Source organism: Rutidosis leptorrhynchoides, chromosome 2, assembly GCF_046630445.1.
Source record: "Rutidosis leptorrhynchoides isolate AG116_Rl617_1_P2 chromosome 2, CSIRO_AGI_Rlap_v1, whole genome shotgun sequence".
Classification (NCBI taxonomy): Eukaryota; Viridiplantae; Streptophyta; class Magnoliopsida; order Asterales; family Asteraceae; genus Rutidosis; species Rutidosis leptorrhynchoides.
The window spans coordinates 531,504,279-531,576,367 of NC_092334.1; positions in this window are offsets into that span (position 1 = coordinate 531,504,279).

Sequence of the window (72,089 nt, forward strand, 5' to 3'; positions counted from 1 at the left end):
CCGATCTTCTTTACGAGCTGACTAATTCCACTTTAAGTTGATATCCCATAATTCACCGTTAAGGGAGTCATGGTAGGTCACTCTGTAAGCATGCTGAATCGAGTCAATATTTGTTGATATATTTAGTCTGATGGAGAAATATGCATGTTTCGGTCTGTTCCAGTTGCAAACCCATGAAGTAATGCAATGGAACTAAGTTGCTCATCTCGAATTAATTGTGCATAACGTCTTCAAGCTCATCAATGAGTTGCTGATTTGTAGAAATGTAAATAATATGCATGTTTCGGTCTGTTCCACTTGTTCACCATTCTTCTCTTTTGTGAAGAGAGTACAATCCACTGTCCCTCGTTTGTAACCCTTTTCAATTAGATAACTGGGGTTCTTGGGCCTAATGAAGTCCATAGAGATCTTTTTTTAGAACATGCACCCTGTTCGGATGAATGTGATCAACAAAATCGAGAGGTTGACTAACATACACTCTTTCATTAAGATTCTCGTATAAGAAAGCACTTTTTACTTCCATTTGAAACACAGTGAATTTCATGAATGCGACATAGTCTTGGATGATTATGATAGCTTCCAGTCGTGCAACCGGAGCGAAAACTTCATCATAATCTAGATCTGAATCTTGTTGGAATCCTCTTGCCACGAGCCATGCCTTATTTAGTACGACAATCCCTTGATCATCTCGTTTACACTTAAACACCCATTTTAGGTCGATAACATTTTCACCTTGGGGTTTAGCAACTAGCTTCCTTACATCAAGTCGCGCAAATTGTAGAATTTCTTCTTGGTCAAACCATTGTAAAGTGTGCAGATTATGTCTGCCCAACTTAACGAATGATTCAGACATCTTTTAAGCATCACCTTTACTCTATTCCATGCTAGACACAATGACTCGCCTTCTTTTTTTAGAGAAGATTGTGATGTCATTTCTTAAATAGGATTGTAGGGAAGGTGGATAGAATTTGTTTAAGAACTTTATGGCTAATTCCTCTCATGAATGTATTGAATTAGGGTTAAGCTCATCAAATGGATGTGCGGGAACTTAAAAAATTTGTGGTATATTAACAGCATCGTAATCCATAATATGAACAATAACTTGATCGTCAACATATTTTTCGTCAGAATCGGTAGAGAAGTATTCCGCATGAGTTGGTAAGATCTATTGTACCTCGGTATGATCATCTTGGATAACAGGAAAAGAGATAACCGTTGTGTCTGGTACGGGTATTGAAATGAGAATAGGAACATGATAGTGTACAAATGCATTAAGAACATATTCATTTTGCATATCAAGAAACATTTGTGCAGCAACCTTTTCCTCAGTAAATTCTGGTTTATGACCGAAGGTTTCATAAAGTTCATCATAGTTGAAGATCCATTCATATGTCTCCCTAGGTCTTGGAGCAGCATTTCTCTGGATATCAAATTCAAACCGTTCATCTACACATTTGGATGAATTGTTAAAGACCCCTTTATTCAGTGTGATATATCTCAAGAATACACCAGTCTCCACTTTTGGAGTGAATTTGCTCTCAGTATTTTGTCTTCTCATCGTGCGTGGTACTCCAAATGGTTCAACATATTTGATAGAAGCTTTCCTTCCGTATAAAAGGTTATAACATGTTTTGTAGAGTCTCTTATCCACCAAAACTCGATTTATAGTATAACATGCATTAGCAACTGTTTCACTCCAGAATTGAACATGCATATTAGAATCATTAAGCATCATCCTTGCAGTTTCGATTAATGTTTGATTCTTTCTTTCACCGACACCATTCATCTACAGTATGTTGATATGACAGAAATGGACGATTTTATTTATGCGGTGTCGTTAGGCCGCAAGGCGTCAGAATCAGTTAATCGAGAGGAAGAACAGTGGTTTCGTATTTATATTTTGCGGGCCCTAAATTTACTTTTAATTTTCTAAGGTAGAAGGTGTAAGTTAACTTAGGGTCGTGTTTTTGAATGGTTTAACGAATTGAAGATCAAGTGGATAATTGTCTTTGGTTAAATTACCTAGATAAAAGATAGTAGTTGGTTTTAAGCTAATAATCCTAGTTACAGAAAAGTAAAGGTAATGGAGGGATATCCGGAGTATGCAGATCAGGGAAATGTTGACCAAGATATCAGTTTGGGCTAGGGAAAGGTAATTATGTTTATATTAAAGCTATGATTAGAATGGTGTAGATCTGATTAGATGAGCCAATTACACAGACCTACTTATCTCTAGACTCTCGAAGTTCTCATTGAGTAATGAAAAGTATGTCACTTGGTTGTATAATTGAAAGGTAACTATACCTCGGAGATTATCCTCAATAAAGCACTAGGTTTATTAGTGAGTTGAGTTCTAATCCAAACCCTCGCTATCAGTCTAGTTAACTTAATAACAACGTGCCGTGTTGAGTGAACAGTGATCACAAACGGAAGGAGTCCATCGGGTCAAGTTGACAAAACATTAATGTAAACTAACAACCATTTCATCATACTAATGAGGTCATACCAATCTAAACATTATACATCATTACAATTGATATACTGATAGTAAAGTAGATAGAAACCTAATAGATACCTAAACAGTTGATATGACTTAATCCTAGGGCAACAACCAAACAAGAACATGCAATAGGTTTGGATCACACAGTTAAGGCATTAATTAGATCTTAACAGCTCCTAAGAGGTCTCTTTGGAACAATCAATAGGCATACTATGTCATTCATGTCTCAATTCCTAAGTTCCGTGTCCTAAAAGCGCATTAGATGCCTCTCGGGAACTCCGGCCACACCGTGTTCATAGAATCTTCAGGTACAGTATAACCAGGGGTCTTAATCCTATGAAGTAGCTAAGTTCATATAGATGGACAAATCCTGATCACAACCTAGGTTGGTCAATCTTTAAGATGCTAGCATACTAATCTATCGGGTTTACAGATTCTGTACAACAATAGTAACCGTACTAATTTAACATAATTACGCTAACCCAAACTTCTATCATGGTAACATACAGATTTATTAAGCTAGCATGGAAATATCAGAATGCATTATTAAACATAAATGATAACGATACATGTTTAATTAATTAGACAAGCGTTTCGGATAAAAACCTGAAAAGGCTGAAGAAATCTACCCGAGATCGCAGGGACTCGCCGGGATATCCTCCAGAAAATAAAAGCTAAGATAGATACTACTAAAAACTAGCTAAAATACTTGAAAAACTGAATTAAATTAAAAATTGAGTGTGTGTAAAAATGAATGCAAAAAGCTCCTTAAATAGGCAAAGTTCCAGCTGCCATACGGCTGGCTGGCCGTATGGCAAGCCGTATGGCCTGCCCGTATGGCTTGGTAGCCCATTTGTTGTTCCCAGATATATGGCAGGTCGTATTCCTTGGTAACAAGCAGTATGGCTGCCCTGGCCTGCTGTTTTTCCGGGATCGTAACTTGATTTCCTAGGTCGTAACTTGTCTTTTACCGTTTTCGCTCTAGAATCTTCGTTTTAGCTTTGTTTTACTTGATTCTTTTTGCATCGTCTTCATAATTACTTAATCTACAAAATTAACCGAAAAAGCAATAATTTTGCCAAAAAAGTTTGGAACTTTATTGATTTAGGGATTAATATCGGGGGTAAAAACGTGACTTTTTGGCCGATATCATGTGTATGGAGCAGAATACTATTGATGGATACCCTTCTCAATACAAAATATCATCATTTGGTGATTCTTGAACTCAGCACCATTATCAGTTCGGACACTTCTTATTTTTAGATTTAAACAAGTCTCTAGACGATTAACCAATGTGGTGACGTTGTCGAAAGTTTTCGAATTTTCCTTTATGAACATAACCCAAGAGAATCTAGAATAGTCATCAGTTATAACTAGGAAGTTACGATCACCAGCGATACTAGCAAAGCGTATAGGACCAAAAAGATTGATGTGTAACAACTCGAGAGGAGTCATTATAGAGTGTACTTCACCAGATTGTGTGATTTCATTGCTTGTTTATCCTTCTTGTAAAGAATACAGACCTCGGGTAGATAAAAACTCTTCACATCAACACCGCTTACCAGCTCTTTTCTCACCGAATGATTCATCACTCGTGGGCATAGATGTTACATTCGTTTGTGCCAAGTGATGGAGTCTTTCTCAATAGCCTTTGAGATAAATGCTTGATGTTGAATACTTGAGTTAGCTGAAGCTTTGTTCATATCCAAGACATAAAGATTTCCATATCTTGGTGCAATCACCAGAATCATTTCTTGTGGAATCACAAAGTTTTTGTCAAGCTCATAGCATTGCTCATCATTAAAGGTAGTTGTGAACTTCTTACGCATATCTGGGAGACATATAGAAGATTATTCGCCAATTATTGACAGTATATAACCTTTTCAATGCTAACTTTCTCATTACACAAAGTTCCTTCAGTAGTGATGAACCCTCCTTTATTACCCGCAAAAGCAACATATCCCCCTTTCATTGGTTAAACATAAGTCAACAAGGATAGCTTTCATGTCATGTGCCAGGATGTCCTCACTGTCAACAATCCTTGAATTGTCGATAGGTACACTAGCGACCTTCACAAACAAAGGTAAAGGTTAGTTTCAGAGGGTAACCCCTGCCTTGATAGCATTGGGTTTTTCATCAATACTTAGAACTTGAACATCCATCCATTTTCCATTTGAATTTGGTAGACCATCACATTTAGTTATTTCAAAATCATATTTTAGTTTCCAAATGTGATTTTTGACTAAAGGTTGTTTATAATAAAACGAAGATTTCTTGACAACCTTAGAAGTTAATGCTTTTCAAAAACGTTGTTTTAAATGTGAAAAGCATGTGCATAAGTTTTTTTTAACTTTTCTTTGTTAGGTGCAACAGATTTTGATCTATGTTTGTCACCATTAGGTCGATATGTTGACCTTTTTCACAATTTCGAGTAGGATACCAGGGCTTTCTAGGGTTATAAACCAATCTATTCAATTTCCTATAACTGTTGAAGCTAAGATCTACCTTCTTGAGTGGTGTACCTAGACAATTAGGAGAATTGTAAGCTACATGCTCATATCTGTTGCATTAGAAGCATGTCCTACGGTCGACGAAATTCCTAGAACAACTAGAAGAACTACCAATAGCCTCAGAATGTTCAGGTTTCCTAAGAATTTCATAGGTAGAATTGTCATTAGCTCAACTAAAAGGAACAGATTTAAAATAGTGTTAATGGTTTAAAGGCATGTGTGGGATTCTTAAGAATCGTCACTGGTTCTTTAGGTGTTATCACCTTTTTCTCAACGAATTTTCCACCTAATCCACCCTTCTTGTCTTCTCCATAATCTAGAGATCCTTCAATAAATTCTTAGTTGATTTGTAATAAGATGGGTTAGTTTTGGGTTCATTATGGTTTATATTATCACTAGTCTCAGAATCACTAGACTTATCAGATTATGATTTGGGAACAACTTTAGGATCCTCGACTATGTTGTTGGAAGTTATGTACTCATTTCTAAAAGGTAGTGGAACAGAAGTAAAACCTACTCCATTTCCTTTAGACACAACATGATCATTTATAACTACATTCATCCTAGATGCATTTTTGATAATATCTAATCTTAAGAACCCGTGTTTCCACATCAACCTTCAAAGTATCAGTCTCTCGCTTGAGCTTATTATTAGAGTCAATGTTTTGAAGTAGGGAAATTTGCTGATCTGCATTCATGTATTTCAGATCATGAACTTATGATTTCAGGGTTTTAATATCTTGCAGCAAGTCTTTCTCTTTATTTCTAATCATCAGGTTATCCCGTAATTTTTTCTTAAGCTTTTCATTATCAGAAACATAGATTACAAGAAGACTTCTAAGGTATTCACACCCACCACAGTCATTTTGAATGTTTGGTTCAGGTGAGGCTTTTTCATCAAATGATTCAGAAGATGGTACCATGTTAGAAGTATAAGTTTCTTCCATGAATGCATAGTACACTTGATCTTCCCATCATTCTGATTCTGGATCCGTTTCCTGTCAAAGATTATTCCGATTTCGTGATTTCATTTCCTGTGTTTGTAGCCTCGATCACCAGCTTTTCAAAATCGGTAGCAACATTGTTAATCTAATTTGTAATCTCGTCTACCGGTTCAACAACAGCATCATTACCCTTGTCAATACCCGAAGATTCACTTTTACTCATCTATTCGTCCATGAACAACCTTTTATCAACAACATTTGACCATTTTGCTCCAATAACTCTTCTTCATCTGAAGATGATGATTGTGAACACAAGTACTCTTAAATTTCTCTTTGATTTTCACTTCCATTTTGTCTTTACAAACATCAAATGCCATGCTTTCAGTGATTTTCGCTTTTTCACTCACTTTGAAGGTAATGCATTTGCATCTATTTTCAAAACCAATACATGCAGGCAACAACTCTCTATCTCTTGTAGTCAACTCTTTATCCTTCTTGAAGATTTTAGCCACATTGGCAGTATTATGAGCATCTGTGATAAATAAGCATTGAGGTCCAATTATAGTCATCTCCATGAATTGCTACTAATGCCTTTGGTACAGTGTGTTAGGACCCCGAAGTTGTATAGTGTTAATGTGAATTAAGCTTAAGGTTCCTTAGAAGAGGGCTATATAAGGAACCTAAGTAGTCCTAATTAGATAGCCATTGTATTGTAACTGAGTTCTAGAAGCTGTGGAATGTAATTTTATCGATTCTCTCTCATACCGAGTCTCCTTCCTACATACCGAATCTCATTCTATCTTATCATTTCTCTCAATCTCAACATGATCTAACGTATCATTTGGTATCAGAGCTTCCAGTAAGTGATTCTATATCACTATATCGATCCAGAGATTGTAGATTACAGAATCTGAATACTCTCGGTAAAATGAATCAGATTCGGTATTATCGAATTTGATAATCTGACGTTCAGATTCTTGTGATAAGTTCAGTGAAGGTGTATTAGGTCTATTAGAAAGAGTTTCGATCATCATTATAGCTTTTTAACTTCAATTATGGAGAATCAAGTTGATTTTTAGAGTTTGTGGCTAAAACTCTCGGTATTGCTTAATTCAAGCTTGATTCTGGATTTTTGTTAAGATTTAAAGATTCAGTTGTGTTCGTGAGGTGTTAAATCACATTTCTGTCGGTTCAATTTCTTCAATTCTTCAAGTTTTGAAGATTTGATCAACACTCGGTATCGTAACCGTCATACCGAGTCTGCTTCATTACTGAAAATTCATCTTAAGTGTTGCAGATTGTGGTGTGTTTGTGATTCTATCACATTCGGTTTGATTATACGCAGCTAATTGGTGTGGTTTGAGAAAGGATTCTGTTATATTTCTAAGTTTTATACTTAGACTCGGTATTGTCAACTGCTACAGTTGACATTCGGTATCCTGAATCTTCAGTATCATTGATATTCTGTTTGTTACTAACTTGTTTTCTTGTGCAGCAAGGTTACCGAATCTAATTCAAGGGAATTGGATTGTGTTTACACATAATATTTTACAGAATTTGACTACCGAGTCATTTACCGAATCAGAATCTCGGTTTCACTTAATCATTTGGTTTTAAGTATTCTGAGGCTTCAAGTTGTGTGGTTACCAAATCCATACCGAATCTGGGTGTGTTACTTGTGATTCTTATCAGTTTCTGATACAGAATCTGGTTTACCGAAATGTTACCGAATCTGCTACAGTACCGAACCACTTACCAAGTCTGCTACTGTACTGAATCTGACATTCTTGTTAGATTTTATACTGAACCCTGATCATAGATTGTGTTTAATACCGAATCTATACCGAATCTACCTCAATTTAAGATGTCTACTCAAGATACTCTTATCATTGGATCAGATTCCCGACCTCCAGTGTTGTTTGATGGCAAGTACACTCAGTAGCTTCATCATATCACTCAGTACATAGACTATAAGGGTGATAAAGCTAAACATATATGGGCTTCTCTGAGAGATGGTCCAGTTGTTAATTTGCATCTAGATACTGGTATGCCAATTCCAGTCTATGAACTTTTTGGTGATAAGCGTGAAAGAGCTCAGGGTGACATAGAGGCTAAGAATATTGTCATGCAAGCTATCCCATATGAGCTATTTGAAAATGTTGATAGCAACACTACAGCAAAAGATATATGGGATGAGATCAAATGACAACAAGAAGGTTATGACATGTCAGACGTTACTAAATTGAATAAGGCTCTGGGATTGTATGAAGATTTCAAGCAGGAACCAGAAGAACTACTCAAGGATACCTACCGTCATTTCAATGGTGTTCTCAATAAGTTGAAAAGGTGTAAGATTGTAAAAGTACATGCTGAAGTCAACATGAAATTCCTCAAAAATCTCAATGCTGATTGGCTTCCTTATGGAACCATTGTTCGATCTACCAAAGAGATTGACAAGTTGACTATTCATGAGCTTGTTGGAGTTCTTATGCATTACCAACCTGAGGTGTCTAAACTTCAAGAAGGAAGGAAAGAGTCTCCTCCGGGTGATCCTCTTGCTCTAATTGCCAAAAAGAAGAGCAAATTTTTTTCCAAAAGCTTGTCCAAGAAAGTGCTTGTTGAAGAATCAACTGATTCTGAAGCGTTGAATCTTTCTGATGTTGATGATTCTCACCTTGAATTAGTCAAGATGGAAGCCATGTTCACAAACGCCTTGAACAAACACAAGTTTAAAGGCAAATCAAGTAATCAACGCAAAAACTCATCATCTTCCTCGTACTACAAGAAAGCTGATCAATCCAAACAACAACGTGCTGATGATTCCAAGAAGGAAGATTTAATCTGTTTCAATTGTGGCAAAGCTGGTCATTACTCTCGTGAGTGCAAGATGCCTATGAAGAAGGACGCAGCTTACTACAAGAAGAAAATGTTGATGGCTAAGATTGTGGAAACTAGGGGAGAGCTGAAACCGGTTGATGATACTTGGTTTAACTGGACTGATGATTCAGACTCAGAGGTGGAACATGCAAATGTTTGCAAGGTGACTAAGCTCATCAAGGCTAAGGAAGCATTGGAGAATTCTGACTCAACATCTGACGATGATGAGGTACAATCAACTGAAATGTCACCTGATTTTATAAAAATGCAAAATGACTTGATGAAGAATCTGGTCTCAATGTCAAAAGAAGTCAAAGGCTTAAAATCTGAAAACAAGATTTTAAAAGATAAAATCAAACTAAATGAGACCAGACCTTCCTCATCTGAATTGCAAACGGATGTGCAACGATTGAATCACCAACTCAGCTCTACGGAAACTGAGTTGGAAGATCTTAAGAAGACAATTCATCCGATTAAAGTCGAACGAACTGATTATCGTTTAAAATCTGAACGACTTGCAGAAAAAGTTCAATTCTTAGAAAAAGATCTTTCTGATTTAAAAAACCAACATGAACCCACACTTTCAAAGCTAAAGAAGAAAATTATTCATTTGGAAAAGCTAAACAAGAAAATTATTCAAAGCCATAATTGAAAAAGACACTGAAATTTCTTCGTTGTCAAAAGAGTCTGTTCTAATGAAAGCTCAACTTGCTCGATATGAGGAAAAAATCTATCGTACAGAGCAATCTAAAGTTATCATTGATTAAGAACTTTCAAAACAAACAATTTTCATGAACAGACCAAAAACGATTCATGGTGAAAAGTGGGGGTTGGGTTATGAAGATCCTAAGATCTTAGATGGAGCTTCCAAAAAGATTCCAGGATTATATCATTCTGATTACTTTTAAGCTGGTTTACCACCGCATTTTGTGCATGCTTCTGATGCTGATTTTGATGATATTATTGTTAATTGCAAATCTAAAAAATACCATCAAATTAGCTTAATGTATGAGAAAATTAATGCAAAAATGGGTAAATCAAATCCTGATTTCTTGAAGGAACTTGTTGAAACTGAAAAGAATGTGTAATGTGCTAATTATGTGCCGACACGTAGATTGGTTTACATTCCTACACTCATGCTAGAGAAGTACATTTTAATGCTTGAGAATGAAGTGTTTAACAAACCTAGTTCCAGCATTGTTAACATAGATGAGGTGTTTGATGAATCAACTTTTGATGTGAAACCAATTCTACCTGCTTTACCTGTATCTCCAGATGATGTTTTCTGTGAAGACCTAGCACATGAACTAACTGTTTTCTTTGAGACAGAATCTCTAGGTCAAAATTCTTTAATTGAAAAAGTAGAACCTCATAATGAACCAATCATTGAACCTTTGATAGATTTTGAAAGTCAACTTCATCCTTTGCATGATTATTATTTGCATTTGCCTGCTGTACGTAATTTGAATCGTATAGTAGCTCAACTAGAACAGGAGAATATTGACTTGCAGCTTAAGTGCCAACCATTAGAACAAATGCTTGCTTTGTGTGATAAATTGCCTTCACTGCCTAAGAAAGAATGTACATATGCTTTTAAGGAGGGTGAAGTGATAGTTTCTGCTGAAGAATTATGTCTTGAGATTAAAAGCTTAAAACAAAAGATAATTCAACTGAAACAGGCTAACACACTTAAGCAATCATCTAATGTTGAAACCAATGTGCTTGAATGTATTGGTGGGATTACTAAGAAGGGGAAGGGAACAACGACATCTAAGGATGTAAAACCCATTACTATTCTTAAAAATCCTCTACGTTCTCAATTTGGCAATCGTGGTTCAAAAGTTATTTCTACAACTCAATTTGTTGTCAAAAAGGTTCATTCTCCCGATGGTTCTGTGTCAACTGAAAAGATTCCTATGATTCCAATGATAAACACTTCAAAAGCGAGTCTTTTAACGACATCAGTTAAGTCCACACAACACACAAGTCCTAAACCTGATTTAAGTGAGTATGATTCAAAAGAATGTAAAATCAAATTGGAGATTTTGCAAAATCAATCATCTCATGTGTTAACTGAAAAGTTTGGACGTCTAACTAACAAAGGTGTTTTTCGTGTCACAGGTCATAATCCAAACTTGAATTACAAATCTGTATGGGTTCCTAAGTCCACGACTAAGAAAGTAGCAACCAAACCAACACAATCTGCTAGTCGGCCAAGGAAATCATCTCATGTTTTTCAATTTTCGTCTGTGAACAAAACATCTACTTGGAATAAGTTGTGTGTTAAGACTTCTGATAACGATGTAAAACTTAATATTGCGTATGATGCTTCATGTAATGTGGTTTTAAATGATGCTTTATTGTCTAAAGTGCATGATGCTTTACGTGATTATTTCATCGTTGATCAAAAGTTTATTGCTGGTACTAACCGAAAAGGACCCAAGAATCTTTGGGTACCTAAACTATAGGAAATTCACATTTACAGGGTTTCGACGTCTGTGTTTGGTATATCGATTCCGGTTGTTCTCGACACATGACGGGCGATAAATCCTTGCTTGTCAACTTCATTGACAAATTCCTAGGAACGGTTACATTTGGAAATGATGAAATTGCAGCGATAACGGGTTACGGAGATTATGTGAAAAATGGCATAACAATCAAACGGGTTTCATATGTTGAAGGTTTGGGGTGCAGTTTATTTAGTGTGAGTCAATTCTGCGATGGAGATCTTAAAGTTCTGTTTGAACGTAATCAATGCTCGGTGCAATCCACCGAAGGAAATGATCTTCTTGTTGGTAAACGTTGTGCTTCACTATATACTATTGACCTCAATGATGCACCTTCACATACAACCATGTGTTTGGCTACTCGTTCTACCAAAGAAAATTCATGGTTATGGCATCATCGGATGTCATACCTGAATTACAAGGGTATCAATCGATTGGTCTCTAAAGACTTAGTTGATGGTATTCCAACCTTTCAATATGATAAGCATCATGTATATCCATCATGTGCGATGGGTAAGCTGAAACGGACTAATCATCCGCTTAAGCACAACCCCAGTACTTCATCGTCTTTGCAATTATTGCATATGGACTTATGTGGACCCATGCGTATTTCTAGCCTTGGTGGCAAGAAACATGTGCTTGTTATTGTAGATGACTATACCCGGTTTATGAAATGTCCCGTTCTTATTGATTAAAAACGTTCCATATTAATTGATTTCGTTGCGAGGTTTTGACCTCTATATGAGACGTTTTTCAAAGACTGCATTCATTTTAAAACAAACCATAACCTTTATTTCATCAATAAAGGTTTAAAAAGCTTTACGTAGATTATCAAATAATGATAATCTAAAATATCCTGTTTACACACTACCATTACATAATGGTTTATAATACAAATATGTTACAACAAAATAAGTTTCTTGAATGCAGTTTTTACACAATATCATACAAGCATGGACTCCAAATCTCGTCCTTATTTAAGTATGCGACAGCGGAAGCTCTTAATAATCACCTGAGAATAAACATGCTTAAAACGTCAACAAAAATGTTGGTGAGTTATAGGTTTAACCTATATATATCAAATCATAATAATAGACCACAAGATTTCATATTTCAATACACATCCCATACATAGAGATAAAAATCATTCATATGGTGAACACCTGGTAACCGACATTAATAAGATGCATATATAAGAATATCCCCATCATTCCGGGACACCCTTCGGATATCATATAAATTTCGAAGTACTAAAGCATCCGGTACTTTGGATGGGGTTTGTTAGGCCCAATAGATCTATCTTTAGGATTCGCGTCAATTAGGGTGTCTGTTCCCTAATTCTTAGATTACCAGACTTAATAAAAAGGGGCATATTCGATTTCGATAATTCAACCATAGAATGTAGTTTCACGTACTTGTGTCTATTTTGTAAATCATTTATAAAACCTGCATGTATTCTCATCCCAAAAATATTAGATTTTAAAAGTGGGACTATAACTCACTTTCACAGATTTTTACTTCGTCGGGATGTAAGACTTGGCCACTGGTTGATTCACGAACCTATAACAATATATACATATATATCAAAGTATGTTCAAAATATATTTACAACACTTTTAATATATTTTGATGTTTTAAGTTTATTAAGTCAGCTGTCCTTGTTAGTAACCTACAACTAGTTGTCCACAGTTAGATGTACAGAAATAAATCGATAAATATTATCTTGAATCAATCCACGACCCAGTGTATACGTATCTCAGTATTGATCACAACTCAAACTATATATATTTTGGAATCAACCTCAAACCTGTATAGCTAACTCCAACATTCACATATAGAGTGTCTATGGTTGTTCCGAAATATATATAGATGTGTCGACATGATAGGTCGAAACATTGTATACGTGTCTATGGTATCTCAAGATTACATAATATACAATACAAGTTGATTAAGTTATGGTTGGAATAGATTTGTTACCAATTTTCACGTAGCTAAAATGAGAAAAATTATCCAATCTTGTTTTACCCATAACTTCTTCATTTTAAATCCGTTTTGAGTGAATCAAATTGATATGGTTTCATATTGAACTCTATTTTATGAATCTAAACAGAAAAAGTATAGGTTTATAGTCGAAAAAATAAGTTACAAGTCGTTTTTGTAAAGGTAGTCATTTCAGTCGAAAGAACGACGTCTAGATGACCATTTTAGAAAACATACTTCCACTTTGAGTTTAACCATAATTTTTGGATATAGTTTCATGTTCATAATAAAAATCATTTTCTCAGAATAACAACTTTTAAATCAAAGTTTATCATAGTTTTTAATTAACTAACCCAAAACAGCCCGCGATGTTACTACGACGGCGTAAATCCAGTTTTACGGTGTTTTTCGTGTCTCCGGGTTTTAAATCATTAAGTTAGCATATCATATAGATATAGAACATGTGTTTAGTTGATTTTAAAAGTCAAGTTAGAAGGATTAACTTTTATTTGCGAACAAGTTTAGAATTAACTAAACTATGTTCTAGTGATTACAAGTTTAAACCTTCGAATAAGATAGCTTTATATGTATGAATCGAATGATGTTATGAACATCATTACTACCTTAAGTTCCTTGGATAAACCTACTGGAAAAGAGAAAAATGGATCTAGCTTCAACGGATCCTTGGATGGCTCGAAGTTCTTGAAGCAGAATCATGACACGAAAACAAGTTCAAGTAAGATCATCACTTGAAATAAGATTGTTATAGTTATAGAAATTGAACCAAAGTTTGAATATGATTATTACCTTGTATTAGAATGATAACCTACTGCAAGAAACAAAGATTTCTTGAGGTTGGATGATCACCTTACAAGATTGGAAGTGAGCTAGCAAACTTGAAAGTATTCTTGATTTTATGTAACTAGAACTTGTAGAATATATGAAGAACACTTAGAACTTGAAGATAGAACTTGAGAGAGATCAATTAGATGAAGGAAATTGAAGAATGAAAGTGTTTGTAGGTGTTTTTGGTCGTTGGTGTATGGATTAGATATAAAGGATATGTAATTTTGTTTTCATGTAAATAAGTCATGAATGATTACTCATATTTTTGTAATTTTATGAGATATTTCTTGCTAGTTGCCAAATGATGGTTCCCACATGTGTTAGGTGATTCACATGGGCTGCTAAGAGCTGATCATTGGAGTGTATATACCAATAGTACATACATCTAAAAGCTGTGTATTGTACGAGTACGAATACGGGTGCATACGAGTAGAATTGTTGATGAAACTGAACGAGGATGTAATTGTAAGCATTTTTGTTAAGTAGAAGTATTTTGATAAGTGTATTGAAGTCTTTCAAAAGTGTATAAATACATATTAAAACACTACATGTATATACATTTTAACTGAGTCGTTAAGTCATCGTTAGTCGTTATATGTAAGTGTTGTTTTGAAACCTTTAGGTTAACGATCTTGTTAAATGTTGTTAACCCAATGTTTATAATATCAAATGAGATTTTAAATTATTATATTATCATGATATTATCATGTATGAATATCTCTTAATATGATATATATACATTAAATGTCTTTACAACGATAATCGTTACATATATGTCTCGTTTAAAAATCATTAAGTTAGTAGTCTTGTTTTTACATATGTAGTTCATTGTTAATATACGTAATGATATGTTTACTTATCATAGTATCATGTTAACTATATATATATATCCATATATATGTCATCATATAGTTTTTACAAGTTTTAACGTTCGTGAATCACCGGTCAACTTGGGTGGTCAATTGTCTATATGAAACATATTTCAATTAATCAAGTCTTAACAAGTTTGATTGCTTAACATATTGGAAACATTTAATCATGTAAATATCAATCTCAATTAATATATATAAACATGGAAAAGTTCGGGTCACTACAGTTTACATGGATTTTTCTTTTGCGAACTAAGTCAGAAACCCCCGCCATTATCATTGAGTTCATTAAAAAGACTCAATGCTCTTTTAACAAACATGTTAAGAGCATTAGAACTGATAATGGGATGGAATTTAAGAATGACCCGCTTGATAGTTATTTGAAAGACCAAGGCATTGAACATCAGTTTTCTGCTGCTCGGACCCCCCAACAGAATGGAGTGGTCGAACGACGTAATCGTACGTTATGCGAAGCAGCTCAAACGATGCTTGCTTACTCCAAACTACCTCCAAAAATGTGGGGGGAGGACATTTCAACTGCATGCTATACCCAAAATTGTTGTATTGTTAATAAACGTTTTGATAAAACTCCATATGAGTTATTATATGGTAGACGCCCGAATGTCAAATATTTCCGTGTCTTTGGTTGTATATGCTATGTGCTTAACGATTTTGACAGCCTCGGAAAGTTTGATCCAAATGGTGATCAAGCTATATTTCTCGGTTATTCTTCGAACAAAGTTGCCTATCGGGTTTATCACAAACGGGCAAAAACGATTAAAGAGAGCATAAATGTCAAGTTCGATGAATTTTTGAGAATCGCTTTTGAACATCTCAGTTCAAAACCCGATCCTAACCCGGCTACTACTTCTTCCGCGCAAAACTCAATTTTCTCGACGAAGGATGTTCCTACGGTTACATCAGAGGAACTGGATATCTTGTTTGATAGTCTTTATGCTCCTCAACGGTATTCAAATGTTCAAGCCGTATCGGTTACACCATCACAGTCAACTACTGTAGAGACTCAACAAAGTCTTTTTGATGAACATATGATGTGTGCGAGGTGGTGTAAAAAATAGTTATATTTTTACAACAAAATACTATTAAATACGTTACAATTTTACACAAGTTATTTATTTATTTATAGAGTGGATATACCTAAACCTTGCTACAACACTTATAGGCAGTGTACCTAATCATACAGTAGTGTAGTTTTTAGTAAGTCCGGTTCGTCCACAGGGAACTCGCCAAGTTTAACGCTATATTTCTAAAACTTATAATTGTAAAAATACAAAAATATATAAATAATATTATTATTATAAAAGGGGGATTTTACCGTTTAATGACCGGTCTGTCGATTTTAAAACTTTAGTCGCAGTTAAAACCTAATGTAAAATATTAAAAATATAAGAGACTTAATTTAAAGCGTAAAGTAAATGACAATAATTAAAATGCGATAAATTAAAATGCGATAAATAAAATGACAATAAATAAAATTGCGATAATTAAAAGTGCAATTAAATATGAAATATATAAATTATGCTTATTTAAACTTCTGTAATCATGATGTTTGACGTGTTGATTTTAGTTTATTACCATGGGTTAATTGTACCTTATCCTGGATTATTCAATATGTCCGTCTGGTTTTTGTCCATAACAGTCCATCAGTCATAAATATAAAGTGCGAGTGTCCTCGTCAAATTATCCTTATATCCGAAGTCAAATATTCCAACTAATTGGGGACTTAAACTATAATTACACCAAGTGTCCTTGTATATAATTCACCCCTGTTTTAATAAGTCCATTAACTATTAATTCATTCCCATGTCCGGTTAAATGAACGATTATTAGTACTTATAAATATCCCGCCCATCGTGTCCGATCGAGTGTATATGGTTATTTATAGGTACGTCCAATTGTAAATCTTTATATTAAATTAACAAACTATCATTTAATTAAACAAATATAAAGCCCATTAATAGCCCATAGTCTAATTTTCACAAGTGTTGTTCTTTTGTCCAAACCCCAATTATGGTACAAAGCCCAATTACCCCGTCTTAATATTTTAGCCCAACATCACGATTACTTCGGCTTAAATAAGCATAATAATAACTTAGCTACTAGACATTAATTTAAAAAGGTTGAACATAACTTACAATGATTAAAAATAGCGTAGCGTTACACGGACAGAATTTCGACTTACACCCTTACAACATTCGCTAACATACCCTTATTATTAAAATTAAAATTAAAATTAAAATTATAATTAATATATATATATATATATATATATATATATATATATATATATATATATATATATATATATATATATATATATATATACGTTGATAGATGAAGAAGAAAAAGGTGTGTCGAATTCATCAAAATGCGTTGCCTTTTATAGGCCCCATCTGGATATTGTGCACTCCGCGAGTGCGGTTTTTCTTGCCTTCGAAGCTCCTTGAGTGCGGATCTGTGGATTCAAGCTCACACTTTGGATCCTAGCTTTGCCAACGGTTTTTAAAATATAAATATAATATATATATAATTTTAAGAATTATTTATATATTATATTATATTTATTTGCATAGTTGACTTGTAATTTTCGGCCCGTTGCGTCGTGCGTTGAAAGTTGACTTAGGTCCCGGTTCCGGATTTTCGAACGTCCTTGTGTACTATTTAATATCTTGTACTTTGCATTTTGTGTCTTGTACTCTTGCAATTTTGAGACGTTTCTCATCAATAATTTAAACCACTTTGATTGTACTTTGTACTTTTTAGCTTTTTGATTGTTTGCGTCTTCAAATCGTCGAATCTGTCTTTTGTCTTCACCTTTTATTATTTAAACGAATATTACTTGTAAATAGAACAATTGCAACTAAAAGCTTATCTTTCTTGAGGGATAATGCTATGAAATATATGTTCGTTTTTAGCATTATCAAATATTACCACACTTGAGCATTGCTTGTTCTCAAGCAATATAGTCTTGAAATAAAAATACTAGAATCACTTCTTTATTCTTCACACTTTGTACATCAGTGAATTCAATGGTAGTAACGTTGTGGTTTACAGTCCCATATGACTATGAAAATTTAGATCCTTAAGGAAATTGGATCTTTATGAAAACATTTGATCTTTTGAAAATTCAATCTAGTTTTTACCCTAGATAAGTTTTCCGGAATAACCCTTCACCGGTGTTTGCAAAATGTTTTTGTGGGTTTGGTGGGTTTCAGATTTGAAAATTTTAGCTCAAAACTTATGGTTTTGTGTCACCCACTTGCTAACCTTGTATTGGGAAAGCAACACGTCCAGTATACTTGCTCCGTATATTACCTTTCGGTAAACTACCGTTCGGTTGTAAAGGAAAGCGTTGAACAAGCAAATGTTATGGCAATGTCCCCTGACATGCTTTTAATTATGGTCTATAACGTGTCGGATGCAATTACTATCCTTTGTAGGAGCAATAGTAAAGCTTACCCTATAGTTTTTCGGTCTGGCACAAGGTCCTGTCTTCGACCATGCTATGCAACCACCGTTCTTACGGTTGACACCCGATTTGGTTCAGGTGACCTAATGAATTCCAGGTGAATTCCTAGGATTTTACGTTCAATGGTAATGAACGCATTGAAAATAGGGTTTTCAGAAAACAAATCGGTTTGTAATTTGATCAAAATATTTTCTCGTTCAAGCTCGAGTTTAGATATCATCGAATTCCATGAGTTTGAATTCTCAATCTTTAAGGTCAATCTCAAGGATTGAGTAATATCAGTCTTAAAAGCTGATTTTTGATTTTTAAGGAGATTATCCTTTCTGGGGATCTGATTCATTAGTCTTATAAGCCAATTTGCACGGTGCCCCCCATTGTACGAGATAGATCCTCTCATGGTTAGGATAAGTCTGACCACTTGGCGACCCTGTTTGATGCTGAGGTCCGTGGATTTCCAGCTGATTTTCGAGAAAACTTTTCAAGGTTTTTCGTAGACTCTACAACTGGTCTGGACGACAACTTCCTGACCTAAATCAAGAAGCGCGTGTCTTTTTCTCTCAGAAGACTTTACTTCCTTTTAAATTACAATAAACTGGGTAAAACTGATTAATATCGTCCAAAACAAAAGTATTTTCAATTATTTGTACAAAAATATGTGATATATGTTCTAAATAACTTGGTAAATTTTTCCCACACTTGGCTTTTATTTTCCTTACTTTGCCTTATTATTGTCCTCTATTCCATTTTAAATGAATTCTAACATTTTGGGTTGTTTCTCAATTTATGTCCTTTCCGAGGTAACAATAATTTCGGTGTTAACACCTAGTTTTATAGTTCATAAATATATATAATCATGATTTTGAATTCATTTATTTGAAAATTTTGAAAAATTTTACTAGAATTGGGTAGTCAGTATATAAGACTAGGGCTGTTTTTTATTATAAGAGAGCACTAGATTCTAATACAACTACTGCGTTACTAGTATTTTTAATGGTAACCAAGTGTATAAGTCAAAAATTTAAAAAATCCGAAAGAATTTAACCTCTTCCCACACTTAAGATCTTGCAATGCCCTCATTTGCAAGAAATCAGTACAATTTAAATTATTGAGGGTGATTAGCGTAGAAAAATGATTAAATTTTACCAAAGTTTCCAAACATATTGGCGTTTGTTTGCTGAATGATAAATGGTGCACATCATTTGTTCATTCCTGCAGTTTTTATTTCACATATATTTTGCATCTTGTCGTCAAAATTAGTTGCTTTTGCTGAACTTAATGCCAGTCTTTGAAAATGCGCCGTTTTACCCTGTTTTGTACATGAGATAAACTACAAACATACATAATATTTTTATTATTATTTTTTTTATATATAAAATCTTTATTTATTAAAACAATTTAGATGAATAATTTTTTAAAATTTTGTTTCCTTTTACTTTAGGTAGTTTCGGTATGTTTACCTAGTCCGTCCCTTGACAAAATTTAAAATTTTTCGTTTTAAAGCGTTTGTTTTAAAAGCAAAGATTTTTGGGTTTTTTTTTTAAATATTTTTGGCATACTTTAATTCAATAAAATTAGAATTAATGATAATAAAATTTCTCGTCCCGCCCTCGGGTAAAGCAATTTCGGTTCAACGACCTAGTCTTCAACTTACGACGAATTTTTAGAAATCACATTTTTAACTTAATGAAATAAAGTAAATTTTTGTTTTTAAATTCACACCAAACTTAAATTTAAAATGCAGAAAATTAAAAATTCATATTATTAATATTTTTATACATACAAACTTATATTAAAACTATTAATTTTTCAAATATATACAAACTTAAATATATTGATTTTAAAAAGTTTACAATATTAATTTAATATTTATATATTAAAAACAAGGTAAAAATTAAAATTAAATTTTTTTTGGCCTTTTTATCCCATTTTAATCAATCAAATATTATCAAAAATATACGCCTCTCTTTTCGGTAAAGTAATTTCGGTTCCATAACCTAGTTTTACTCCTGACGAATTTCTGAAATATTTTGGGTTGATTGATTAAAGATATTTATACCTTAAGAATAAACGGTAAATTTCGCAGTGATGTAATAAATTTTTGTACGATATCAATAATTTCGGTTACGCATACCTAATTTTATTGAATACCAATTTAATACTTTATAGCGAACGATTTAGTGTTTATTATCAAAAGGTTAAAAGCAATAAAAATAAAAACTGTACATACTTACCTGTGAGAAAGAATTCTCAATGACCTGCTTTAGCCCACTCGTAAGATAGTCGGACTAATTGGTTTTCCATAGCTACATAGGCATAACCTCGAGCATTCAACGATTTTTCTTCGAAACATATGAACGGTCCTTCGCTGCATAAAGTAACGAACGCGGTATTGGAATATATCTGATTTGTCGAGCATTTTCCTTCGTGTGACCATTTTCCGCATTTGTGACATCTTTCAAGGTGTCGTGGTCTTCTTTTCGCTGCGGATTTTGATTTTCCTTTACCAAAATGTAACTTATTATGATCGTTTCTTAGTTCTTTTCTTACTCCGTCCAATTTGGCTTTTATTACTGATACCAAGTCACTCGGGAGTGCGTCATTATTACGTTTAGTGATCAAAGCGTGTAGCATTAGACCATGGTTTAGTTCACAGGAAGTTTTCATCTCGTAAAACCTAAAAAAAATAAAAATTCAGAATGGGGGGAGAAAACTAGTTCTTTAGGGTCTGCTAGGGAAAGACCATTCAGATTCCATTCTCGGAAACTACACGAAAACAGAATATCTAACTCTAACAGAAATATATATTTTCCTTAAAAGACTTGATTCTCCCCACACTTAGTTAGCTGTGGTGTCGAAATTGTGATTAACTTCATCTTCAACTTCCATTGGATTATCTATGTAATGTTTAACTCTGTGATCATTAACCTTAAATTCAATTCCATTTGAATTTATTAATTCTACTGTTCCGTATGGGAAAACTCTTTTGATTATAAATGGTCCAGACCATCTTGATTTCAATTTTCCAGGAAATAGCTTGAATCGTGAATTGAAAAGAAGAACTCTGTCTCCTTCTTTAAATTCTTTGGAACTTCTGATTCTTTTATCATGCCATTTCTTCATTCTTTCCTTATAGATTAAGGAATTTTCATATGCCTCAAGTCTTAATTCTTCTAATTCGTTTAGTTGACTTAATCGTAGACGTCCAGCTTCATGTAAATCAAGATTACATGTCTTCAAAGCCCAAAATGCTTTGTGTTCAATTTCTACTAGAAGGTGACATGCTTTTCCGTAAACAAGTCTAAAAGGTGTGGTTCCAATTGGAGTTTTGTAGGCTGTTCTAAAAGCACAGAGTGCATCCTCCAATTTCATGGACCATTTCTTCAGATTTGATCCTACGGTTTTCTCTAGAATACGTTTTAAAGCTCGGTTGGTATTTTTAACTTGTCCACTTATTTGTGGATGATAAGCGGTTGAGATTTTATGAGTTACTCCATATCTTTTGAGAACTTTCTCAAGTTGATTATTACAAAAATGAGTACCCCGATCACTTATTAAAGCTTTCGGTGTTCCAAACCTTGTAAAAAGACGTTTTAAAAAGTTGACTACAACTCATGCATCGTTAGTTAGGAGAGCTTGTGCTTCCGCCCATTTAGATACATAATCAATGGCAACGAGAATGTAGAGATTATTATGAGATTTTGGAAATGGACCTATAAAGTCAATACCCCAAACGTCAAATAATTCACATACTTGAATGACATTTTGTGGCATTTCATCACGTTGACTTATTTTTCCAGCCCTTTGACAAGCATCACAGGATTTGCAAAGAAGGTGTGCGTCTTTGAAAATTGTAGGCCAATAGAATCCAGCATCGTAAACTTTTCTTGCTGTAAGTTGAGGCCCATAATGCCCTCCTGTTGGTCCTGTGTGACAATGGTTTAACATTTGACTAGCTTCATCCCCGAATACACATCGGCGTATTATTCCATCGGAACAACTTTTAAACAAATGTGGATCTTCCCAGAAATAGTGTTTTATATCACTAAAGAATTTCTTTCGTTTTTGGTACGACAACCCTTTTTCAAGGAATCCACATACTAAATAGTTTGCATAGTCTGCAAACCATAGAATTTCATTATAATCTATCTTCAATAGATATTCATCAGGAAAGTTATCTTGTATGGCCGATTCATTTAGAACTTCTAATTCGGGATTTTTAAGACGAGAAAGATGATCAGCGGCGAGATTTTCTGCTCCCTTTCTATCTCGGATTTCAATATCGAACTCTTGTAAGAGTAAGATCCAACGGATTAATCGTGGTTTAGCATCTTGTTTCGAAAATAAGTATCTAAGAGCAGAATGGTCGGTATAGACCACCGTTTTAGCTAGAACGAGATATGAACGAAATTTGTCAAATGCAAAGACAATAGCAAAGAGTTCTTTTTCAGTAGTTATGTAATTCGTTTGTGCTCCTTGTAACATCTTACTAGCGTACTAAATAGGTTGAAATCGTTTTTCAATCCTTTGTCCTAAAATGGCTCCCATTGCAAAATCACTTGCATCGCACATGAGTTCAAATGGTAGATTCCAATTTGGTGTTATCATGATTGGCGCATTAGTGAGTTTTTCTTTAAGAATATTAAAAGATTTGATGCATTTATCTGAAAAGATGAATGGAGCATCCTTTTCTAGGAGTTTATTCATAGGAGTGGCAATTTTAGAAAAATCTTTTATGAAACGTCGGTAAAAACCGGCATGCCCTAGAAAACTCCTAACTCCTCTAATATTGGTGGGATGTGGAAGTTTAGCAATTACATCTACTTTAGCTCTATCCACTTCAATTCCTTCCTTTGAAATTTTATGACCAAGAACGATGCCTTCTTTAACTATGAAATGACATTTCTCCCAATTAAGTACTAGATTTGATTGTTCGCATCTAATAAGCATTCGTTCAAGATTAACTAGACATGTTTCAAAAGTATCACCGAAGACTGAAAAGTCATCCATGAAAACTTCCATGCATTCTTCTATCATGTAGTGAAAAATCACCATCATGCACCTTTGAAAGGTTGCAAGGGCGTTACAAAGTCCAAATGGCATGCGTTTATAAGCAAAAGTACCATAAGGGCATGTGAACGTGGTTTTCTCTTGGTCCTCGGGTGCTATTGAAATTTGAAAATATCCGGAAAAACCATCAAGAAAACAATAGTAACTATTTCCGGCTAATCTTTTCAATATTTGATCAATGAAAGGTAAGAGAAAGTGATCTTTTCTGGTGGTGTCATTTAATTTTCTATAATCAATACAAACACGCCAGCCTGTTACAGTCCTAGTAGGAATAAGCTCATTTTTTTCATTTGTGATGACAGTCATGCCACCCTTCTTAGGTACGCATTGAACTGGGCTTACCCATGGACTATCAGAGATTGGATAAATTAAACCTGCATCTAGCAGTTTAATAATTTCTTTTTTAGCAACATCTTGCATATTAGGATTTAGTCTTCGTTAGCGTTGCACATACGTTTTATGACCTTCTTCCATAAAGATTTTATGTGTGCAATACGAAGGACTTATTCCTTTAATGTCATGAATTTTCTATGCAATAGCTGGTTTATGAGCTTTTAGCACAGTAATGAGTTGAGATTTTTCATTTTCAGTAAGAGAAGACGATATTATTACAGGTAATTCAGATTCACCATGTAAATAAGCATATTCCAAATGGTTTGGAAGTGGCTTTAATTCTAATGTCGGTGGTTCTTCTATCGATGATTTATATCGATATCTGTCTTCTTCTTTTAGCATTTGAATTTCTTCTGTTGTTGGTTCATATCCATTAGCCATAAGTGTAGCTAACATTTCAATTTCATCAATTGGTTTAGTTCCTTCTCCTAAAGAACATTCTCCTGTTCCTTGTAATTCTGGAAATTCTTCTAACAATTCTGCATGTGAATCTATAGTTTGAATATAATAACATGTATCATCTGCAGATTGCGGTTGTTGCATGGCTCTATCAACAGAAAAGGTAACACTCTCATCCTCTATACTTAGGGTCAGTTTCTTACCAAACACATCTATTATTGCTTTAGCCGTGTTTAAGAATGGTCTTCCTAATATGAGAGGAACTCGAGAATCTTCTTCCATATCCAGAATAACAAAATCTACTGGAAATACTAAAGTACCAACTTTAACTAGCATGTTCTCCATTATCCCTCTAGGATATTTTACTGATCGATCGGCTAGTTGTATGCTTATTCGTGTTGGTTTCAATTCTCCAAGGTCTAGTTTAGCGTATAGTGAATATGACATTAAATTTATACTAGCACCTAAGTCTGCTAATGCTTCTATTGAACTAAGACTACCCAGAAAACATGGAATCATGAAACTTCCTGGATCTGATAATTTTTCTGGTATCTTATTCAACAGCACTGCCGAATAATTTGCATTCATAGTAACAGCCGAGAGTTCTTCCATTTTCTTTCTATTTGTGATTAGATCTTTCAAGAATTTAGCATATCTAGGCATTCCTGAAATCACATCAATGAAAGGAAGATTTACATTTATCTGTTTAAACATATCCAAGAATTTGGATTGCTCGGCTTCAAGTCTCTCTTTTCTCATTTTACTTGGGTAAGGAAGTGGTGGTTGGTATGGTTTAACATAAGGTTTAGCCTTAACTGTGTTATCTTCATTAACCTTTTCAACTACCGGTTCTGTTTCCTTATCTTGCTCAGATTGTGGTTCTTATGGAGTAGGAATAGAGTCATCAGAAATTACAGGTATTTCAGGTGGTTTAAGTGTAATACCACTTCTTGTGGTAATGGCTTTAGCTGTTTCATTCCGGGGGTTAGCATTTGTATCACTAGGTAGACTTTCCGGTTTTCTTTCACCTATTAACCTTGCTAGGTTACTTACTTCTTGTTCCAGATTTTGAATAGAAGCTTGTTGATTTCTAAATGCTTGAGCATTTTGTTCATTGGTTTGTTTCTGAGATGTGAAAAATTGAGTTTGAGATTCAACTAGCTTCGAAATCATATCTTCTAAATTTGGCTTTTTATCATCGGTTTGTGGTGGTTTATTTTGAAAAATAGGTCTTTGCTAATTATAAGTATTATTGGATACTTGTTGATTACTAGGACCTTGTTGGTTGTTGTATGGAACATTTCGGTTATAGTTCTGATTTTGATTGTAGATTGGTCTTGGCGGTTGATAATTATTCTGATAATTATTTCCAGGCCTTTGCTTTATGTATGAAACATTCTCTCTTTGTTCCATTGTTAGTTCAATACTGAGACAATATTTTGTCAAATGTGGTCCTCCACACTGCTCACAACTAATTCTTATTGAGTGAATATCTTTAGTCATCTTTTCCATTCGTCTCTCGACAGCATCTATCTTTACGGAAATGGAATCGAAGTCATGGCTAGAATCGGCTCTAGCTGCTTTAGATGATCTAATGATATCTTTTTCTTGGTGCCACTCATGTGAGTGGGAAGCAGTGTTATCAATAATTATGTAAGCGTCAGTTACAGTTTTCTTCATAATAGAACCACCAGCTGCTATGTCTATATCTTTCCTTGTAGTGATGTCGCATCCTTGGTAGAATATTTGTACTATTTGACAGGTGTCTAAACCATGTTGCAGACATCCTCTCAATAACTTTCCAAATCTTGTCAACGCTTCATATAGAGTTTTATTTGGCTTTTGTGTGAACGTAACAATTTTTCCTTGAAGTCTCACGGCTTTAGATGCCGGAAAGAATTGTTTAAGAAATTTTTCAACTAAAACGTCCCATGTATCAATCGCCCCATCAGGTAACGATTCTAACCAATCTTTAGCTTCTCCCTTTAAAGTCCAGGGAAATAACATGAGATATATCTGTTCATCCTCCACTTCTCGGATTTTAAATAAAGTACAGATCCTATTAAATGTACGAAGATGTTCATTTGGATCTTCCTTCGGTGCACCACTAAATTGGCATTGATTAGTTACCATGTGTAGAATTTGTCCTTTGATTTCATAATCTGGCGCATTAATGTCAGGTTGAGTAATTGCGTGACCTTGGCCAGTGCGTTTAGCTCACATTCGGTCTTCCATATTTAGAGGTTCCAGATTTTCCATGATTGAATTTGTTGAATCTGAATCACTAGAGGATTCTGATTTAATGGGTTGTTCCTCGACAATCTCTGTTTGAATGATTGGTGGTTCCGTAGGAAAGATTAGTGGTTCAGGATCTCTGAATTGTCCCTGAATATCCTCCGGATTCTCAATTATGAGGTCGGGTTCAAAAAATGGATTATCGAAAATTTGAATTGGAGTACTTGGTCGACTGGATGAAGATTCTAAAGAAAAACAACGGCGACAATATTTTCTAGATGTCTTGATCGAGTTACAGATGGTGAAAGTACAAAAGGTGGTGAATGTTTTGCTCGGTGCATTCACTGAATATCCTATTAGTTTTTTAAAAAGAAAGAAAAATTATATAAGTTATCCAATTAATAGACTTTTCTGCTTTTGCCCACGTTTCGAATAGCCAATAGATGTAGCAGGGAGCCAGAACCCTTTAAATCGGAAGCTCACAACTCAGCCACTAACAAATCCAACTATTACTACGAACCAGAAAATTTTGGATGTCTATCAATTTAACCACTTAAAATAATTTTTTGTTGAAATTTAAAGAAATTTTAGAGAAGAAATAGAAAATTCTATGTCCTAAAAACTAGAGTGGTGAAAAATAAGAAAGAAAAAGAGCGCGTCGAAAAACGTCGAAAAATAAAAGGTCGAAAAATAAAAATAAGAAAGAAAAACATCGAAACTTAAAAGTATAAAACTAAGAATTAAAGGTTGCGTCTAAAGGTATTAAAACTTAAAAGAAATTCTATATCCAAAACGGCAATATCTTAATTAGGCACTAAATTTTATTAAATACTAAAACGATAAGCGACGTCGTAAAATTCTAAAGCGCCTAAATTTTAGTCTAAAGAAAAAGTACTTAAGGGATTTTACGGCAAAGCCTAAAAATCTAGAAATAAAAATAACTATGGCAAAAACTATGACTTAAAACTAATTACGAGTGAAAATATAAATATTACGCTAAAACAAATAAAAAGATACAAAATATAAAAATAAACTTAAAGTTGTAAAAACACAATTTTTATAAAAATATTATTTTTAAATTAATATTTTATAAAAGTATTAATTTTATAAGTAATAAAACTAATTAAAACCTAAAAATACAAATTTAATTAACTAAAACTAATTAATATTTTAATTAAACCCTAATTAACAATAATAATTAATTAAATAACCCTAATTTCGTAATTAATGCTGCAATGTTTGACCTGTCAGATACCTCCGCGAGTGCGGATGCCAACTGGTAAAAAGTATCGCGAGTGCGGATGCCACAGATGCAGGTCGAATTTTTTTAGGCTCAGTTTCTATTTTATTTTTTTTACTTTTTATGTTTTGTTTTTTAATTTTCTGTTTTTATTTTATAGAAAATGTTTTATAATATAACTAAAACTTATATTTTAAATAAAAATCACTTATTAGTATTTTATAACTAAAAATATATATTTTTTTATATAGAGACTTAAAGATATATAGTTTTTATGTTTTTATATTTTTGAAATTTAAAACTTATGTAAATATACTTTTACAAAAATAACGTAAAAAACTAATTTTTTTTAATAGGGTCTCGCTTCGGCGTTAAGTGTTGTTCCCCGAAAGCGGCGCCAAAAATACTTGATGTGTGCGAGGTGGTGTATAAAATAGTTTTATTTTTACAACAAAATACTATTAAATACGATACAATTTTACACAAGTTATTTATTTATTTATAGAGTGGATATACCTAAACCTTGCTACAACACTTATAGGCAGTGTACCTAATCGTACAGTAGTGTAGTTTTTAGTAAGTCCGGTTCGTCCACAGGGAACTCACCAAGTTTAACGCTATATTTTTAAAACTTATAATTGTAAAAATACAAAAATATATAAATAATATTATTATTATAAAAGGGGGATTTTACCGTTTAATGACCGGTTTGTCGATTTAAAAACTTTAGTCGCAGTTAAAACCTAATGTAAAATATTAAAAATATAAAAGACTTAATTTAAAGCGTAAAGTAAATGACAATAATTAAAATGCGATAAATTAAAATGCGATAAATAAAATTACAATAAATAAAATTGCGATAATTAAAAGTGCAATTAAATATGAAATATATAAATTATGCATATTTAAACTTCCGTAATCATGATGTTTGACGTGTTGATTTTAGTTTATTACCATGGGTTAATTGTACCTTGTCCTGGATTATTCAATATGTCCATATGGTTTTTGTCCATAACAGTCCATCAGTCATAAATATAAAGTGTGAGTGTCCTCGTCAAATTATCCTTATATCCGAAGTCATATATTCCAACTAATTGGGGACTTAAACTATAATTACACCAAGTGTCCTTGTATATAATTCACCCATGTTTTAATAAGTCCATTAACTATTAATTCATTCCCATGTCCGGTTAAATGAACGATTATTAGTACTTATAAATATCCCGCCCATCGTGTCCGATCGAGTGTATATGGTTATTTATAGGTACGTCCAATTGTAAATCTTTATATTAAATTAACAAACTATCATTTAATTAAACAAATATAAAGCCCATTAATAGCCCATAGTCTAATTTTCACAAGTGTTGTTCTTTTGTCCAAACCCCAATTATGGTACAAAGCCCAATTACCCCATCTTAATATTTTAGCCCAACATCACGATAACTTCGGCTTTAATAAGCATAATAATAACTTAGCTACTAGACATTAATTTAAAAAGGTTGAACATAACTTACAATGATTAAAAATAGCGTAGCGTTACACGAACAGAATTTCGACTTACACCCTTACAACATTCGCTAACATACCCTTATTATTAAAATTAAAATTAAAATTAAAATTAAAATTAATATATATATATATATATATATATATATATATATATATATATATATATATATATATATATATATATACGTTGATAGATGAAGAAGAAAAAGGTGTGTCGAATTCAGCAAAATGCGTTGCCTTTTATAGGCCCCATCTGGATACTGTGCACTCCGCGAGTGCGGTTTTTCTTGCCTTCGAAGCTCCGCGAGTGCGGATCTGTGGATTCCAGCTCACACTTTGGATCCTAGCTTTGCCGACGGTTTTTAAAATATAAATATAATATATATATATTTTTAAGAATTATTTATATATTATATTATATTTATTTGCATAGTTGATTTGTAATTTTCGGCCTGTTGCGTCGCGCGTTGAAAGTTGACTTAGGTCCCGGTTCCGGATTTTCGAACGTCCTTGTGTACTATTTAATATCTTGTACTTTGCATTGTGCGTCTTGTACTCTTGTAATTTTGAGACGTTTCTCATCAATAATTTGAACCACTTTGATTGTACTTTGTACTTTTTAGCTTTTTGGTCGTTTGCGTCTTCAAATCGTCGAATCTGTCTTTTGTCTTCACCTTTTATTATTTAAACGAATATTACTTGTAAATAGAACAATTGCAACTAAAAGCTTGTCTTTTTTGAGGGATAATGCTATGAAATATATGTTCGTTTTTAGCATTATCAACATACAACACCAACTGATTCACCTGTTGCTTCTTCATCCTCCCTACCACCTCCTGTTACTGATAATATTGAACCAATTCAAGATTCATCAGTTGATACAACTCCAGCTGTTTCTCCAGATATTCAATTGAATCCATTAGATAATGTTACATCAGATCAAGCGGATCAAGGCTCAATATCAACAACGGTTGATGTTTCAATGGATACCACTGATGAACAACCTCTTCCACATCACCGATGGACTAAAAGTCATTCAATTGATCTTATTATTGGTGATGCATCTGCTCCAGTCTCAACTCGAAGGGCTACTTGGAATATGTGTCTATACACAGCCTTTCTTAGTAAGATTGAACCAACAACGGTTGCTCAAGCTTTGCTAGATCCGAACTGGGTGGTTGCAATGCAAGAAGAGATTAATCAATTTGAACGGTTGAAAGTATGGCGATTAGTTCCAAGACCAATGGGTCAACGACCAATAGGGGTTAAGTGGATTTTTAAGAACAAGAAGGATTCTGATGGAATTGTGGTTCGGAATAAGGCACGTCTTGTGGCCAAGGGATATCGACAACAAGAGGGTATTGATTATGACGAGACGTTTGCTCCGGTTGCTCGGATTGAGGCTATTCGTCTTTTCCTTGCCTTTGCTTCTTTTATGAAGTTTACAGTGTTTCAAATGGATGTCAAAACTGCTTTTCTGAACGGTCATCTTCAAGAGGAAGTCTATGTCAAACAACCAGAAGGCTTTGTCGATCCCATTCATCCAAATCACGTATACTACTTGGAAAAGGCTTTGTATGGTCTGAAGCAACCACTGTGTGCATGGTACGAGACCTTAACAAAGTATTTGCTGGACAATGGCTTTTCTCGTGGAACGATTGATACAACGCTATTCATCCATAAAAACCACGGTCACATTCTCTTGGTTCAAATTTACGTTGATGACATTATTTTTGGTTCCACGTCCCCGGCCTTATGCAAAGAATTTGGTGACCTTATGGCCAACAAATTCGAAATGAGCATGCTTGACCAGTTAAATTTCTTTTTGGGGTTACAAGTAAAATAATTACCAAACCGGATTTTTCTCAGTCAAACAAAGTATATCAATGATATGCTAAAACGTTTTAAAATGACTGCTTTAAAACTAATGACAACCCCAATGAGGACTTTACTGGATGTTGATACTAATGGGGAACCCTTTGATATTACGCTTTATCGAAGCATGGTTGGTTCTTTAATGTATCTGACTGCAAGTCGACCTGACATTACACTTACTGTAACTGTCTGTGCCCGCTTTCAGTCAAACCCTAAGAAATCTCATTCCAAAGCGGTTTTTAGGATTTTTTAGTACCTTAAAGGTACACCTAACCTTGGGATCTGGTATCCTCATGGATCCGATTTCAATCTCACTGCTTACACTGATGCGGATCATGGCGGTTGCCATGTTGATAGAAAAAGCACATCTGGATCAATTCAGATATTGGGGAATAGGCTAGTTGGTTGGTCATCCAAAATGCAGAACTGTGTGTCTTTATCAACAGCTGAGTCTGAGTACATTGCTGCAGTTCATTGTTGTTCACAAGTTTTGTGGATGCAAATTCAACTTTCAGACTATGGCTTTAAGCTTTCTAAGACCCCGATTTACTGTGATTCAAAAAGTACTATTGCAATTACAAGCAACCCGGTCTAGCATTCTAAGACCAAACACATAGATATTCGCTATCATTTCATTAAGGACTATGTAGAGAAAGGGGATGTAGAGTTATACTTTGTGCCTACCAAAGTGCAATTAGCTGACATGTTCACTAAGCCCTTAGATGAACTTAGGCTAAAGTTCTTGATCAAAGAGATTGGCATGGTAGAGTATAGTGCTTGATATTCCTTAGATCTGTTGGGACTCATTCTTGGGATCTTGTGTTTAGGGGGAGTAGATACTTTCTAGGGGGAGCAACTACTTTCATATGCTTTGGATATCATCTTTTATGGGGGAGCCTTTAGACTTATGATATAATTGTTCAATGGTTACGTAAGGGGGAGGTAACTCATTGATATCATATTTCAAGGGGGAGTTAATTCATTTTCTTGGGAATTTTATCAAAATGCTGATTTACTTTCTTGTATATCACATTTTGAGGGGGAGAAAAAGGGAGAAAATGAGAAAATTACTCAAAAAATATTGTTTTTCAAAAGTGAATTCATAAATTCTTTGTTTTATATCTGAAATAATTCACTAAGATTGTATACATCTCAGTATGCAACCCGTTTTAACAATTGGTATCACTGAAGATTTGTACTTTGTTCACAAATTCAAAGTTCTTTTAAGTACAAATCTTATTTTGAAAAATTCATAAAAATTGGAAAAGATAAAATCCAAAAATATTTGATTTTTACTGAATAAATGCTATTTTTAGCATTATTCCGAATCTGACATCCAACAGTACAGATTCGGTAAGTTCAAAGTTTTCAAAAAATTGTCTCAGAATTGTTTACCATGAAAAGATTGAAATGAATTTGAAGAGGAAAAGTCAATTTGTCAAGATTTTGAAGTTAAATTGATAAAGTTTTGAAAAGTGGACTGTATTCGATAAAATATGCCCATTCGGTAAAGCCCATTCGGTATTTTATCTTCGGTATCTATAAAAGGAGGGTCAAAGTCAAACTAACTCTCTTTCTGTGCTTAATTACCTACCGAGTCTTACTGAACATACCGAATCTGCCTAATCTACCGAGTCCGTTCTTCTGTTTCTTCAAATCTTTGGTATAATTTCATTTTAATCATTGCTTTAGATACATATGTGTAGATCTGAGATAATTAAATGTTTTTCAACCAGAAAAGATCAAAATAAATGGATTATGACTCTCAATTTTGAAATTTTGTTGATTATACCGAGTCTGAGTCATATTCTACTAATCTTTGATTAAACTCAATTGATTTGGTTAATTAACATGAATTCTTGTCTAGTCAGAGTTATATTAATTGATCTATCATTTGACCAAGTTTGATTACATGTTTAATTGATTGTTTGATGGATTCTGTACCTACCGAATATGTTCTATCTACAGTACCGAGTCTGTTCATACGATTAACATGTTGTTCTGCTTCTAATTGAGTGGTTAATTGATTATGGTTGTGATTTTACATGATAGAATATGCATGTTTGAGTGACTTTATGTTAATTTTGGAGATACCGAATCTGTTCTTCTCTTGATACCGAGTCTGACTTTTGGTACCTTGAAACTTTCTGATTTTTATCTTCAAACACTTAACATGTTTATTCTATATCTTTCTGATCTGGAAACTCAAGCTTGTTTGGTTACAGAATTTCAAGTTTTCATGACTACCGAATCTGCTTGAATTGTGTTTAAAAAATTGACTAAGTGTTGTTCTGATTCTTTGTGTTATATAATTGACTTTACATGATGAATTTGTATTGTGATGAATATCATATGAATGTCATGATTGTCAATTACTTGTTCATATTTGAGAATAAAGGATTTTTATATCTTTGAAAAACCATAAAAATCATAAAATATAAAAGATAAAACATATACAAAAGATTTCAAAGGCAAATAAGAATAGAGATATATGCTTTATGTTAAATATCTTGTGGTCTTCTATTTCTTATTTATACAGCTAAATGACGAACAATCACTTCATCAACTCTGAAACCAACATTCCCTGCAACTACTGGACTGCTATTCTAGAGAGGCACACTTTGTGGGCTTCTCTAAACTCTACAGTCAGTGTACCTGTAACAGATCTGGAGCTACTTAACAGAACAATTAGGTTTGTGGAAGCTACACAACCGACTGCTGAAAATCCAGAGGGAATACAAGCTCGTTTTGAATTTCAACTTAGAGGAGTTCAAGAGAGGAGGAGTATCACTAAGGCTGATTTCAGAAGGATATTCAGACTTCCTGTTGTGCAGAATGCTCCTGCTTTTCCTGCTACTCAGCAGATGATGTCATCTGTCTTTGATCTTGGTTATGTTGGAGCCCGCAATGTTCCTCCGGCTAAGTTTCAGAAGAAATATCTGCACTCAAGGTGGTATGTGATCTTCTCAATCATCAACAGATGCTTGCTGATGACAAGGAGTGGATCCAACAGCCTGACTGTGCCAATGCTGAAGTTGTTCTACTCTTTCATAAGAGTAAAAGCTCCTGACTATGCAGAACTAATATGGGATTTGGTTCAAGCTCAAGTTGATAAGCCAAGGGGTTCATACATCCCTTGCGAAAGGTTTTTCTGTATCTTTATCCATGATGCTATAAATGCTTGCAGAAATGCAAATATATTTGTACCAGGTACACATGAATTACAGATGAAACGATTTGGGGAGCTGAAGATGAATACCCCGATGGTATCTGATAATCAATTCACTGTGCCGATTCCAAATTGGCTAGTGAGGCTAGCTGAACCCCAAGATGCTCGTATGCGTTCTTATTTTGAGGCTGTAGGAATACCTCTTCCGAACCCGGTACAACAAGAACAAGTTGAACCCGCCGCGGTTCTAGCCCCAGAGGTTGTAGAGGAACCTGTAGTTCAACCAACCGAACCAGCTAATCCTCCATTTAGGGTGAACCTAAAATGATCTAGGGAAGCACACCAAGCTCAACCCGTAAGGATCAGGGAACCTAGTTCAACTAGGATTGAACCAACCATTTCCACAACACCCGAAGTGAGCAGTGATACCGACACTTCAGCAACAGCATCTGAATCGTCTCCCGAACATTCTCCTAAGAGAACTCGATATGTACCTGATGAGATGATTCAGACTCCGCCAACCCAACGAGTAACTAGATCTAGGACTTTGACACCTATCATCCGCCAAAAAGTTACTACAACCGTTGGTGATACGGACCAAGACCTAGAGCCAATTAGGTCACCCTCACCTATCTCCGTATCACATCCAATAACAACAGTAAGCCCTACGCTAAATGAAGCGCAAGCTTCGGTAGGCAAAGGATCTAAACGCACGGATGGTAAAAAGACCACTAAGCCCATCCAATCTAAGAAAGACTTAAGAATAAATCCTACAAAGCAAGATTCTTCAGCATCTAAGGAAGTAAAGTCTTCATCTGTAGTAAAGTCTACGTTGACTCAATCGATTGAGGAAACTCAATCATTGAAGTCCAGAACGGCCGAAGGGGAGCCGAAAAATCTTGAAAAGGCACCCTGCGTATCTGCTGGAAATCCTCTTGTGCCTCAATGTACAACAGGGTCTGGAGGTCCGGCTTATCTTAATGAGGGAGATCTGCCGCGTCCAATGGAAACGAGTTAACATGACAATCCTTCGGGATATTTATCAGACTTCCAGCAGGCTGTTCCCTTGGTTCATGAAAGTGATCCATTGGATCAAACCACTTCTCTTCCGGATTCTGAAACTCAGAGTTTGGAGGAAGAGTCTTTAACTGAAAGAGATGTGCCACCTCATGGTATATCAATGATTTCGGGAGTCGAAGATAGCAATATCTCTGCGAGAGCTAAATTGACGGGTAGTTCTGCTACTCTGTCAGAGTCCCATGAGACTAAAGTCATGGAGGCGGATGCTTCGAAAGAAACTTCGCCGGTGACAACTCCGGTTGTTACCCAACCTCCATCAGAAGGGGATATCACGAATCTGACTAGTAGTATGTCTAACCCTACATATAAGAATAATACCGCACAATCATCCTTACCTGCCATCACGACAACTCAAACACTTCCATCGACATTGCCTCTAACCGATGCTGCTGCTGCTGCTGTTCCCATTGTTACTTTTCCAACATCACCATCTCGTTTACCACATTTCTATGATGCTTTGGAGCAAGAATATTTCAGTAATAGAAAGTGATGATGAAATGGATTCTTCTGATGATGATGAAGACAATCTTTATGTTAATCCAAATGATGATGATATCTTTGATCATATTGAAGATAATGATGTTCCAAATGATGATGCAACAAATCCTACTGATCATTCATCGAATTCTACACCCTCATCAAGTTCACATCCAACAAATGCTAATGAAAGCTCAACTTCTGGTACATCTACATCAAGTGAAACAGTGAATTCCAGATTCAAATACAACCATGGAATATTCTTTAAGAATCAGGAACAAAGATTGTTTTTGGGAGTTGAACATGATTTTATAACATTACGAAACACATTCATCGAAGAAAATGCTTACAAGATCTTCTACATCAATGATACACCAAGGAGTAAAAGGTTTACTTATATAGGTTCACGATTGCTTCCAGTAAGTGAAAGGAATTGGTATGAGTTTATGTGGAGGAAACATATCAACAAAGATGAAGATGATTTGTGGCTTCAAAGAAAATATCGTATTTCAGAAGTGTTGAATATTGCTCGAGTCAGAGTAGAGATAAGTGAAAAGAAAGACGTCATCAGTCAGTTCCATGTTATTAGAGAAGATGAGAAAGAGTACAAGTTCACAGAAGCAGATCTTCATAATCTTGATATGCTTGACATCATTCACATCTACAACTACCTCAGTATCATCACCATTCGACCTTTTGCTAAGGCTCAAGCTTTGGAAGCTGTGAAAAGATACATGATGGAGACAATTGAACTGATGAGACGTGAAGATTTTCAAATAGGTCTCGAAGCAAATAGGAAAAAGATTCGAATAACATGTCCGAATCAATTTACGGAGGGACTAAAGGATATGAGGATGTTTCAAATGCAATTCGAACCCGAAGGATTTGTATTTGTAAATTCTCAAACAGAAAAGGTGTTCATTCGTACTGAAGAGCTGAACAAATATTCAGATGGAACACTTAAGGCTGCACTGAAGTATCTTAAAATTCGTCAAAGCAAGGTTGATGACTTTGATACAAAAATGGGTCTTGGAGTATTTATAAAGCATATCAGAGATTGTTTAAAGCTCCGAATCCGTACAAGACAGTTTGAGATTCTTCGTGGCCAGAGAAAGAGAAGATATTTCAAGGAAATGGATGAATATCCATTACATGAGGGAGATCCAAGGAAAGCGTGGGGAGTCTGGAAAACTTCTAAGCAAATTTCAGAAAATCAAGTAGAAGTTTCAAAACCAGATGGCTCATGATGGAAACTATCGTTTGGACCTCTCAAGATTTCACGATAGGATTATATTGTAAAGTTAACATTTAACACTAAGAGGGAGATTGTTAGGACCCCGAAGTTGTATAGTGTTAATGTGAATTAAGCTTAAATGAAGGTTCCTTAGAAGAGGGCTATATAAGGAACCTAAGTAGTCCTAATTAGATAGCCATTGTATTGTAACTGAGTTCTAGAAGCTGTGGAATGTAATTTTACCGATTCTCTCTCATACCGAGTCTCCTTCCTACATACCGAATCTCATTCTATCTTATCATTTCTCTCAATCTCAACATGATTTGACCTATCACAGTGGTTTGAGAGCTCGAACTTCCATTGTTACTACCAGTTATAACTATTTCTCTTGTTTGCGATTGACTAAAATAGTTATTGTTGTTAGAAAATGGTCGTTCACCATGGAAAGGATTTTTCTTAGCAAATTGTCTTTCCTTTTTTGCATTGACCCTCAAAGTGACCTAATTCTCCAAGTTTAAGCATATAAAAGTCATCATATCAAATATGTATGCTGTATCTTTCGCTTTTAAAGGTCTTTCGACCTTTTTCGTCCACCCATTTCCTCTTCGAACAATATTTGTCAGAGCCCATAGAATATCCATTTTTTCCATCTCAATTGGATCTATCTGTTCATAATCTTCCTTCATGAGATGAATATTCCCAACACGACCAGTAAGAACACTATCATACGATTGCGTTAACGTAGTTGGAAGTGCCATATCTTCCTCAACGGTTGCAGCACCCGCTGTTTTGAGATTTTCGATTTTGATTGCCGGCAAGATTTTAAAAGCGTTTGAATGGTTTAAATTATGAGACCGAGATGAAATGGGTTATGGTGGTGTGACCGTAGGAGGTAGTTGGTACCTACTTTTAGTAAAGATATACGGTGCATGTAAATTTCGAATCGTTTGTGTTCGATAGGTGGTGAAGGTTGTGCTGGTGGTGTAATGTAAATCATGGGAACATAGTCGACAGTTGGTGATTTATTTGCAATATAAATAGTCCTCCGGTCACGTACGCGGTTTGAAATGGTGCATGTCCTTGATTATTTCCATTGTTGTTGTAGCTACTGTTGTATCTATGGGTAGCCATAAAGGGATACGGACAATACATCATGGTATTTTGTCATTCCTTCTGTCTCCTCTGCTTTATCTTGATGTCCATCTCTTCTTGCTTTAATCAAGAAATGAACTAATTCAGAGATAAAGTATTCAATTGGCGCTAAACAATTTTGATTATAGAATCCCATTCTGATGGCATTGCTTGAGAGAGACAGTTAACAGCGTATACTTCAGTAAAAATGGTTCCATGTTGTCCCAGTTTAGAAAGAAGATGACTGAATCTTGTAATTGTCATGATATGGCCGAAACGTACAATTTTGTTTATGCAGTGTCGTTAGGACGCAAGGAGTCAGAACCGGCTTATTAAGAGAGAGCGATTGTTTTAAATTTATATTTAGCGGGGCCTAAATTGTACTACTCCTTATTATGAGTAAGGGAAGTATGACCTAGAGCCGTATTTTTAAGATATCAGTAGAATCGAACCTATAAGTAAAGCTTAAGATAATCCTAAAGTAAAGGAGTAGTGGTTTGTTACCTAATTTTGGGTTTTTTAAATTTGTAAGATAAAGTAAAGTAAATGCGATAAAATTTGTAATTGAGATAAGGTTAAAACAAGTGCATACTATGATTTCATCAGTTATTTTGCCGAGATTTTGGAATGCTGGCTCATGAATAGGTAGTGACCTTGTATTCATTACACTGGTCCTAAACGCCCCTGTCGGAAGACATGTCACTGGTTAATGCGCTAGGCTTGAAGATTCTGTATAGACAGCAACGTCCCGTACCCCCGACGCCCGTGCAGTCTGACTACAGGCATACATGTCCAGACGGCTCATCCAATTGAGCGACTCGGTTGGGTGACGTATTAACATTCCACAAAGATCTAAACTTTTTTAAGCATAATAGAATACAAGGTTTGCCATATCCGAAAGACGTGATGTGTTTTGATGCTTTCGTTAATGATTCGGTTTAAAAGATAGTTAGGCCCTTGAACTCCAACCATAAAGAACACCATGGCCAAGTCGGGTTTGACTTCCATGAACACGTTCGGTTATCCTAACGGTCCAATCCTTTATGTGTTTAAACAAACAGTTCCTTAATTAGCTAAGAATCCCTCAAGCGGGGTGCAATGCTCGAGACCGCATTATGGTGCAGTGTACTAATCAACACTAACCGGGTTTCATGGCTTTACTTAGCAGAGGTACAGCTTACAACAATCGTTGTGCTTCAGCGTGTACGTACGAAGTTTATATGCTTGGTGACTACACTAGCATGGTCTAGGACCGACAATGTACTAGGGGTCAATTCAGATGTTTCACTACGAAAAAGTCTCATTCAGAATCCAAGGCTCGGTGGACTTACTACAACCGGTGTGCCTCATTCAAACTTGCATTGTATCCGATAGACTTCTCTTACCAAGGGGTGACACAGATAGTGTACTCTGAATCGGGGTTCGACTTCCCAATAACAGAGCCGATAACTACGTTCTATTAGTTGGAAAAGCGATTGAGTTTAAAGCATAATCGGAAAGCATCTCGACAACATACACAAACCAAAACATTATTTCGGCATTATAACTGAATATATCATAGTATACACTAAAGATAACTACTCGCTAATGATGGCAACAATATCACAAAGCATAATAATGGCAAACATTATATAAAGATAAAGGATAGAAGTACCAGTAGTTAAACGAGTTCCGAATACAAAAGTGACAACTTCAAACTCCAGACCGCTCCTAATACAATCTTCAGCGTTCTTCTCCGGGTACTAGGTTTCCCACAAGGAGTCGAAGACCTTGAAAGTATGACTAATATTGTAGAAAGAGAGATAAAGAAGTGAATTGAAGTGTGTGTAAAAATGGATGACAAAGACCCTTTAAATAGACTTGATTTTTGCCTGCAAGCTGTTTGCAAGGCCCGTTTGGCAAGCTGTTTGGCAAGCCGTTTGCAAGGCCCGTTTGCAAGTTAGCCCGTTTCTGATGCCCGTTTTCTTGGGCCGTGTGGCAAGCCGTTTTCCATGGTGATAGGCCATTTGGCAAGCCGTTTGGCCTGCCCTGGTTTGCTGAATTCACTGGATCGTAACTTGATTTCCTTGATCGTAGCTTAGTTTCTTGACTTTCGCCATTTTCGCTCTAGAATCTTCATTTTAGCTCCGATTCTCTTGATTCTTTTTGCACTGTCTTCGTAATCACTTGATCTTCAATTTTAACCGACAAATCGGGTATTTTGGCGATAAAGCTTGAAACTTTATTATTTTTAGGACTCAATACCGGGGTGAAAACGTGACTTTTTAGCCGATATCAAATATCCCACACTTAGACTTTGCTTGTCCTCAAGCGAACTTCTCATTTTTACTTTAAGAAAACTTTTCGGAGTTTCTTTTCTAATAGCCTAAGCGGTTTGCTTTTTATTATAAGTGCGAAAATAAGGTAAGTTATCTATGTTAGGGTTGAAACTATCTCTGCAAGCATGTGTGGAGATTACGTGACTTAGGCTGGCTTTCATGTAGTGACCCGAACTTTTCCATGATTATATATTATATGAGATTAATATTTACATGAATAAATGTTTCCAACATGTTAAGCAATCAAACTTGTTAAGACTTGATTAATTGAAATGAGTTTATGTAGACAATTAACCACCCCGTTTGCCTGATGATTCACGAACGTCATAACTTGTGATAATTATATAATCGTTTTATTTTTTTTATGATGTAAGTTTTTATTTTATATATATATAAGAAGAAATACAATTAAATCAAAGATGTACAACTAAAATACTATTTGCTACAGTAAAACTATTTGCTACAGTACTTTTTACTCGTATTCAATCCGTATTCGTACTCGTACAATACACAACTTCTAAATGTATATACTATTGATATATACACTTCAATGATCAGCTCTTAGCAGCCTTAATGAGTCACCTAAACATGTGGGAACCATCATTTGGCAACTAGCATGAAATATCTAACAAAAATACAAACTAATGGAACCTTATATTCAAGGGTAGGATCACGTTTTTCTTCACCAACCATAACACTTTCATTTTTCAACTTTCATGCATCAAACTTATCTCTCTCAAGTTCTATCTTGGTGTTCCAAGTGTTCTTCATCATCAACAAAATCTAGCTCAATCTAGTTCATAAATCCTAACCTAGATCAACTTTCAAAACAACTACTCAAGTAAACTTCAAGAACACTTTCAAGTTTGCAAGTCTACTTCTAAGCTTTCTAATCCATTCTAAGTTATCATCTAAGATCAAGAAACCTCGGTTATTTACAGTAGGTTATCATTCTAATTCAAGGTAATACTCATATTCAAACTTTGATTCAATTTCTATAACTAGAACAATCTTAATTCGGGTAGGAATCTTACTTGAATTTATTTTCGTGTCATGATTCTACTTCAAGAACTTTCGAGCCATCCAAGATCCTTTGAAGCTAAATCATTTCTTGTCACTTCCAGTAGGTTTACCTACTAAACTTGAGGTAGTAATAATGTTCTTAACATCATTCGATTCATATATATATATATATATATATATATATATATATATATATATATATATATATATATATATATATATATATATATATATATATAACTATCTTATTCGAAGATTTAAACTTGTAATAACTAGAACATAGTTTAGTTAATTCTAAACTTGTTCGCAAACAAAGTTAATCCTTCTAACTTGACTTTTAAAATCAACTAAACACATGTTCTATATCTATATGATATGCAAACTTAATGATTTAACACCGTAAAACCGGACATACGCCGTCGTAGTGAAACCGAGGGCTGTTTTGGGATAGATAATTAAAAACTATGATAAAATTTGATTTAAAAGTTGTTCTTCTGGGAAAATGATTTTTCTTATGAACATGAAACTATATCCAAAGTGGAAGTATGTTTTTCAAAATGGTCATCAAGACGTCGTTCTTTCGACTGAAATGACTACCTCTTACAAAAATGACTTGTAACTTATATTTCCGACCATAAACTTATACTTTTTCTGTTTAGATTCATAAATTTCAGTTCAATATGAAACCATAGCAACTTGAATCACTCAAAACGGATTTAAAACGAAGAAGTTAAGGTTAAAACAAAATTGGATATTTTTACTTGTTGTAGCTACGTGAAATTTGTAACAAATCTATACAAATCATAACTTAACTAACTTATATTGTATTATATATGTATTCTAACATATATTATGTAATCTTGGGATACCATAGACACGTATACAATGTTTTGACATATCATATCGACCCATCTATATATATTATTTGGGAACAACCATATACACTCTATATGCAGTAATGTTCGAGTTAGCTATACAGGGTAGAGGTTTATTCCAAAATAATATATATACTTTGAGTAGTGATCTAGCCTGAGACTTGTATACACTGGGTCGTGGATTGATTCGAGATAATATATATTGATTTAATTCTGTACATCTAACTGTGGACAACTAGTTGTAGATTACTAACGTTGGACTGCTAACTTAACAAACTTAAATCGTTAAAATGTAATAAAACATATTGTGAATATATTTCGATCATACTTTGATATATATGTATATATTTGTTATAGGTTCGTGAATCGATCAGTGGCCAAGTCTAATTCTCGACGAATTAAGAATCTGTGAAAGTGAGTTATAGTCCCACTTTTAAAATCTAATATTTTGGGATGAGAATACATGCAGTTTTATAAATGTTTTACAAAATAGACACAAGTATGCGAAACTACATTCTATGGTTGAATTATTATTATCGAATATCACCCTTTATAGTCTGGTAATCTAAGAATTAGGGAACAGATACCCTAATTGACGCGAATCCTAAAGATAGATCTATTGGGCCTAACAAACCCCATCCGGGTTACGGATGCTTTAGTACTTCAATTTTATCATGTTCGATGAGAGTCTCGGAATGATGGGGATATTCTAGACGCGTTCTGTTAATGTCGATTACCAGGTGTTCACCATATGAATGATTTTTATCTCTATGCAGTTTATGCGAAATGCCTGATATGAGATGGATGTTTATGAAAAATGAAATCTTGTGGTCTATTATTACAATTTGATATATAGGTTAAACCTATAACTCACCAACATTTTTGTTGATGTTTTTAAGCATGTTTATTCTCGGGTGATTATTAAGAGCTTTCGCTGTTGCATGCTAATTAAGGACAAGAATTGAAGTCAGCATGCTTGTAATATATTGTCTAAAAACTGCATTCGGAGATTTAAATCGATGTGTAATATTATTGTAAACCATTATGTAATGGTTGTGTGAAAAATGTTATCTTTTAGATTATCATTACTGGATAATCTACGTTATGATTTTAAAACCTTTAACGATAAAATAAAGGTTATGGTTTGTTTTAAAAACGAATGCATTCTTTGAAAAATGTCTCATATATAGGTCAATACCTCGCAAGGAAATCAATTAATATGAAACGTTTATAATAGATATGAATGGGACATTTCATTTCACGGGTCACTCAAATCACACAAGTGTTTAGGGTTCCCTATATCCTGTCATGTTGCACCCATTGTCATAGGCTTGATAAAGACTCAATTCCTTGCTACTAATGTGAAAATGGTAATAACCATAGCTTCTAGGTCATTTGTCAATTTGGAATGAAGGAAAGGAATTTTGGAGTGGTGGTGAAGTTGTTTTAAGGGGGTGAGAATCTAGTCTTTTTAAAGACTTTTATTCGGAATTTCGGAAAACATAAAATAGATAGGAGTGCTGATACTTTCTGAGAAGCACTCTTGAAATTTTCTCCTTTGGAGTGATAGGCATTTATGGTCGAATTTTCTTCGGAGTTTCTCTTTATAAGTTCTGCTCCTTTTTTCAGAACTTTGGAAATACAATTTTTTTTTGGAGATTTTTTCTTGAGAAACCTTCTGCCGGTAAACTTTTTCAAGACCTTTGATGTGATACTTGAGAGGTTTATAACATCGGGTTTTCGGAAGGAATCTCATTTTCTGGATTTTTCGAGTGATAGTAAAGATGATGTGGATGAGTTGGTGTGGTAGAAGTGGTGGTGGTGTGGAAGGCTTATTTTGACAAATGGCTAGCTCTTCTGATTATACGCGAATCATATTTCGTTACTTTGAAATGCAGATCTAGAGCAAGTTCTGATTCTGAGTATAGACATCGGCACTCTCAACGAAAAATAGCGAAGCATTAAAGATGAATGCTGGTCTTATTTGGGTGCCTCACCATAATCAATTTAGGTCGATACTGCCTAGTCATGCAATGCTCTATTAGAGATTCGGTTCGTCCCAACAAGATTTCTACCTTAGTTAAGGCTTAATTTTATTTACAAACGTTTTAGGTTTTCGAAAATACTTTTTCAGAAAGGTTTTCTCTTGTTAAAAATTTTAAATTTGGCTTAAGAGCTCGGAATCTTTGTAATGAGTTATTTAAATATAGCATAAAAAGATTATACCAACATCCCACACTTAGACGAACATTGTCCCCAATGTTCCTAGTGTATCCCACACTTAGGAGTTTTAGCTAAAGATTTTGGAATATTTGTCTAGTACTTATTTGGGTTGAAATCTCACAATTAGTGATAAGCTAGGATGTGGCATAATTGAAATTTAAGATAGTAATGGAAAGAAAGGAGTACCCCTAGCGGATGAAGATAGGTCTTTTCGGCAATCTTGGAAGTTACGTCCTTTATTGATCGGCTCATTTGTCATCCTTTATTCTTAGAAGCGCTTTTGTTTAAGGTCGTTGGCTCGATCGTAATGATGCCTAAAAAGCATACATTCCCCTCTGGTAGTGGTAATCGTGGTCTTCTCGAAGGAATGTGAGTCTTGGTGGATAAATCTTGAGAAAGTGCCGGACCAAAAGTGGTAGCAGATCCGGTACTTCTCTTGAAGATCCTCTGAAAGATAGGTAGTGTGCGGTTTCGGCTCATGACAAATCTTGAAGTCCGATGAGAATATGATACACGGCTCTGCTGATTGATCCATGAACGTCAATCATTGAGGCAGTGCTGGTGGTGATTATCTCTCTGATAGGGTGCTTATTTCGGAGGTCTTCAAATAATGTCAGAAATTGTATCTTCAGTATCTCAAAATCTTCTGGATGGTATTTTTCACAGTAGGAGTCTGTAGCTTTGTAAAAATTTGTCAAGAGGCAAAGCTGAAAAGAAGTGAAAAGCAGCCCTGACCCAAGCATTAATGTCACCGTCTTTGAGTATATCTCCCGACATCCCGATTTGAACGTGAAACTACGATATGTTGATTCGTGGAAGATACATGTTATCTGCTTCGTAACGTAGGTGGTAATGTTGACTCGGTCTGGTTCAAGGTGTGAGAATGGATTGTTGTGTCTCCCTTCTTGTGCTACTACGTGTTGCAACTCTTTGATAATCAGATCAGCGTGGTGATCAATTGTTACGTAAATCACTAGCCTTTCTGGTGTGCTTTCAAAATTATCTCTTTCTAAGAGAGCGAAGAGGCTGTGAATATCTTTGATCATTTGCAAATCAGAGTGATAAGTCGGGCATCCGGTGAAAAGATCCATATGCTTCCGGATGAGAGTCAGTAGTGCTCGTTGATTTACTGAGAACGGAAGTGCAGATCTGGCTAAGGCATTGTAAACCTTAGAGTAAATGATCTTCTGATCTCGACAAAATCTTGTCTCGAGAATAGTGTAAACCACTCAATTGTGCTCTCATTGCCTTTCTTCGTGGTAGATATGATCGTGAAGAGTATTGATAAAGTCTTGAATGCGCCCTTCTAAGATTTCAACATTTTCGTCTTCTCTCTGTAGATAGAGGTTGTATCTGTCTTTGATAGCCATGATCCATTCTGTTAAGCATAGTGTGAAATCAATTATTGATTTACGATGGCTTCGAGAATATCTTCAAATTCATCAGTGTCATTGATGAATGTTATCATGTTGGCGTGAGTACATATGATCGGAATCCAATCGAAAGAAGAGTCCGGCTCCTCCTGATTTGGTTCGGGTAGAGAATATGAATCATCCAGAATGTCTTCGTGTTGCTCTTCCTCGTCATCATCGGTATAGTATTCTTCTGTGGATTCGTCTGATGAACGGGCTTCTTCAGTATTCTGGTTCTATATTTCAACACTTGCAGGGTCAATTTCTATATCTACAATTTCAGCCTTATCAATTTTCTTCTTGAAGCAAATAATTATACTGTGATCCTCCGTCTCTAGCCTCATTAATTCTTCGTGACGTTCTACGCTTAGAGAGGGTATCATCGCAGTTTCTTTTACGTCTCCCATTTCCTCTTCTTCCTCGGATTCTTCTTCTTCCTCTATTTCTTCACTGGGATCCTCCTCTTCCATTTCTGGGTCGTCAGAAGACTGTGATTCGATACCCATTTCGATATCATTGGCTGGTGGTAGAGACTCATCATCAGAAGTGATCCGTCTGGTGGAAATAGCAAACATCTCTGCCTATCAAGAAAGATCGGTAGGTCGGTCAATTTTGAAGGTAACGCTCTCCCCATGTGATTGCAAGATCAAGGTTTGATTGTACACATTAATGACAGTCCTAGCCGTATTCATGAAAGGTCTTTCTAACACCATAGGTGTGTGTAGGTCTTCCTTAATGTCCATCACTACAAAATCCGTAGGATACAAGAATTTGTCGACTTTCACCAAGACATTCTCAACTATGCCCTTAGGATATCGATTGTGTGATCGGCAAGCTGGATTGTCATTTTAGTTGGTGACAACTCTCCTAACTCTAATCTCTTGTAGAGAGAGTAGGGGATTAGGTTGATACTTGCTCCTAAATCTGCTAGCGCATGAATAGTTCCAAACTGGTAGATTGAACATGGAAAAATGAATCGACCCGTGTCTCCTAGCTTTTGTGGTAGAGAGTTTCAGAGTAATGTCGAGCATTCTTCACTCAGTGGAATTTTGTTGGAATCTGGTATCCTCGCCTTTGTAGAGAGAAGCCTTCGGATGTATCTCTTCTGATTGGAACCTTTGGACATGGTGTCCAGGAATCTTCCATCAAGTTTATAGGTTTCAAGCTTGGACGATTCTTCCTATAGCCTTCCAGGATAAGGTACACGAACGGGAGTCTGACGGGGAACTTCTGAGTATATGTTGATTTGTTCTTGAGCCTAGCTGACCTTCTCCATGGTTCTTCATTTGGAATTATGGAATCCATTTGCTTACTTCCTCTCTGTGGGGATTTTGGATAGTATTACTAGGTAGTATCCCTTGTGGTCGGGTTTCAAAGGGTTGTGATAACTGTCCGAGCTGCGTTTCTAGACTTTTGAGCAGAGCCAATTGATTTCTCATTAATATCTCTGTCTGGTCTTGTCTAGATGCAGTTCTCTGATTTAGCTGTTGTTATCCTTGAATGAACTGAGTCAACTGATCATCAGTCCCGAGAGTAGGGTTGGTTACTTTCGTAATTTGGGTGGTTGGGGAAGTTTCCTCAACTGAGGGACCAGTGAGTGGAGGTGGTTGATCGTAGGTCAATTGAGATTTTTGGGGTGGATAAGGTGGTAACGATAGCAAAAAGGCTGGTTGTTTCTTTGAAATTGGTTAACCCTAGGTTCTTGATTGAATCCGGGATTGGATTAACGAGCTAGGTATTGAACGTAACAGACTGCACCGTCAGAGTTTTCGTACTCAACTTGATGTTCTTCAGTGGGTTGCGGGTTGGTACAATTAACACAGGCCTGAGCCTGGTTAACTTGTTGTGGCTGCGTCTTTAATTCTCTGAGTTGTTTGGCAAGAGATTCCATCTTATCCATGAGGGACTTGATGGCCTCTGTTTAAATGTTAAGTGCGGAGAGTGAGGTAGATGATGAAGTTGTTTCACCACTGTTCCAGTCATGATGATGCATCGTCATGTTCTCGAGCAACTCCCATGCTTCGTCTGCGGTTTCTTTCATCAGATTTCCTTAAGCTGTTGCATCGATCGTCGTCCTATGATTTACCGTAAGACCATTGTAGAAGGTACAGATTTGGGCTGACCATTCTAACTGGTGATTAGGGCATTTCTTCAGCAGGGGTTTGAATCGCTCCCATGCGGTGTAAAGAGATTCATCATAACTTTGTTTAAAGTTAATGATGTCATTCTTGTGCTTGGTTTGTTTAGAAGGAGGGAAATATTTGGTTAAAAATTTAGTAGCCATCTCCGTCCATGACGTGATGGAATCTTTTTCGAATCCTTCAAACCATGTTTGTGCATGATGAGTGAGAGAGTAGGGGAACAAGTATAGCCGGACTATATCTTGTCCTATCCCTGGCTGTTTGTAATAGTTCGAAAGAGATATGAATTTATCAAGGTGAGAATTAGGATCATCATTCGGTAATCCATGAAATTGACAGCCATTTTGGATGAGCTGTATGATGTGATGCTTTAACTCGAACGAGTGTCCTTGAATCTCTGGGAATCTGATCGGTCCTCCTCGACCTTCAATCGAGGGTTTGGTGTTATTTGCTAAAGTAACACGTAACGCCATTCGATTTCTGATTTGTTCTTCTTTGCGTACGAATAACAACGGCCCTGGTCTAGATCGAGTTTGGGTCATACACTGGGTATGCCTTTTTTTTTTGTTTTAAAATTTAAGTAGATAAGCAAAGTCCCTAATTCAATCTAAGGCAATCTAATTCTAAGGTAATCTAAAGTAGTCTAAGGTAATTTAATCTAATTATTCTAAGTTTAATTATGTTTTTGGTTCTTACTACTGATTCCCTGGTATTTCCGTAACAGAGCTTCGCACGAACTATTCAACAAATCAAGTGGCCAGACCGACTACGGAGAAGCATGATCCTTTTGGTTCCAATATAATTGGAGACTGTTCGGAAAATCCAACAACCAAGTCCGTGTATAATTGTATTTCTTAGACACCGCTAAATGTTTGAGAATAAGTTTGATAAAAGGAGTATTGTCTTATACCAGTTCCCCGGCAGCGATGAAATGTCCCGTTCTTATTGCTTAAAAACGTTCCATATTAATTGATTTCGTTGCGAGGTTTTTGACCTCTATATGAGACGTTTTTCAAAGACTGCATTCATTTTAAAGCAAACCATAACCTTTATTTCATCAATAAAGGTTTAAAAAGTTTTACGTAGATTATCAAATAATGATAATCTAAAATATCCTGTTTACACGCGACCATTACATAATGGTTTACAATACAAATATGTTACAACGAAATAAGTTTCTTGAATGCAGTTTTTACACAATATCATACAAGCATGGACTCCAAATCTCGTCCTTATTTAAGTATGCGACAGCGGAAGCTCTTAATATTCACCTGAGAATAAACATGCTTTAAACATCAACAAAAATGTTGGTGAGTTATAGGTTTAACCTATATATATCAAATCGTAACAATAGACCACAAGATTTCATATTTCAATATACATCCCATACATAGAGATAAAAATCATTCATATGGTGAACACCTGGTAACCGACATTAACAAGATGCATATATAAGAATATCCCCATCATTCCGGGACACCCTTCGGATATGATATAAATTTCGAAGTACTAAAGCATCTGGTACTTTGGATGGGGTTTGTTAGGCCCAATAGATCTATCTTTAGGATTCGCGTCAATTAGGGTGTATGTTCCCTAATTCTTAGATTACCAGACTTAATAAAAAGGGGCATATTCGATTTCGATAATTCAACCATAGAATGTAGTTTCACGTACTTGTGTCTATTTTGTAAATCATTTATAAAACCTGCATGTATTCTCATCCCAAAAATATTAGATTTTAAAAGTGGGACTATAACTCACTTTCACAGATTTTTACTTCGTCGGGAAGTATGACTTGGCCACTGGTTGATTCACGAACCTATAACAATATATACATATATATCAAAGTATGTTCAAAATATATTTACAACACTTTTAATATATTTTGATGTTTTAAGTTTATTAAGTCAGCTGTCCTCGTTAGTAACCTACAACTAGTTGTCCACAGTTAGATTTACAGAAATAAATCGATAAATATTATCTTGAATCAATCCACGACCCAGTGTATACGTATCTCAGTATTGATCACAACTCAAACTATATATATTTTGGAATCAACCTCAACCCTGTATAGCTAACTCCAACATTCTCATATAGAATGTCTATGGTTGGTCCGAAATATATATAGATGTGTCGACATGATAGGTTGAAACATTGTATACGTGTCTATGGTATCTCAAGATTACATAATATACAATACAAGTTGATTAAGTTATGGTTGGAATAGATTTGTTACCAATTTTCACGTAGCTAAAATGAGAAAAATTATCCAATCTTGTTTTACCCATAACTTCTTCATTTTAAATCCGTTTTGAGCGAATCAAATTGCTATGATTTCATATTGAACTCTATTTTATGAATCTAAATAGAAAAAGTATAGGTTTATAGTCGGAAAAATAAGTTACAAGTCATTTTTGTAAAGGTAGTCATTTCAGTCGAAAGAACGACGTCTAGATGACCATTTTAGAAAACATACTTCCACTTTGAGTTTAACCATAATTTTTGGATATAGTTTCATGTTCATAATAAAAATCATTTTTCCAGAATAACAACTTTTAAATCAAAGTTTATCATAGTTTTTAATTAACTAACCCAAAACAGTCCGCGGTGTTACTACGACGGCGTAAATCCGGTTTTACGGTGTTTTTCGTGTTTCCAGGTTTTAAATCATTAAGTTAGCATATCATATAGATATAGAACATGTGTTTAGTTGATTTTAAAAGTCAAGTTAGAAGGATTAACTTTTATTTGCAAACAAGTTTAGAATTAACTAAACTATGTTCTAGTGATTACAAGCTTAAACCTTCGAATAAGATAGCTTTATATGTATGAATCAAATGATGTTATGAACATCATTACAACCTCAAGTTCCTTGGATAAACCTACTGGAAATGAGAAAAATAGATCTAGCTTCAAAGGATCCTTGGATGGCTTGAAAGTTCTTGAAGCAGAATCATGACACGAAAACAATTTCAAGTAAGATTTCCACTCGAAATAAGATTATTATAGTTATAGAAATTGAATTAAAGTTTGAATATGATTATTACCTTGTATTAGAAAGATAACCTACTGTAAGTAACAAAGGTTTCTTGATCTTGGATGATTACTTGGAATGGATTTAGAAAACTTGGAAGTAAACTTGCAATCTTGGAAGTATTCTTGATTTTATGAAACTAGAACTTTTGGAATTTATGAAGAACACTTAGAACTTGAAGATAGAACTTGAGAGAGATCAATTAGATGAAGAAAATTGAAGAATGAAAGTGTTTGTAGGTGTTTTTGGTCGTTGGTGTATGGATTAGATATAAATGATATGTAATTTTGTTTTCATGTAAATAAGTCATGAATGATTACTCATATTTTTGTAATTTTATGAGATATTTCATGCTAGTTTCCAAATGATGGTTCCCACATGTGTTAGGTGACTCACACGGGCTGCTAAGAGCTGATCATTGGAGTGTATATACCAATAGTACATACATCTAAAAGCTGTGTATTGTACGAGTACGAATACGGGTGCATACGAGTAGAATTGTTGATGAAACTGAACGAGGATGTAATTGTAAGCATTTTTGTTAAGTAGAAGTATTTTGATAAGTGTCTTGAAGTCTTTAAAAAGTGTATGAATACTTATTAAAACACTACAAGTATATACATTTTAACTGAGTCGTTAAGTCATCGTTAGTCGTTACATATAAATGTTGTTTTGAAACCTTTAGGTTAACGATCTTGTTGAATGTTGTTAACCCATTGTTTATTATAACAAATGAGATGTTAAATTGTTATATTATCATGATATTATGATATATAATATATCTTATTATGATGTATATAGAGTTAAATGTCGTTACTGTAGGTTTTTCGTATGCCCGAGAGACATATTAAATTAACGTGGCTAATATGTTATGATCCAAGTCGGGTCATACCCAATAACAAGCTTACCAACACCTTAAACGTATTTGGGCTTAACGATTGAATCATTAAGTAAATACGCGACACTTGGATTTTAGAAAATCGGTTTTCTAAAATATTGTCACTTGAGATAAATTATTTGGATAATTATATATATAATTGTTTATAGGTTTAAATAATTATATTGTATTATATTTATAAAAAGGTTTATAAATTATATAAGTAACTAAACAATGCATATGTTTTATAACAAGTTATATATATATATAACATCAAGTTTTATATATACATTTTGTTCTAAAATAATGGGATAGATGGGCAGTTTTTGGGACTCCTAGACAAGTCCCATGCTTGTTTTATTGTTGTTACTTTTAATACAAATATTCTCTAGTGCATGCTTAGAAAAGAAACCAAGTCAAGACTTATTCTTTCAAGGGCAAAATACAAAACATTTTCAAAGCAAAACTGCACAGAAAATTCTGCTACTGCAGCCATTTAGGCCGTAGGTTTTGGGTCTCAAAGGTGGGTTCCAAAATTGTTTTGCAAGCTCTAATCAAGTGTTATTCAAATCCTAACTAAAGGCAAGGGTGTTGGGGTTATAGCTTGGGGTATACTACACTTGAGGCTTCAAGTTAGAAGCTCATTTCATCATCATCTTTGAGGGTTGTTGCTGTCCAAATTTTCCAGCAACTTATGAGAGGTTTTCAAGCTTGTTCAAAGGTGATTAAGGTTCCAAAGTATAGCTAAGATTAAGGGTGGTGTTGGAGCATAAGAGCTTGGGGTTCTACACACTTGAAGTTTCAAGTTAGGAGCTCTTTCCACCTTAATCTTCATCAAAGTTTCTGCACTTCTTGAGCAGCCCTCAAACTTGTTTTGAGGAGGTATAACTTCTTTCCTTTCTTGACAATTAGTAAGCATATATTCATAACTTGATCCAAGATGGGATTAAGCTTTAATTGGTTTAAAGATAACAAGTAAAATTTGATAATTACACGCTTCCGTTTATAATTATTCTTAAAAGGTTTTAAGATATATGAACTTGTTAAATCCCAACAATGGTATCTAGAGCCGAAGTTGTTGAAATATGCTTCGAATTGTTGTTTAAAACCCACTACATTTGCAATCTACTAACATGCATGAATGTAGATTGCAAAAACAAATGGGTTTGGGTGGGTTTGTAAGCTTGGCCGAATTTGAAAGAGGTTCCAAGAGGGTTTGGAACTTGCATTTTGGTCAATTTTGGTTGCATGTTAAAGTTCACAATCCTAGCCTTGACCTTGTGTTGATTGCATGTTATATTTGGTTGATTTGTTATATTCATTTGGTATGTAATATTATTCATTCAATTGGCATGTAATAATTATTATTTTGGCTATGTAATTTGTTTTACATTTGGTATGTAAAATAGAATAGGTTGTATTTCATTTTCTAGATAAAAATGTATTAGGATACATATTTTGTAAAAATGAAGAACAAGATCATGAAGACTTCAAGAACACAAGGAGCATATGGATGCAAGGTTAAGTGGGAGATTGAAATCTCCTACTTTGTATGATTAACCCTTACCCGGTGACATTTGTTTTCGGCTAAACAAATGTCCACCAAAATGGCTAGATTGTGAACATACTTATTTTGTATGTGTGGTTGTTTGTATGATTATTGTTTTGTATGTTTGGTTGATACAATTAATCACAAGATAACAACTAACAAAACGACATTTTAATTGGTTAAATTAGACGTGCTAAGTACATGCAAAACGGCAATTTAAATGGTTAAATTTAAAAGGCAACCGAGAACCTTAATAAATGGTTATTAAGAACATGATAAGGATCATACATATAAAATGGTTTATATCAAGTAATTGGCTTAATTACAAAACATGAAAATGGATTTTCAAATAAACCATACACTAAATGCATGTTGGTGTATGGTGCAAAAGTTTTCCTAAACTAGAAATAACGAAAACTCAAAATCCCTTTAACAAACAAGCTTAACAAGTTTAACGCCATCCTTTTGTGAAAACACTTAGACATATTAAGAAACTCTTGACGGGATAAAGGTCACCTAACCGTCATGAGCGGACTAATATCAATAAGGTAAATTTCGCACACTTGTGGGATAAAGGTCACCTAACCACTTGTATGTTGAATTTACATGTTTACACGAGTGGGACGACTTGATTTGGGAATCATGAACTTAGGGTCACCGAAGCATGAGGAACAAATAGGCGTTGATGGGATAAATATGCCATGCAAAAGGATTGCATGATCCCATAACTTAGAAGTTGCAAAAGGATTGCAATTGTCATATAATGACTACCTAGCTAAATCAAATAACGGGATAAAGGTCACCTAACCGAAATTTGATTTACCGTTGGATTCTAATATTTAATAAGTCAATTAAAATTTTAAAAGGGTATTGAATGTTACATTAAAATCAATACTTAAACGAACTTTGTTAATTTTGTAGATGGCCGCCAATAACAACAACAACATTCCAAACGCACCACTTAACCTGAACCACCTATCATTAAGGTCTCTCTTAGAGAAAGACAAACTCAACCATACAAACTTTATGGATTGGTTCCGCAATCTTCGGATTGTCCTCAAACAAGAGGATAAAATGTATGTGCTTGAGGACCCCATTCCCGATCAACCGGATGAGAATGATGTGGAGGCAATGGCCTCTTACGATAAGTATTGCCACGACTCCCTTCAAGTCTCATGCTTAATGCTTGGGACTATGATACCCGAACTCCAAAAGGATTTCGAGCATCATAGTGCATACGACATGATAACGCAATTGAAGGAGATGTTCCTCCAACAAGCGCGTGTCGAACGCTTCGAAACGGTTCGGGCGCTACATGCTTGTCGTATGGACGATACCCAATCGGTTTCATCTTATGTACTTAAGATGAAAAGCCTTATCGATCGTGCTAACCGTCTTAACCTAAACATATCTAATGAGTTAGCCACCGATCTTATCCTTAACTCCCTATCAAAAAGGTTTGATCAATTTGTAATTAATTACAATATGAATGGGATGGATAAGAGCATAGGTGAGCTTCACGGTATGCTTAGAACGGCGGAAACTAGCATGGGTAAAAGGGCTTTACCCGTGTTAGCAATCGATCAAGGTGGATCCAAAGGTAACACCTCTAAGCCAAAGGTGGCTAAGAGGAAAGGACCCGCCCATCAAGGCAAAGGGAAGGGGAAGATGGTTACCCCAACCAAGAACAAGGCTAAGAAGCAAAAGGTAGCCGAGAAGGCAAACCCCAAGGAAGACCCATGTTTCAGTTGCGGTGAAATGGGTCATTGGAAACGAAACTGTCCGGTCTATCTTAAGGAGTTGAAGGACAAGAGGGATGCAGGGCAAACCTCAGGTAATATATATATGGTATATATAGAGCTTAGTATTACTTCTTCTAATACATGGGTATTAGACACTGGATGTGGAACTCACATTTGCAATTCATTGCAGGGGTTCAAAAGAAGTAGCAAGCAAATGGGAACATCAAGTCTCTACATGGGTAATGGAGCCAAAGTGCAAGTGAAGGCTCAAGGAGACTTTGTGTTGAAGCTTCCAAGTGGTTTGGAACTTATTTTGAAAGATGTTTTGTATGCACCCGATTTATGTCGAAACATTATTTCCATTTCCCGTTTGAAACAATGTGGTTTTTATCTTAATTTTGTTAATGATGATATCCATATTTATTTAGATAATGTATTCTATTTCAAGGCTTCACCTTCAAATGGAATTTATGAATTGGTTCATGATGACACATCATCTAGTAGCTCAATGTACCATACAAGCACCAAGAAACTCAAAAGGGATTTGAGTGATTCCTATTTATGGCATTGTCGCCTTGGTCACATAAACAAGAACCGAATGCATACACTTCAAAAGGATGGACTTTTGAAATCAAATGAAATGGATTCGTTTGATGTATGTGAATCTTGTTTACAAGGCAAGATGACTAAAGCACCTTTCAAAGGGACTTATGAAAGGGCTAAAGATTTATTGGGATTAATACATTCGGATGTATGTGGACCCTTTAAACCCATGACTAGGAATGGTGAAAGATACTTTGTTACATTCATTGATGACTTTAGTCGTTTCGGATATGTCTATTTATTAAGACACAAGGACGAAACGTTTGAAGCATTCAAAGAATATCAAAACGAAGTACAAAATCAACTCAATAGGACAATTAAGGTACTTCGTACCGATAGAGGAGGTGAATACCTAAGCGATGCCTTCCAAGATCATCTTAGGAGTTGTGGGATTATCTCACAACTTACTCCACCCGGAACACCCCAACTTAATGGAGTTTCCGAAAGGAGGAACCGAACCCTAATGGATATGGTTCGATCTATGATGGCAAGAAGCTCGTTGCCTCTATCATTTTGGGGTTATTGTCTAAGCTCCGCGGCTCGTATTTTAAATATGGCCCCAACCAAGAAAGTGGAACGAACTCCTCACGAGATGTGGTTTGGTAAACCTCCATCTCTATCATACTTAAAGGTATGGGGATGTGAAGCTTATCCTAAGCGTTACGTCCCTAATAAGTTGAATGCTCGATCCACGAAGTGTATCTTCATAGGATATCCCAAGGATGATATGGGATATTATTTCTATGATCCATCCGAGCAGAATGTATTTGTTGCTCGGAAGGCGGAATTCCTTGAAACTAAGTTCCTAATGGAAGGAAATAGTGAAAGGAAGATAGATCTTGAAGAGGTTCAAGATCAAGTAGATGATACACAATTGGTTAACACTAGCACTCAACATGAAAATGTTGATAGTGATCAAATGGATGATCAAAATACACAAGACATTCGTAGATCTGGTAGGATTAGCAATCCTCCTGAGAGATATGGGTTTCTCATAGATGGTTGCTATACGGTTGATTTGGATGAACCAACAAACTACCAAGATGCTTTATCAAGGATTGATAAAGATAAATGGCAGGATGCCATGAACGCCGAGATGCAATCCATGTATGAAAACCAAGTGTGGGAACTTGTTGAGCAACCTCCTAGCTCTAAGCTAGTTGATTGCAAATGGCTTTTCAAGAAGAAAACCGACATACATGGAAACTTGGATACATATAAAGCTAGGCTTGTAGCAAAAGGTTTCACTCAAACTCAAGGGGTTGATTATGATGAAACTTTCTCGCCAGTGGCAATGCTAAAGTCTATTAGGATATTATTTGCCATTGCTGCTCACTACGACTATGAAATATGGCAAATGGATGTCAAAACCGCTTTCCTAAATGGATATCTTATGGAAGATGTCTATATGGTCCAGCCTGAAGGTTTTGTTGATCCAAAATATCCTAAAAGGGTATGCAAGTTAAAGAAGTCAATCTACGGATTGAAACAAGCATCTAGAATGTGGAATCATCGTTTTAATGAGCAAGCCGAGAAATTTGGCTTCATTAAAAATGGTGATGAAGCTTGTGTATATAAGAAAGCTAGTGGGAGCACTATCATATTCCTTGTACTATATGTGGATGATATATTATTATTTGGGAATGATATTACCACAATGCAAGGAGTCAAAACTTTGCTAAAGAGTTGCTTCTCCATTAAGGATCTTGGAGATGCACAATACATATTGGGGATAGGGATCTATAGAAATAGATCCAAGAGATTGATAGGTTTAAGTCAAAGTACATACATTGATAAAATCTTGAAAAGGTTCAAGATGGAAAACTCTAAGAAAGGTTTGGTACCTATTCAAAGAGGAACCAGTCTCAGTTCATCTCAGTGTCCCACCACGAAAGATGAACAAGAGAAAATGAAGAAAGTCCCATACGCATCTGCTATTGGGTCTATCATGTATGCAATGATATGTACTAGACCGGATGTGTCATGCGCTCTAAGCTTGACAAGTAGATACCAGAACAACCCAGGAAACAGTCATTGGATTGCTGTTAAAAGTATATTGAAATACCTTAGGAGGACTAAGGATATGTTTCTAATATATGGGTCTGGTGAGGAGGAACTCGCTGTAAAAGGTTACGTGGATGCGAGTTTCCAAACTGATCGAGATGACTCTCGATCACAATCCGGTTATGTCTTCATGTTAAATGGTGGTGCGGTCTCTTGGAAGAGTTCGAAACAGGAGGTTGTTGCGTTATCCACTACAGAGTCGGAGTACATTGCCGCCTCACTGGCAGCTCAGGAAGCTGCATGGATGAAGAAATTCATCGACGACTTAGGAGTGGTCCCTTCCATTCAGGACCCTCTTGAGATCTTTTGTGACAACGAGGGTGCGATTGCTCAAATCAAGGAACCTCGTGCCCATCAAAAGACTCGTCACATTGAGCGGAGATTCAACTACATAAGGGATGAAGTTGAAAAAGGAAAGATATGTATTCGCAAAGTTCATACAGATCATAATGTTGCGGATCCACTCACGAAGCTTTTACATGGGCCAAAACATGAGGGACATGTTTGTGCATTAGGGCTTCGATATTCTAGTGATTGGATATGATCTATTTTATGTATTGTACCGGAATGAAATTATTCAAACTCATTAATATAATTATGGTATTAATTTAATTATGAGTCATGTTCCAATTTTGCATATTTTATCCATGAATAAACTATTATTCTAAATTCCGTAGTTGATCACATTTGTGGGAACAAGTGTGAGGTCTAGACTATTATGAACTTGGATTGGTTAACATTCAAATGGAGAATGTGGGGCAAGGTTGCAACCAAGGTTCATAGATATTTGTGGGACACAAATATTGGAGGACCCGCTCTCAAGATTTACTGTATGGAGCCTTTGTGGTTGATCACATGTAATCTTGAGTAAAGGAGAATATCATTGTATCCTCTGACCTGAGATACATATTGGGTTCAGATATTCACCGAATATCGTGCCTTGATTCTTTCCTTCGCTATTCTGAAAAGGTAGCTCATAAGGGAGGCTTCAGGTATGGTACAAAGTGTAGTGTCCAGGACGTATGTAGCCAAGATGGAATTTGTCCCTCTTATTCGTTGAGAGTCAGATGTCTAAGGCCTGATAAAGTTAAATCTATAAGAGAGTGATCACTCTATGTCTCTTGGATTTAACATGACATCTAGGATGAAAGGATATAATGAAAGATTCACCTATATATCAGTTCGAGTTGGGTACTCGAAAGGGATGATGTTATTGAATGGCACAAAGTCATAACATATTGGGGGTGATGGACGGTAGTTAGGTGGTATCCATCACTTGCATTAATTTCTTATGTTTCTCGTGCAAGTGGGAGATTGTAGGTTTTTCGTATGCCCGAGAGACATATTAAATTAACGTGGCTAATATGTTATGATCCAAGTCGGGTCATACCCAATAACAAGCTTACCAACACCTTAAACGTATTTGGGCTTAACGATTGAATAATTAAGTAAATACGCGACACTTGGATTTTAGAAAATCGGTTTTCTAAAATATTGTCACTTGAGATAAATTATTTGGATAATTATATATATAATTGTTTATAGGTTTAAATAATTATATTGTATTATATTTATAAAAAGTTTTATAAATTATATAAGTAACTAAACAATGCATATGTTTTATAACAAGTTTTATATATATATAACATCAAGTTTTATATATACATTTTGTTATAAAATAATGGGATAGATGGGCAGTTTTTGGGACTCCTAGACAAGTCCCATGCTTGTTTTATTGTTGTTACTTTTAATACAAATATTCTCTAGTGCATGCTTAGAAAAGAAACCAAGTCAAGACTTATTCTTTCAAGGGCAAAATACAAAACATTTTCAAAGCAAAACTGCACAGAAAATTCTGCTACTGCAGCCATTTAGGCCGTAGGTTTTGGGTCTCAAAGGTGGGTTCCAAAATTGTTTTGCAAGCTCTAATCAAGTGTTATTCAAATCCTAACTAAAGGCAAGGGTGTTGGGGTTATAGCTTGGGGTATACTACACTTGAGGCTTCAAGTTAGAAGCTCATTTCATCATCATCTTTGAGGGTTGTTGCTGTCCAAATTTTCCAGCAACTTATGAGAGGTTTTCAAGCTTGTTCAAAGGTGATTAAGGTTCCAAAGTATAGCTAAGATTAAGGGTGGTGTTGGAGCATAAGAGCTTGGGGTTCTACACACTTGAAGTTTCAAGTTAGGAGCTCTTTCCACCTTCATCTTCATCAAAGTTTCTGCACTTCTTGAGCAGCCCTCAAACTTGTTTTGAGGAGGTATAACTTCTTTCCTTTCTTGACAATTAGTAAGCATATATTCATAACTTGATCCAAGATGGGATTAAGCTTTAATTGGTTTAAAGATAACAAGTAAAATTTGATAATTACACGCTTCCGTTTATAATTATTCTTAAAAGGTTTTAAGATATATGAACTTGTTAAATCCCAACAGTTACAACGATAATCGTTACATATATGTCTCGTTTCGAAATCATTAAGTTAGTAGTCTTATTTTTACATATGTATTTCATTGTTAATACACTTAATAATATATTTACTTATCATTTAACATAATTAACCAAGTGTATCAATATCTTAATATGATTCATATGTACCTAGTAAGACGTTGTTATAACGATAATCGTTATATATATCGTTTTCGAGTTTCTTAAATTAATAGTCTCATTTTTATGTATATAACTCATTGTTAAAATACCTAATGAGATACATACTTATAATAAAATCATGTTAACTATATATATAACCATATATATGTCATCGTATAGTTTTTACAAGTTTTAACGTTCGTGAATCACCGGTCAACTTGGGTGGTCAATTGTCTATATGAAACCTATTTCAATTAATCAAGTCTTAACAAGTTTGATTGCTTAACATGTTGGAAACATTTAATCATATAAATATCAATTTCATTTAATATATAAAAACATGGAAAAGTTCGGGTCACTACAAGCGGCGCCAAAAACTCCACCTCCTAATGATATGGCCGAAACGGACGGTTTTGTTTATGCGGTGTCGTTAGGTCGCAAGGCATCAGAACCGGCTTATCATGAGAGAGCGATTGTTTTAAATTTATATATAGCATGGCCTAAATCGTACTACTCCTTATTATGAGTAAAGGAAGTATGACCTAGAGTCCTATTTTTGAGATATCAGTAGAATCGAACCTATAAGTAAAGCTTAAGATAATCCTAAAGTAAAGGAGTAGTGGTTTGTTACCTAATTTTGGGTTTTCTAATTTGTAAGATAAAGTAAAGTAAATGCGATAAAATTTGTAATTCATATAAGGCTAAAACAAGTGCATACTATGATTTCATCAGTTACTTTATCGAGATTATGGAATGCTGGCTCGTGAATAGGTAGTGACCTTGTATCTATTACACTGGTCCTAAACGCCCCTGTCGGAAGACATGTCACCGGGTAATGCACTAGGCTTGAAGATTCTGAATAGACAGCAACGTCCCTTACCCCCGATGCCCGTGCAGTCTGACTACAGGCATACACGTTCAGACGGCTCATCCAATTGAGCGAATCGGTTGGGTGACGTATTAACATTCCACAAAGGTCTAAACTTTCTTAAGCATAATAGAATACAGGATTTTCCATATCCGAAAGACGTGATGTGTTTTGATGCTTTCGTTAATGATTGGGTTTAAAAGATAGTTAGGCCCTTAAAAGAGTTCAACCATAAAGAACACCATGGCCAATTCGGGTTTAACTTCCATGAACACGTTCGGTTATCCTAACGGTCCAATCCTTTATGTGTTTAAACAAACAGTTCCTTAATTAACTAAGAATCCCTCAAGCGGGGTGCAATGCTCAAGACCGCGTTATGGTGCAGTGTACTAATCAACCATAACCGGGTTCCATGGCCTTACTTAGCAGAGGTACAGCTTACAACAACCGTTGTGCTTCAGCGTACACGTACGAAGTTTATATGCTTGGTGACTACACTAGCATGGTCTAGGACCGACAACGTCTGTCAATACTCACATATATATATACATAATAAGTAACATCTTATAAACATAAAGGCACAACACACAACACACAGATATACAATACAATACATGCAGTGTTTTAGCAACGTTAAGACTGAATACATATTACATTGCAGAATATATGACTAGGGACTTATATGTACCAACAAAAAGGCATACATTCCAAATCTTAAGTGTAGAAATACATTACTAGGCTTCTCATAAACAGTTCACTCATATCACTCAAAGTGGTTAAGGTTTCCTATTGTAATTGTAATATCGCTCAGAAGTCGGTCGTGTAACAGCTATCATCATAGGACTGGTCAAGATTCGATATCTCCACTGGTTAGATAAGGACGACATTGATCTTCTCCCTAATCATTTTTTCAATAGGAAGAGCGGGTGTTAAATGTTGGTTGGCGGAGAAAGGTGTGAGTTTTAAATGTGGCGAAACGGGCGATATTCGAAATTTTTTAATTTTGAGAGGTTCGATAGATTTGGTTTTTTAAGGATATTCCTTATTAGGATAGATGATACTCTATATTTTTTTGGAGACTTTATTGAGAGGACGTTGATTTCTGCGAAGACTTTTGTTTAGAATTTGTTTAGCTTCTTTTATGCATTCCTCCGGGGTCATAACCTCTTCTGCAAGGATTTATACCTTTGTATATATATATATTTCTTCATTTTCTGCGGGGATTAATATCTTCATTTTTTTCTTAGCATATCCCTTCTTCATAACTTTTTTCTATTTCTTCTTGTGCCCATAGAGAGATAGTTTTCACCGAAAAAGGTTTTGTAAGTGACCTGTCAAAAACCATCCGGTGTTTTGGAATTTTTCGACAAGTGTTTTGAGGTAAACTTGGTCGATCTATCTCTTTGAATTTCTAAGGTTGAATTTGAGAGGGATGCATGAAGGTAAATGGAGGTAAATGGTGTTATTTTTTGGGGTAATGTGGGGTAGTGAATTTCTGATTCATCAATTTATCAAGGGGAGTTTGACGGTTTAAATACTTGGTCAATTTCAACATAAAAATAGCTACCGTACGAAGTATACATAATTACGCTGGTCTTAGTTTCTATCATAGCAACATACGAATATCTTTAAGCTAGCATGGTAATTCTAGAACGTGTATTCAAACATAGATATTTACAAGACATGTTTAAATAAAAATGCTTAAATAGATTAGATACTGAAAAGTGCAGCGTCAAAAATTCGCCTTTTAGCGTAGGGTCTCGGAGTTATCCTCCAAATATTACAAAGCTACTAAAATCTAACTAAATGTATTTGAAAAGTGAATGTGAAGTGTATGTTGAGATGTGTTGAAAATGAGAAACAATTAGCCTTGACAATTCTGACAGTGGACAAGCGGTGAGAGGAGGCCGGGTAAATTAGGCACCCCGGATAGGCGATCGTGTGTGAGTGTCGGGTTCTGGTGTGTCCGGGTAAGAGTGTCGGGTGAGTAAGCTGAGTGGGCAGTCCGTGTGACTATTCCGAGTAAAGTGGGAACCCCGGGTGAGCCAGCCGTGTAGCCTGATTTGGCTTGGTTCGAGCTTGTTTTTTGGATCGTAGCTTGATTTTCGGGATTGTAATTTGGTTTCCGGAGTCATAACTTGATTTTTACCGTTTTCGCTTTAGATTTTTCGTTTTAAGCACTTTTTCTTCCGTTCTTCTTGGATTGCCTTCATATTTGCTTGATCAAGAAAAAAAAAGGAATAAAGAGGCAAATAATAGATAAAGTCAATCAATAAATTTATTATTTTTGGGCTGAAAACTTATGTGTGTGTTAGGGTGAGGGAGTGTGTGTTAGGGTGAGAGGAAAAGTTCCTATTATTAGGTGTGGTGTTATACCATCTCCACTAATTACATCACTTTTATAAACTACAACATACATCATATTTTTAGACCTAACATTTTGTGTGATACTCTTCAATTATCCTACTTTTATATAGTGAATCACGTTTTCGTCTATCTTTCTCGACTTGTGAATCACCGAGCCTAATATATAAAAGAATCATGTTTTTATAAAAGCAAACTTGAATTAAATTTAGAAAAAAAAATTAATTTTTTTGGGAGTAAAAAATTTGGATTATTTTATATAGAAATGAGTTAACTTTTAGCTTTGCAAATATGTACTTCTAATCTACCAAAATTGCATACAAGGAGTTGATGTATTGACAAATTAGACATACGTTCAAAGTCCATTTGTCCTTTGTAATGTTGACAAGAAAGCACTTCCCAATGGTGTTTTGGTTTCTTCTAGTAGTTTAGTCCTCTACTCTTTTACCGCTGTAAACACTCTTTTACTTTTCCAGCAGTAGTTGTTAGTTATTGCAAATGACTATGTTGCAGTGTCGGATCTACAAATGACTATGTTGCAGTGTCGGCTCTAGAAATTGTAGTCATTGGTTAAAAATTTTAAAACAAAATTCTACTAGATGACTTATTTTTATGGTGTCACTCTAAAAAATTAACATTGTCTAATGGTGTCACTAGTTAAAAACTCAAAAAAAAATTTCACTATATCGCGTATTTCACCGGTATCCCGTACTACCGGTCATTGTATATTAGATCCGACCCTGCTGTGTTGTAGACTTGTTTAATTATGTAAAGCAGAGGTTGAATTTCTGATTTTTGGTTGATAGGTTCATTTGGAGTTTCACAGTTTTAGTAATTTTTAAGAACGGAATACTCATGCACCATACAAAATTTTATACGAATAATATTCTAAAGAGGACTATAACACATTACCTCAAGGTCAAAGGAGCTCCTTGATACCGCTAAGCCAAAAGCCCTTTGGTCTAAGTTTTAGTGACTTGTATTGGTGCTTTTAGAGGATTGTTCAGATTCTTGATAATGATTTTTGATAATGTAAGTAGATTCATTAAGAGTTCGTTAGATTTAGTGACTTACAGATAGTTAACCACTAATCAATTATAACCCTAAGCCACAAAACTTCTTCTGCCATTATTCAATCAAATGGACATTACCGCGGTAATTTGGGAGTTCTTTAATTATTTCTATTAACTTATTTCGAACAAGTATCCACTCGAGTGGTTGGCATCATAAGTTTTTTCAAGAGGTAATCTCAAGTTCAAACCTTAATGGATATATATCTCGAGGTGGTCAAGTGAAAGGGTCATAATTGGTTACGGAGTATATGTTGCATACATCCGAGTAATAATATTCTCAAGATCAAAGTTATCGTCCTATAGTGGGTTTGATTACTCAAATATCAAGTCATGTCCAACAGAGTCCTAATGAGTTACTAATGAACTTAAAGAGTTGTGTGTATGCAGAATTTCCTTGGTCCCCAAGATCAAAGTTATTGTATATTTATATGGGCTCGCCCAAGCTACGATATCTGATCACTACAAGAAAAATGAGCTTTAGTGACGAAAGCTATTGGTCACTAATAACACTAAAATGGTCACTAAATCAAGTTAGTGACCAAGATAGGTTGGTCACGTCTCGTCACTATAGATCCGTCACAAAATATTTTTAGAGACCAAAATACCAAAATTGGTCACCATATTGACCATTTGTTTGGTCACTAATATGGTTAGTGACCAAAATTTAGTGACCACTTTTTTAATGGGAACTAAATAGAATTATTAGTGACCAAATATTGAGTCGTCACTAAAAGATCGTCACAAATGAGCATTTTTCTTGTAGTGGATTTAGGGTAAAAAAAAATTTGAATGGGTGACAAACATAAAAGGTTAAAACTGAAATAAAACTTGTGGTACATTGTAGATAGATATATATGGAAGACAAACATGATTCTCTTGAGATCTCATTAAAATATGGACCACCATCCACTCAATATTCATGTTCCTTTTTAACCCCAATCAGGTACACATTTTGTCAACAAGAAATTATTATAAATTAGTAAATTAAAACCGACCATCGTGTTGCTCTCACCGAACTGTCTCACGGCCAACATGGAAGGAGTTTATCATACTAATATTGAGTTGAATGAAATTGATATAGTATGTTTTATGTCCAATGGAACATACGTTATTGATCCATACCTACTGATTAAGCTTATTAACTGGTCATGTACCTTAATAATGAAGTTCATCATACCTACTTTTATGTAACTAATGGCAGTTTTGGGTGCTATCATGTTGAGGATGTTTGCATGATACTCCGTAAATATTAAAGGTGTATTTGATTACCTCTTAATGGGGTGATTCAGCACTAATGCTAAACCACTTAGCATTCGGCGCATTTGTTCGTAATTTTTGAATGAAAAATGATGTCGAACAATGTGTTTAATACTCTCTTAAACATTAACCACTTTCATTTTCATTTATAACTTTTTATTTAAATTATAACTTGAACTCTTATTAAACAACTATGTTTTTCATGTAGTCTTGCAAAATAATAGTAGTAAGTTAAAGTTAATGTTACATAGTTTAATTGTTCATTCAAAAGTTACTATATTAAACTGATTATTGTCATTTCTGATTTTAAATATTTCAATGTTTATTCATTTTATTTTATCAAACGCATCCGAAATAATTCGACAATTAAATATTGTTTGTCCTATGTATAGATGAATAGACGACGTAACTACTCCCTCCGTCTCAATTTAATATTTTAGTTTTTCTTTAAATATTTTTCAAATTAATAGTATACCTCCATAAATAGATAAGAGTAATTGAGTAAAATTCTTTTATATCCTTAATTTATACATGTAAAACAAAAATATCGGTAAAAAGTTAAAACTAAAATTGTATATTAAAGAAAAAGTATATCAAATGGCTTCTGGCTTAGTGGTATCAAGAAGTCTCGTTAACCTCAAAAATTATGAGTTCGAGTCCCGTTGTTGACAAAAATGAATATGCATGTGTTTCTCGTTCCAAGAAAAAAATAAGTACAATGTGATAATGCTAAGGGTGACGATATGTACACAACCAAATTTTGATATGTACATAACCAAATTGCTTTGAATATTGTACTGTATAATACAGTAAAACATATTTGGTTGTGTACATGTAAAAAATGGTTGTGTACATATCAATTCCCAGCTAATAACATTTCTTAAACTCGTAACTTTTGTGTAATAAGGTACAACTATTATATTGTTAAAAGATGTGGGAGCCACAAAATTGGATTGACAAGTTCATGGAGACATGGCATAATCGGCTTTGAACTCTCTGCTATAAAGGTTGTGATGTGTATTTGTGTGATCGTGAGTGAGAGACATATATATGGACATATGGTCCATAATAAATTTGGTCAACTTTTCCTAATTATTCAAACAATATGAGCAACTATAAAGTTTTAGGCAAACGGTTAATTCAAGAGTTCCACTCATTCAAATAAATAAATGAAAATAAAAGATGAAGGCCACCAAAGTTATTGATGCTACGAGCTAGCTTTAAACTTGAGACTTGTTCGATAATTTTCTTTCGTACTTTTGTTAATTTACTACCAATATTGTATATGGATTGACGATTAACTTTTCTCTCACGTTGAATACATCATGAGAGGTTAACTTTTATATTAGATATAAAAACTGTTGTTCAAACGTTAGAAACTGATAGTGTATCTTCCCGTCCAGCCATGAACCGAAGGTATGTTAACGGAGGAATCACGCTTATAGAGGATTGATGACATAGGAGTTGATCACAAGAACACATATGTCGAATACAAACCATGAGCGGGATATCCATAAACTCAAATAATGGCGCTCAAATGATGAAAGAAGAATGCTCCCAAAGTGTGATCCTAGTATTCAGATTTAGTAAGAAACCATATTCATTATACGAAGCTATGGTAACGAATGAACATAGTAACGAAGGGATCACAGTTACCAATGGACAAAGACTCATCCTAGAGTCACAAGAACACATAGGATGAAGGAGAGAAATAAGCGGGTTGACTAACTCGCTTCTACTAACGTCCAAGAGATAAAAGAGGAATGCTCCAAACCTGCTTTCTCCAACTGCAGGAGTTACAGTCGGCCAAAAGGAAAGTCTCCTTTGTCTCATCAGAGATTATCTTGGAGACCGTTCCTTTAACGACCCGTCAAAGTACACTTGACGACCATCGTTATCTTGCTCCCACAGCTTGATCATAACTCTAAATGAATTTAATAAATAACCTTGCATTCTTTATTTAAAAATAATTTTCTATAAAGGAAACCTACCAAAATATATAAGTTTAGAAAAACCATACATAAATACTTAACCAAAAGTTGACCAAAACAAAGTCAACAAACACCCACAATTTAATGTATCAAAATAGAATGCAAGTTAATGTTTAACAAAAGCTGCCATCATAAATATGCAGACTCTCTAAGCACAGCGAAAGGAATCAATCATGAACCTGAGAATAAAACATGCGAGTAACTGTCAACAAAAAATGTTGAGTGTATTATAGGTTTAATCATTGCAAACAATATTTAATTTAAACCATAAAGATTTATTATTGAAAACATAAAGACTCATTTTGGACCACAAAAATTATATGCTCGAAAACATGTAAAACATTATTCCATTAACCCGTGAGCCACCTGGTAGTCACTTAACAATTTCATACCCTTAACAAAACCATAAATATACACTGAATAGGTGTATCTTCCAAAATACGAAGTACTAATACATTCCGCTTATAAACTGCTAGCGCGACTAGCACGAAATGGGCTGTCAGGCCCGATAGATCTATCCATAGGATTCGTGTTCACCAGTAGAAACCAGTGATTAAAATTACCAGATTAGGGAATATTTTTGTTCGACTCACAATGAATAATTTAAACCAACTTCCACTTGTGTCCAATATGAAAAATAAAATGCATGTATTCTCATCCCAAAAGATATAAAATAGAAAAAAAGGAATATAACTCACCTTAACGTAAACGAAGTAACAACACAGAAACGTGAACCGCAAAGGATAAAGTGATCAAGAATGATCACAACGCCGACCTATAAATAAAGCAGGTCAATATAAATAACTAACTTAGGTCAAGTCTTAGTATGATAGCTATAGTACTTGTTGCAAATAAGCATAGAACAACATTCGGTATGCTTCAGTATGATCAGGACAGCATATAACACGTACTTTCTATTTTTAGCAGGTTTCCATTTTTGGAAAGTTTCTATTTTTAGAAAGTTTCTATTTTAGGAAAGTTTCTATTTTAGGAAAGTTTCTATTTTTAGAAAGTTTTCATATTTAGAAAGTTGCTATTTTTGGAAAGTTTATAACTTAGGAAAGTTTCCTTAATTAGAAAAGTCAACAAAAGTCAACTGAAAGTCAAAGTCAACCGAAAGTCAATTCGAAAGTCAACCTTGGTCAAACTTAGTCAACATTGAAATTAAAGTGTAAATTATATTAATAATATAACTTATAAAGTTATATAAAGTAATATATGTATAATTATGTCATATCATAAGTTAAATTAAATTAAATTGAATTATTAAAGTTAACATAAGTTTAAATGACATAATTAATATAACATAAGTATTTAATTAATTGATTAAATATTAATCATAATATAAGTATTATTAATTAATAATAAATTTTTAATCATATCATAAGTATTATTAATTAAAAATGAATTATTAATCATATCATAAGTTTTAATTATAATTATTAAACTATAAGTATTTAATAATTAAATTATAATTAAATAATAACTAAGCCTTATAATAAATAAATAATTAATTAATCTTTATTATAAGTCTTAATATAATAATCTCATAATATAAGTTTAATACTTATCATAAGTATTTTCATTAATAATAAAAGTATTATTAATCATAAGTTTAATTAAATATATAATTAATCATAATGTAATTAATAAATGATATAATTAATATATATCATAAGTCTTAAAAACAATAATTACTTTTATGTCATACGTAATTTAATAATAATGAAAATCATTATTTATATCATAAGTTCAAATTTTATAACCATAAGTTTAATTAATCATTCGTCGGGTCATAACTTGAGCCCCGGGTGTCGGTTTTCGACGAGTCTTATATATATCCTCGTCTAACCAAATCACCCGACACCTTAGTTAAGACGACCCATTCTAATCCATCTGGACGAATACATTACATTTGGTTACATCGCGAGGTACTTGACCTCTATATGATACATTTTACAAACATTGCATTCGTTTTTAAAAGACAAACCTTCATTACATCGAAAGTTGACGGCATGCATACCATTTCATAATATATCCAACTATAATTGACTTAATAATAATCTAGATGAACTCGACGACTCGAATGCAACGTCTTTTGAAATATATCATGAATGACTCCAAGTAATATCTCTAATATGAGCAAATGCACAGCGGAAGCTTTCTTTCATACCTGAGAATAAACATGCTTTAAAGTGTCAACCAAAAGGTTGGTGAGTTCATTAGTTTAAAATAAATAATCATTTTCATCATTTTAATAGACCACAAGAATTTCATTTCCGGTTCTCATAAATATACGTCCCATGCATAGAGACAAAAATCATTCATATGGATTGAACACCTGGTAACCGACATTAACAAGATGCATATAAGAATATCCCCTATCATTCCGGAAAATCCTTCGGACATGATAAAAACGAATTCGAAGTACTAAAGCATCCGGTACTTTGGATGGGGTTCGTTAGGCCCAATAGATCTATCTTTAGGATTCACGTTAATTAGTAGATCGGTTTACTAATTCTTAGGTTACCAAGCAAAAAGGGCATATTCGGCTTCGATCATTCAACCATATAATGTAGTTTCGATTACTTGTGTCTATTTCGTAAAACATTTATAAAAATTTCTCATGTATTCTCAGCCCAAAAATATAAAGGGTAAAAAGGCAAATGAAACTCACAATACTGTATTTTGTAGTAAAAATACATATGACGACATTGAACAATGCAGGATTAGCCTCGGATTCACGAACCTATATCAATTATATATCTATCAACACATATGATGGAAAGTTACATAATTTCATTTATTAATATATTATTTATATATTTGTGGTTATATAGAATTTACACTAAATTCCATTTAAAAAGGTATGCTTATATTATATTTTAAATTGCATGTTATATATATTTATTTTATATATATTTATATTTAAAATGATTAATATCTATTCATTTAGTTATATTAATGTATATATACATATAGTTATATATATATGATTAATATTATTTTTAAAATCAGTGGTTTGTTATACGAAGGTATTTATAAGAAGAAGAAAAAATGATAATATGTTTGATATATAGTTATATGAAATATTAATAAAATTATAGTATATGTAATAAGTATATTTTATGTACAAAATCTTTATTTGTTGTAATATAATAATAATAATAATAATAATAATAATAATAATAATAATAATAATAATAATAATAATAATACTAATAATAATAATAATAGTAATAATAAAAATATTAATTTTTTTTAAAATGATAATCTTAATGATACTTTTACTAAAAATGATTCTTTTACTAATAATATAGTTGTAATAATAATAATTTTTAATAATAACAATACTAATAATGATAATAATAATGTTTATTAATAATAATAATACTTGGAATAATAATAATAATAATGATAATAAAGATAATAATACTTGATACATAATAATAATACTAATAATAATCATAATTGTAATCATAATCATAATAATAATAATAAATGATACTTCTAATATCTTAAGAGTAATAACAATTATCATAATGATAATAACAATAACTAATAATAATAATAATAACAATAATACTTATAATCACAATAACAATAATAAAAAGAAATTTGATAAGAAAACTACCTCTCCAAAGGTTTTTAAAAAAAAAATAGCTGCACAAGCCCGGACTTGAACCCATGACCTCTCGAATACTCGCAAGCACCCTAAACCATTACTCTGTTCCGTGTTTCTGGAATGTATTCACAG